Source organism: Meles meles, unplaced genomic scaffold (assembly GCF_922984935.1).
Source record: "Meles meles unplaced genomic scaffold, mMelMel3.1 paternal haplotype, whole genome shotgun sequence".
NCBI lineage: Eukaryota > Metazoa > Chordata > Mammalia > Carnivora > Mustelidae > Meles > Meles meles.
Window position 1 is genome coordinate 866,373 of NW_025721612.1, and position 72,089 is coordinate 938,461.

Below are 72,089 nucleotides of genomic sequence, written 5' to 3' on the forward strand. Positions count from 1 at the left end.
TGTTTCAGACAGTCCATGGATGGAGGGTCACTGTTGCAATGACTAACACTGCATACAGAGATGTGGTGATTCCTTTTCCCAGTACCTACTTGTTTTGTAAAATTCCCTCTCTGCCTGGTGTCTCCAGACATTCCACACACTGTGCACATCTGGGTCGGCTGGATGTTCAGAGCATTCATGTGCCCTGTGCTGGGCCAGGTTGGAGGGCTCCAGAGTAGTAGTGTGTCCAGTGTTCCCTCAGGATGTGGAACCAGCTTTCCTGTACTGAACACGCCTGTGACCCGAGAGGTGTGGGGCCCAGCTGGCTGAGAATCCATGGTACTCCGGTAGACAGTGTCCCACTCCCACGTGCCAAATGAGAATGTCTCCCTGAGGGCCTGGGCCAGCCTGCGAGTGCGAAATGGGTCAGCGAGTCAGCGTGTACGGGTTCGGGGACTATCCGGACCACAGAGGGGCACAAAAGTAGGTGCTAACATGAAGGTGGTGTGTAGCATATTGGAGAGAGGCCCGGGGCAGGTGGAGTGGGCAGGGGGCTTGCCATGGGCAGGGACAGGGAACAGGACATAGAAGTCGAGGAAGAGCAGCAGGAAGAGCTGTGAGTGAACCACCATCTCTCTTCTCACTGCAGCCTGGGCCGTTGCCAAGCTTTTATAACTGCCCTGGGACATCACAATGCCTTCTTCATGTGATGTCACCACCATGTGGTGTCACCAATGTGTGCTGGCCAATCACCTGGGATTTCTCAGATTGGCCTCATACTGGTGACCAATCACCAGGCAGGTCAGCTGGCCAATTACTGATGGCTTTCTCAGTGACACCCCTGACTGATATCATCACATGGAAACCATGTTTTAAAAAGGAAAAGAGGCAAAACGTCCTTCAAGAGGAAAAATTAATATTTGAGTTATATTTAGACTGATGGGCATAGTGAGGCTGAAAGATTCAAACACTGCAAAGGTTAATCTGCCACACAGAGGCACCATTAATTAGAACACTAAGGTGGATATTAATAAAGATATGGAGCATTAGACACCATGAAAGGTCACAGTTGTACTTAAGTCAGACCACATGTCCATAGAAAATGCTACTCTCAGCTTGTCCATCAAAGCTTAAATAATACGTGGAAAAAATGGTAGGCATTACGTGTAGGACATCTTCCCACAATAAACGTCAACCTGGAGCAGATGAAGTGGTGTCACCAGGAAGTACCTGCTTGCCCATATCATAGTGGCCATTAGCTCTCATAGAAGGGGGGCAACAAAATACACCCTGTCACTGGGTTCATAGTCTTCATGTCGAGCAGCCAATCAGGAAATTCTGGGGGGAAGAATTACATTGCTCTCCTCCCTCAAATACAAGTTCATACTTTTCAAATCATTCTGTACACTCAAGAAATCAATCAAAGGTGTGATCATATACTTTCTGAAAGTATACAAGTAGAAACATGACCGCCATTGGGAAGGCAGGAGGATGGAGATTTGAATCAGGTGTAGTAGAGCTGACGATACCAAGGAGGGGAGGGCAGTCTGTTTCAGGAAGATACCAAAAAATAATATAAACAGCTGGGTGCAAAAGCAGAACTTTTTCAAGTCTGGATAATGAAGAGGTGGTACCTAGATACCTTGTTATATTACTCAGTCACCAAAAGATTGACACCTTGTCATTTGTAAGAAGGAGGATGGAACCAGAGGGTATTAACGCTAAGGGAAAGAAGTCAGTCACAGAAAGCCAAATACCATATGATTTCTATCATAAGCATATTGTAAGAAACAAAACCAATGAATATAGGGGAGAGGGAGAAAAAAAAAGATGCATATAGAGAGGGAGGCCAACCATAAGAGACTCAACATTAGGGAACAAACTGAGGGTTGCTGGAGAAGAGGTAAGCTGGGACATGGGGTGACTGAATTGTGGGCATCATGGATGGCATTTGATGAAATGAGCACCACATATTATATCCAACTGATGCATCACTAAATTGAACCCCCAAAACTTAAAAAATAAAGAATACTTTCAGGGGCATTCCATAGCTCTTCCCCACCAGCACATAAGAAGTTCCAATAAAGTACTTGTTGAACGAGTGAGATGTCAGATGGAGCCATCTCATCTCTGTTAAGATACACAAGCTCTAGAGCTCAGGGGAGAGAAGAATGAGAACAGAGAGGTACTCTGGAAGGAACGGGAGCAGATGGGCTTCCCCATGTGGTCCTTGAAAAGAAGAAGAGAGTGTGTGGCCTGGCCACACACCGCACCAACCAAAGGGGCACACAGGAAAAAGCTGGCAACAGGTGGGTTTGACTTAATTTGTGGTTGATTTTCTAGTTCTTTAAGGTATAAAGAGATTTGGTGTATTTGGGGTTTTTCACTTTTTTTTTTCTTTTGAGTGAGGCTTGGGTGGCTATATATTTCCCCTTTTGGACTTAGGACTAAGGACTGCCTTTGCTGTATCGCATGGGTTTAGAAAAATGTGTCTGCATTCTCATTAGTTTCCATTAATTTTCTTGTGGGTGAGTTCCAGTTTCAAAGCATTGTGCTCTGATAATTTGGAGGGAATAATCTCAATCTTTTGGGATCCTGAGTGTCTGCCTTTGGCTCAGGTCATGATGTGTGGGTTTTGTGATCAAGCCCTGAGTCAGGCTCCCTGGACAGTAAGGAGTCTGCTTCTCTTCCTTCTGCCCCTCCACCATGCTCATGCTGTCTCTCTCTCTCTCTCAAATAAATAAATGAAATGAAATATTAAAAAAATAAAACTATTAAACCTTTGGTAGATTGGCCAACCATTAAAAAAAAAAAGATGCTAACACTACTGCTATATAATATACTAATAATAGAATTACTACTATCAAAATTTGTGACAAAATATGACTACAAATTCTATAGATATTAACAGGACAATAAGGAATTATTATGAATAATTATATGGCTATAAATTTGACAATGTTGAGGACATTGAAAAAAATCCATAACCTATGCAATCTATCACAGTTTACTCAAAAACAAACAAATAACCTGAATAGTCCTATAAGGGACATTGTGTATATAGTTAAAGCCTTCCCCCAAAATAAAACTCAAATCCCATACAGCAATCACAGCTGAATTCTAAAACAAGAAGTAAAGAAGGAAGGAATGAAGGGAAAGGAAAGGATAGGAAAAGAAAAAAGGAAGAAAGGACGATAGGAAAAACAAACAAACAAACAACCTAACCCTACATAACCTGCTCCATAAACCTAAAGGGAAGACACAGAAACTCATTCATAGAAGCTGGTATTAATCTGATTACCAGAGGCAGACAAAGACATTATAAGAAAAGAAAATTACAGACCAGTATCCCTCAGGAATACAGATGCCAAAATTCTGAAAATACTCTTTGGCAAATTGAATTCAACAATACATGAAAAAGGAAGTTACATCATGACAGAGTAGGGTTGATCTCAAGAATGCAGGTTGCTTTAACATTCTAAAACCAATGAACAGAATTTACATATTAACAAATTGATAATAAAAAAATCATATGGTTATTTCAATTGACAATAGAAAAAATTGACAAAATTCAGTATTCGTGATAAATTCAGCAGGCGAGGAATAGAAGGGAAATTCCCCTGTCCTCTTAATAGCAAGTGTAGGAGAATGATGTTTATCATCACCACTTCTTTTCCACAATATATTTAGACTTCAGCCAGAGAAATCAGGACAAAATGGGAAATAAAGGGAATCTAGATTGGAACGAAGAAGTAGAACTATCCTTGTTTATAGACAAATGATCATCTATGTGGAAAGTTCAATAGAACAAGCAAAAAAAAAAAAAAACTACTAACAGTAATAAGTGAGTTTTTCAAAGGTACAGGATACAAAACATACAAAGAACAACAACCAGCTGTATTTCTGCATACAAGCAACAAACTCTTAAAAAAAAAACTCTGTTTACAAATAGCAGTTAATATGAAATGCTTAGGGTAAATATGATAAAATATGTAAAATATGAGTACACCAAAAAAGATAAAATGCCGCTGAGGAAAAATAAAGAAGACCTAAATAAATGAGACGTTCATTTTGTTCATGTTGAGTTGGAAGATTCCGAATGATTAAAATATGAGTTCTACCCTGATCGATCTACATATTCAGAATCCTAGTAATTTGAAGAAATCATACAGAGTATGTTATCCAATAACAGGAGAATTAAAATAGCAATTAATAACAGAAAAGCATTGGGTGGAGTCAAGATGGCAGGGAAGTAGGAGGAGGCGCCGTTTCAACCTGTACCCTAAAGTGAGCTGATTATCAACCAAATAACTCTGATCACCCACAAAATCAGCCTGAGATCAGAATTATACACGTCTGGATCTCTGCAGGAGCAGAAGACGCCAGTGGCAGGTAAAGCAGAGTGGGAACGTTGGACTGATATCGGAAGATAAACAAAAGGGGGAGGGGGCCACCAGAGGTGACCGATTGGAAAGTAATACCCCAATACGAGAGTGCCCTGCATCTGGGGACCAGCATTAACTTGGAGCCTGGGTGAAAGCCCAAGAAAGAAAGAAAGAAAGAAAGAAAGAAAGAAAGAAAGGAAGAGCGAGCAAAGGACCGTGGGGGGAAATAGTGGGATTCTGGGCGGTTAGGAACAGGGGCTTAAGTCCCTGGACCCAGGACAACCTCCCCTGGCACTGAGCCAGAGAGAGTGCAGCAGAGAAACCAGGTCTTTGTCCCTGACCTGCCAGCTGGCCTGAGCAACCAGCTCCGTGTCCATGAAGGCCTGGAGTCCGGCTCCCATGAGGAGCTGGGAGCCTGGCCAGACAGCAATCCTGAAATGCATGCCTCCCACATCCTCCCCTGGGAGAGGTGCTCAAAGGTGCTAGCCTGGAGGTCTGGCATCCAGAAAAAACGGACATTCCTAGCCCGGGCCAGCGGGAAAATCTCAGTATGCGATTGATGCTTGGAACCTCTCTGGCAGTCTGGAGCTGCCCAGACAGCCGACGCTGCCCTGGTATTGGGTACCATGAGGAGATCCTGCATCCCCAGGGACCGTGAGTCAGAACCTACTCTGCCAGCAGCTCTGCAGAGCATTCTGAGGCTTCTCTCTGAGAGGGAGGTCGGGGTGCAGTTTGCTCTCCTCTAAACCTCCAAAAACCATCAAAAGCTGTCAAAGCAAGAGAAAACAGATGAAAGAACATAAAAACCTCTAGAGAACAAAAGCATGAAAAAAATGGTTTCCTCAGAGCCCACCCCCTTGAGGGGGGTGGGAGGACCTAACTCAGGGAACATCATAGTATGAAAACACACGTGGCAGGACCCTCCCCCAGAAAACCAACCAGCACGGAAGAAAAAAAAAAAAGAAGAAGAAGAAGAAGACTACAAGAGAACAACCACCACTACTTCATAAATACAACTTTTAATTTTAACTCTTTACCAACATTCTGGTTCTTTTTTTTATTTTATATACAAACAGATAATTTTTAACCTATTTGCCATCACACTGAGATGTCCAGTACATCAAATTCCTTAATAACCTTCTAAACTGAACTTTTAGATACATACACCCGTGTTTTTCTTTTGCTTTTCTATTTTTTTAATTTTTTAAAATTTTATCTTAGTTTAGTCAGGTTTCTTCTTTTTTAATTTTTATTTTCTAATATACATATAGAGTTAAACTTCAAGGTAATCCCCTTTCCCCAATCAATGCTACCCTAGAGACAAACCAATTTTTAATCTCCCTGTATCTTAGGAAAGCTGAGTCCCTTAACAAAAACATCAAGATATATACAGGAAGAATCAAAGTAACCTTCCTCGCCCACACTGAGAATTTATAACCACTTTCCAAACTTTTCCTTCTACCTGTGTTTCTGTGTATTTGTGTTTGTCCTGATAGTATATAAATCTTATACTTGGGATTCTTTCTGATGAGTTTCTTCATTTTTTTTGCATATATATATATAATTTTCTCTTGTCATATAAATCTTACCATGGGGCCCATTTGGGCTGAGCCTTCTCTTTTATCTTCCCTTTTTTCCTGTCTCTCTCTCTCTTTTTCCCCCTTTTTTTTCTTTTCTTTTCTTTTTTTCTTCCGCTCTATTTCTTTTTCTTTTCTTTTTTCTCTCATTTGGGTGGGGAACCCTGATTGCACAGAAGGTTCCAGGGTGCACCTTGACTGCACCACAATCAATACATCTAGCGGCATCTGTTCATTCATCTCTTACCAAAATGACTAGGAGGAGGAATGCCCAACAGAAGAAAAATACAGAGGATGGACCTTATGCAACAGAGCTAATGGCTATCGACATAGACAATATGTCAGAAAAGGAATTCAGGCTAACAGTTATTCAGGCAATAGCTAGGTTGGAGAAAGCCATGGATGACCAAACGGAATTGATTAGGGCAGAACTGAAAGCCACCAGGGATGATGTTCACAATGTTAGGGCAGAACTGAAAGCCACCAGGGATGATGTTCAAAATGCTCTCAATGGATTCCAATCTAATATAAATTCTCTAAAAGCTAGGGAAACTGAGATAGAAGATAGAATTTGTGATCTGGAGGACAAACAGATAGAGAGAAAGGATCAAGAGGAAGCCTGGAACAAACAGCTCAGAAGCCAGAGAAACAGAATCATGGAAATAAATGATGCCATGAAACGTTCCAACGTCAGAATTATTGGAACATTCATGTACTAGCGGCAGACAGGTTTCCCCCAAGGTTTTAGATTCTCAAAAGTCCTCGTGACACTTTATAATTAAAATGAGTAATTATGATTCTAGACAGACCCTCTTAAAAGCAGCTAGGACAAAGAAGCTCCTGACATACAGAGGAAAGCCCATTAGAATAATGTCAGACCTGTCCACAGAGACCTGGTAAGCCAGGAAGGGCTGGCAAAATATATTCAGAGTACTAAATGAGAAGAACATGCAGCCAAGAATACTTAATCCAGCAAGACTGACATTCAAAATGGATGGAGAGAGAAAGAGTTTCCAAGACCGGCAAGGCTTAAAAGACTATGCAACCACCAAGCTGACACTGCAGGAAATACTAAGGGGGATTCTATAAAAGAGAAAAAATCCTAGGAATATCATTGAACAGAAATATAGAAACAATCTACAGACAGAAAGACTTCAAAGTTAACACGATGTCAATCAAAACGTATCTATCAATAATCACTCTCAATGTGAATGGCCTAAATGTGCCCATAAAATGACACAGGGTTGCAGATTGGATAAAACGACAGGACCCATCCATATGTTGCCTAGAAGTGACCCATTTTGAACCTAAGGATACACCCAGACTGAAAGTGAAGGGATGGAGAAGCATCTTTCATGCCAATGGGCCTCAAAAGAAGGCCGGGGTAGTAATTCTAATATCAGATAAATTTGACTTTAAATTAAAGACCGTAGTCAGAGATACAGAAGGACACTACATAATTCTTAAAGTGACTATCCACCAAGATGATTTGACATCTTTTACAATTAACAATTGTAAATATCTACACCCCCAATATGGGAGCAGCCAATTACATAAGAAAACTATTAATCAAGATAAAGAGTCAAATTGGTATGAATACATTGATAGTAGGAGATCTTAATATGCCTCTCTCAGTAATAGACAGATCATCGAAGGAGAAAATTAATAAATAAGAGCATTGAATGAAACATTGGGCCAGATGGACCTCATAGACATATATAGAACATTCCACCCTAAAAAAACAGAATACTCATTCTTCTCAAGTGCACATGGAACCTTCTCCAGAATAGAGCACATACTGGGTCACAAAGCAGGACTCAACCAATACCAAAAGACTGACATTATTCCCTGCATATTCTCAGATTACAATGCTTTGAAACTGGAACTCAATCACAAGGAAAATTTCAGAAGGAACTCAAACACCTGGAAGCTAAAGACCACCTTGCTTAAGAATGTTTGGATCAACCAGGAGATCAAAGATGAACTTAGCCTAAACAGTCTTAAAAAAAAAAAAAAAAAAAAAAAAAAAGAGAGAGAGAGACCAAATTTAGTGGACTTACATTTCCTCATTTACAACAAAGTCATGATGTCTGACTTTGTGGTAGTGGCATAAAGACAGAGCTTTAGAACAATGGAACAGAATCAAGAATGAACAAAAATATCCATACATCTATACATCTAGTGGAGGTCAGGCAGTTGCCATAGTGAGCACTTTAAAGAAGTAACTAGTAAAAAAGTACCTTGGGGGAAGATGGTGCAGTGAGGACCCTAAGGTCACCTTGTCCCCTGGAGAAAACTAGATAACACTCATCTCAGTGTAAATATTCAGAAAATGACCAAAAGACTGGCAGAACAAATCCACAATTAAAGGTAGGAACATGGGTGTATGTATCCAAAAGTTCAGGTTAGAAGGTTATTAAAGAATTTGATGTACTGGACATCTCAGTGTGGTGGTAAATAGGTTAAAAAATTGAAACAAGATGGGATTGGGAGGGAGACAAACCATAAATGACTCTTAATCTCACAAAACAAACTGGGGGTTGCTGGGGGGAGGTGGGATTGGGAGAGGGGGAGCGGGCTATGGACATTGGGGAAGGGAGGCGAACTATAAGAGACTATGTACTCTGAAAAACAACCTGAGGGTTTTGAAGGGTCAGGGGTGGGAGGTTGGGGCAACCTGAGGGTTTTGAAGGGTCAGGGGTGGGAGGTTGGGGGAACAGGTGGTGGGTAATGGGGAGGGCACGTTTTGCATGGAGCACTGGGTGTTGTGCAAAAAGAATGAATACTGTTACACTGAAAAAATAAATAAAATGGAAAAAAAATATAAAAAAAATTTTCTGTATGTATATAAAAAAAAAAAAGAACCAGAATATTGGTAAAGAGTTAAAAACAAAAGTTGTATTTATGAAGTAGTGGTGGTTGTTCTCTTGTAGTCTTTTTTTTTTTTTTTTCTTCTTTCCTGGTTGGTTTTTTGGAGGAGGGGCTTGCCACATGGGTTTTCAGACAATGATGTTCCCTGAGTTAGGTCCTCCTGCTCCCCTCAAGGGGGTGAGCTCTGAGGAAACTGGTTTTTTTTCAGCCTTTTGTTCTCTGGGGGTTTTTATGTTCTTTCATCTGCTTTCTCTCACCTTGACAGCTTTTGATGGTTTTTGGAGGTTTAGAGGACAGCAAGCTGCACCCCGACCTCCCTCTCAGAGAGAAGCCTCAGAATGTTTTGCAAAAGCTGCTGGCAGAGTCAGTTCTGAGTCACTGTCCCTGGGGATGCAGGAGCTCCTCATTGTACCCAAAACCAGGGCAGCAGTGGCTGTGTAGGCAGCTCCAGGCCGCCAGAGAGGTTCCGAGCAGAGATCGCACACTGAGATTTTCCCGCTGTCCCGGGCTGGGAATGTCTGTTTTTTCTGGATGCCAGAGCTCCAGGCTAGCGCCTATGAGCACCTATCCCAAGGGAGGGTGTGGGATGCGCGCATTTCAGGATTGCCATCTGGTCAGGCTCCCAGCCCCTCACGGGATCAAGACCCCACTTGTTCTCCGGAGCGCTGGTGTTCAGGTGCACTGGGGGCTCAGGGATGGAGACCTGATTTCTCCGCCACACTCTCTCTGGCTCAGCGCCAGGGGAGGCTGTCCTAGGTCCTGGGACTTAGGTCCCTGACCCTAACCGCCCAGGTTCCCACTATTACCCCCACGCGATCATTTGCTCTTTGTTTTTTGCGTGCTTTCAACCAGACTCCAAGTTAATGCTGGTCCCCAGACGCAGAGCTCTCTTGTGTTGGGGTATTACTTTCCAATTGGTCACCTCTGGTGGCTGCCTCCCTCTCTTTTTTTATCTTCCGATATCAGTCCAAAGCTTCCAGTCTGCTTTACCTGGCGTCTTCTGCTCCTGTAGAGATCCAGACGTTTATAATTCTGATCTCAGACTGATTTCATGGGTAGTCGGAGTTCTTTGGTAGGTAATCAGCTCACTTTAGAGTACAGGTTGAAACGGTGCCTCCTCCTACTTCCCCGCCATCTTGACCGAAGCTAATGTTTTAATTGAAGTATAGTAGACACACAGTGTTGCCTTTGTTTTAGGCATACGATATTATGATTCGAACACTCTAATTGTGATGCTATGTTCACCACAAGGCTAGCTGCCATCTGTCACCATACAATGCTGTTATAGTATCACTGACTATGCTCTGTGTTTATCTTTCATCCCAGTGACTTACTCATTCTGTAACTGGAAGCCTGTATCTCCCACTTCCTTCACCCATATTGTCCATGCCACTACTCCCCTTCCCTGGTTCAATCACTTTGTTCTCTGTATTTATAGGTCTGTTTCTGTGTTTTTTTTTTTTTTTTTGGTACATTTGCTTTGTTTTTTAGAAAAAAAAATATATCAAGTGATTTGTCTTTCTCTGCCTTATTTCACTTAGCATAATAACTTCTAGCTCCTTCCACATCATCACAATGGCAAAATCTCATTTTTTAAAGGATTATTTTATTTTATTTATTTATTTTAAATTTTTTTAAGATTTTATTTCTTTATTTGACAGAGATCACAAGTAGGCAGAGGCAGGAAGAGAGAGAGGAAGGGAAGCAGGCTCCCTGCTGAGCAGAGAGCCTGATGTGGGGCTCCATCCCAGAACCCTGAGATCATGACCTGAGCTGAAGGTAGAGGCTTTAACCCACTGAGCCACCCAGGTGCCCAAGGTTTATTTGTTTTAGAGAGAGTGAGAGAGACAGAGAGATTGAGTGAGCACAGCAGGGAGGGTCAGAAGGAGATGGAGGCAGTAATCTCCACCAGACTTCTTGCTGAGCAAGGAGCCCAGCACAGGGCTTGATGCTAGGACCCTGAAATCATGCCCTGAGCTGATATTGAGAGTCAGATGCTTAACTGTGTGAGCTGCCCAGGTGCCCCTCATTCTCTTTTTATGGCTGACTTATAGTCCACTGTGTGTGTGTGTGTATGCACTAAATTTTCTTCAACCATTCATTCATCAGTGGACACTTGGGATGATGAAGCTGATTTTTTTAATAGTTATAGAATTTTTATGTCATGTAAAACAATATTCCTTTTGTTGTTCTTTAAAATAATTGATTATTCAGATAAGGTTTGATGGTATTAGGCATTAGGTATTAGTTAAGCAAAGAAGAATCATCCCCATTCCTGCAACCTGAGGTTTGCCAAACTCATCCCTTGGAGGTTGACCAATCTTTAAAGATGGAAACCACCTTATTCTGTGTTTTTCTAATGTTTTCAAGTTCTGGTGGATATCTGACTTTGCATAATCACTCTGGTGCTCTCAGGGCAGAGAGAAATAAGTAGATTTTACTCATCACTTATTAGCCTCAACAACTTTTAAACAATTTTTTTATAAATCATATTTGTATTATTTGAAGACATTTCCCACGGAAACTGAACAAGGGCACATGGAGGTTTTATGCCTGATTGTCTATAGCTCCCCAGGTACAAGCCAGTATATATGGCAGAATCAGGACCAGGTATTTGTTTGTATACATTATCCATCTTCACCTCTTTTTTTTTAAATTTTTGACTCCATTAATCTACCTAAGAGAGAATGAGAGAGAGCACCAGAAGGGGGAGGGCCAAAGAGAGAAGCAGACTCCCCACTGAGCAGAGAACCAGATGGGAATCTTGGGACTCCATGATCAAGGAGAAGGCAGTCACTCAACTGACTAAGCCACTCAGGCATCCTCATCTCTTTCTCTTCTTACCCAGATTTCTTTATTCCTTTCCATATACCCTCCCCCTGTCGCTCCCTATCTTGACTTCATTTGCCAAATAATGGACTCTGACAGGCACATTGCTTGCCCTAGAGGGCACTGAGATCTACTTTAAAAAACACAAGATAGGGGCACCATGGTGGCTCAGTGGATTAAGCCTCTGCCTTAGGCTGAGGCCATGATCTAAGGGTCCTTGGATGGAGCCCCACATAGGGCTTTCTACTCCGAGGGGAGCCTGCTCCCCCCACCCCTGCCTGCCTCTCTGCCTACTTGTGATCTCTCCCTCTCTCTCTCTGTCAAATAATAAATACAATCTTATAAAAATAAAAGACACATGATAAGTAAGTCAATCACAAAACAATATGCCAAGCAGTAGAGCAAAAATATGAAGGAGATGAATATTCAGTTGATCGGATTTCTGTAAGACAAACAGTTGCCTTTCCTGAGTCAAGGTACAATACTTAGCACTTGAATTCCGCAATCAGATTTACTTTCAAGTCTTTTCTTAACCACTGATTAACTGTGTGACCTTTGATAACTTTCTTATTGTGGATTGCTTTGTAATTCTTAGAGAAGGAAGATGCAATCAAACAAGCACTGCCCCTTCTTCCTACTTATAAATCCTTGGGAACGTCTCTCTACCTAAAGGAAAAATCATTTTCCTTCACTCATAGCACTCTGACACTGCATGTGTAAGTTTCCCTCCCCCAAACCAACTAATTCTTCAACTCTCTGGATACTAATTCTTTTTCTTGCAATTCAATTATGAGGCTAACTAGCTGGAGACTCTACTAACTAGCTGTAGACCCCAGAAGTTAAGGGCTCAGTTCTACAAGATGTCCCATGACACCAGACGCCGGTCACAAGGTTTAGGTTGTTGCCTATACTTCTGATCAACCACTTATGAATTGGGAGTTCTACAACACCCTCCTTATGTACCATAATTTGCTGTAAAGACTCCAAGAACTCAGGGAAAGACTTATGTCCATTGTTTTATTATAAAGGATATGAAAAAAGATACAGATGAACAGCAAGATAAAGAGGTAGTAGGGCAAGGTCTGGGAGCATCTCAAGCACAGGGACTTCTGTCCCCCTTGATGTTGGGGTGAGCCAACATCCCAGCATGTGAATGTAGTCTCCAACCTAGAAGTTCTTAGTTTAGGTACTTTCATGGAGGCTTTTCACATAGTTATGATTGATTTATTAACTTAATCTCCAGCTCTTCTTTCTTCCTTGGAGGATGGGGGATGGGGCAGAAAGTTCCAAACTTCTAATCATGTTTGGATGGTTGGCCAAACATTTTGGTTTCATTCTTAGAGGAGTTCCTATTAAAGGTCTGGTGTTGGTGTTTCCCAGCTGTTAATCTCCGCTATTCTTAGTACTTTACTTTACAGTTTATTTCAAAATATTCTGGATGCATCCTGCTTGTGTCAGACGTGGTCATCACACGCCTCCAATTGCCTTTGTTATCAGTATTGCTTTCTGGCTTCACATTTTCTACAAGCTAAGATTCCCAGTGCAGGGAAAATGCTTTCACTTTCTAAGGAATGAGAGGACTAGTCTACCAATAATTCTCCCACATCAGAGCATCTTCATTAACCTGTATAGAGAATGAAAATGGTTATTTTTACTACTTCACTCATTCATTCAAAGCTAAGTCATTGGGGGTGGATCATTGAGAGTCTAACTCTGTGCTTGTCACAAAATAGGGAGGGAGGGAGGGAGGGAGAGAGAGGGAGGGAGAGAGAGAGAGAGAGAGAGAGAGAGAGAGAAGACAAAATATAACCTTTAATTTCAAGGAGCTTAAAGTCAAGTCAACCAGATGGTAACAGCCTAGTGTAATGTGTGCTGTAAGGAGAAGGAAGCACACAGGAGAGGCAGGATGGACAAGGGGTTAAGAGCACTTATTCTGGAACAGACTACCAGGTTCCAACTTTGGCTTCACTACTTACCAGCTGTTAGAACAAGTTATCTAACATCATTGTGACTTGGGTTTTCCCATGGTTAAAATGGGGTGTAAGGGACTCTAGCTTGTAGTTAAGATTTAAATGAATTAAAATGGGTAAAATGCTTAGATTAGTACCTGGCATAAAGCGACTCAATCAATTTTGTTACTAATACAGAAGGTGCACTTAACCTTGTGTGTGTGGTTGGTGTGTGGTGGAAGCTAGGTAAAAAGAAAGACAGAAAGAGTTTCTTGAGGTACTTATAGATATAAGCCTTAAAGATTTCTTTCCTCAACAAATGCATACCAGGTATTTGCTATGCAGCAGGCCCTAGAGGAATCCATGTAAAACAACAGGTTGAAATATATAGAAGGGAAACTTCCTAGGCAACAAGAACAGCAGGTTCAAAGCCATGACCATGGGCTAGATCAAGCCATTCCTGGAAGTGCACATAGTTCAGTGTGAGGGAGAACAGGGCTAGAGTTGAAGTAGAGCAGATGATAACACAAGGGAGTGGGAGTGAGGTATCAGATTGTAGAGAGTCTTGTCTATCACACTGTAGCATTTGATATTTATCCCATAGACATAGGAGCCAAGGAAGATTTTAAGTCCAGGAGTGACTGTGATCTTATCTGTGTCCTTTCCAATACGACTCTGGTGATAATATTAATCTGAGCAAACACAATGTTCCTTAGGAAGTGAGTTCTCCCTCAAAGCTCCTTACAGGAGAGGGGTGGGATGGATTTTATGCAAATCAAAACTAATGGAATTTGAAATAAAAGCACTTACAAATTCTAAAGTGAAAGTGAGTTTTCCACATGTGATTAGAGCATGATGTATCATCTCAAAGAGAAACAGCTGATAATCCGTGAGACTCTCAGCACAAAATAACCATCCAGGGTTGGTCCTTCTGGAACCGATCCCATATTCTTTTTGTGTCTCATTCGTTCATTTAATCAAGAAACATTTATTGTGCCAGGCACTTCTCTAAACAACAATAATAAAAATATTTCTGACCGCTGGAAGACAGGCAGATAATAAACATTAAAGATAATAAGTTAATCACATGAAATATTAAAAAGAGATGAGTATAAATTAAATTTTAAAAATGAACCAGTGTAAGGAACCTGGGATTGTCCATTCATGATAGGAAACATAATAGCATGATTTCAGCCCAGATGAAAGGAACTGCAAAGCCATCTGCAGTATACAATCCTTGATAAACTCTGTAGTGGGTGCAAAGTCCTCTCAGTACACTTGGGTCTAAGCTGCAGAAAGACAGCTACCCCTGAAAAATTGCATCTGAACACATATACATACATATATATTGGAATAATTTATAAATATGTTTATATATATATTTATATATAATATATTTTATATTTTATAAATATATATTAAATATATTATATATAATATATATTATATATAATAAACATTACATAAACCAAGATTTTTACAGCCTGTGTAAGTTTGTTTTGAACAATGTGTGAACAAGGCTTAAAATGGGCTGGAACATTTTCTACCCATTACTTCCACAATAAACATGGCCAGTGACTGGGGGTGGGGGTTGTATGTAAATGTGTGTATGTGTGTGTGTGTGTGTGTGTGTGTGTGTGTGTGTGTGTGTGTGTTTTGGATAGCATCTCTTGCTGGGAACCGAGTCTGCCAGAGCCCTATTCTTCTACAGCTTGTCTTGATAACAGCCGAACCCCACAGGAACCTCAATTAAAAAAAAAAAAAATCACAAAACAAACAAAAGTCCTTCAACAACATAGTATCATGGAGTGGTGTGTCCTTTGTCACTCATCTACCCTTCATGTAGACCTGACTCCAAGGGGGAAGGCCACCTATGGAATCATCTGCACCCATCAGTCAGTTCTGCAAAGTACATCACTCAACTCAATCTGGTTTGGTTCCAAATCCCCTTCCTGATTACTCTCTGGCAAAAACAAACAAACAACAGCAACAACAACAAAAGCACCCACTATTAGGGCTGTATGGAAGTCATGCTCTCAGCGCAGATATCCGATAAACACTCCCACATATCATAGCCTTCTCAATGGCTAAGCCATATTTCAGAGTCCTTCTTGCCTGCATTTTCCCTAGTTGCACTTTGAGGATTGGAAAGCCCTTGTCTTTGCAGCCTCAGACAGCTGAAACCACTGGGGCAAATGGTGCAGAGGCTGCTGACCTGCAGCTGCAGAAGTCCAGGAGGGCTACACAAATGTTCAGGATTGCTCAGGAGGCCAGGTGATGCCTGGGGCTTCCCAATTTGCACAGCCCTGGCACCCTGCCATGCGCAGCTCCAACCTAAGACCTCCTGAGTGGGGGCCCGGGGTCCGGGTTGTGGGGGTTTTTTTGGGAGGGCGGGCAGGGACGCAGCCAGGTGCTCTTGGGCTGGTCAGCGGGAGAGGCGCGCGTTGGTGCCCTAGAGGTTCCCATTCATGACACGGGCCCCTGAGTCGCAGGCTAGCAAGGTCCGTCGGCTGCCTGTCCCCCAGCAGATCTCTGCAAGCAGAGAAAGACACCCAGCCTGGCTGCGCCCCAGTTGGAGGAAGCGGTCAGGACCTGCAGCCCATGGTGCCAAGCACAGCGGCGGTGCATGGCCCCGATGGGAGGCACGCCGGTGGCACCCGGAACCCGGCTCCCAGCCTGAGCGCGACAGCCGCCTAGACCCGCGCGTCCTCGCCTATTTGGCCAGCTTCCCCCGGACATGACTGTGCGGCCTCTTCCTGGGCTGGGATTTGCGGGAAAGTCTTCTTCATGCAAGCGATGTCCCCCCAGCAGGACACTTTAGGGGAGTAGCCAGGGCCCTCCTCTTCTCTGACAGGCGAGTCTGGGACCTCAGGAGGCCCGGGCACCAAGAACGTGAGGACATGGAGCTGCTCCTGCTGCCGCTGCCTCTGCCGCCCCCACCCTCTCCAAGCGCGCGCCCTCTGTGCCGCAACCGCCGCGCTAGAGATCGCCGCCTGGGGGATTTAACGCTCCGGACTAGCGGCTCCTGGCCTGCAGCCTGAGTTCCCTGATATTCTGCCATCCCCGCCCTCCAGCGCCCAGGTCTGGCAAGTCACCCCGAGTCCCCGGGTTTCCAGTCTAGAGTCTTAAAGGCTCTCGGAGGGGCCCCCAGTCTGGCTCCTCATCTCCGTCTGCCGCCGGACTGATGGCCGGGCCCCTCCTTCAATCTGGGCCCGCGGACGGACACTGGGGCTTCGTCTTTCCCCGGCCCCCACCCTCCCTGAGGGTTTGGCCTCTGGGTGCCCCCGAGGTCCCCCTGGCGCTCACCATCTGCAGACAGGGTCCCCTCCAAGTCGTCAGGGCCCGCGGCTTCCGCTGGCCTCCGCAACCCGCGCTGAGGAAAGTAGGCGGAGGGGCTGCGGCGCTGGGCCTCCCACCTGGAGGCTGAGGTGCGGCCACTGCGAGGTTTTTTCTGGTGGGTGGGGTGGGGGGAGGTCCCTGCGCCCGCACCGTGCTTCCACCAAGGTTCCGGGGCTCGGGGGTGGTGGTCTGACTCACATGTGTGCTTGGGATGCTCATGGTCCATCCCGCAGGGGCACGGAGGTTTGGTTAGGCAGGAACCGGCCTGGCTGGGCGGTGGACTGCGGAGGAGGGTCCCAGGCCCGCACAGGGGCCTTCGCACTGGGGGTCCCTTGGTCCCCAGGCTGCTGCGGGCTGGATAGGGGCCCGGGAGGGGGCATGGGGCAGCCCGCGGGTGCTCTGTCAGAGTCTGGAGCGGGGACTCTGGCGACCACTTGGAGCTTTTGGTCCTGGTGCACAGGGCGGCCCTGTCTGTGGCGTGCTGGTGCAGACCAGCCAGGTGTCTGGAAAGGGTCCCCTGAGCAAGAATACATGGCTCAGAGTCGCAGAACTCTGCAGCCCATCTGTGTATTGGCGGCATTTGGGTTTTCTGGCCCTGTCCACTCCTCCTCCACCCCTCCCCCAAAGACCTACTATTTGGACCCCCTATTTTGCCCTGTGTCCTGGTGGTGCCCCTCCAGTTTCTCTGGAAACCAACTGGGATTAGAGGAGTCACTGAACTGTTGCATAAGAAATGTCTGGAGGTACCAGGTGTCTATTGTGAGAACCTGGAGGGGCGACGGGGAACTTCTGATGGTCCAGACCTCACAGCCTTTCCTGAGTCCACGCACCAGGATCCCAGGTTGGCAAGAGGTCATTTGAGGAGAGGGGAGATGCTGTTCTGAGTATGGAAGGGAATGGGCCTCCCTGGGATCTTGACTGTGTTGCGGGGCACCTAGGGATGCCTGTGCACTTGATGATGTATGGGCCTAAGTGCTGGTGTCCTTTGATATATTGAGACTGTCTGTGGAGTGTCCTTGTGGCTTTTCCCCTTCTGAAATGAGATGCAGGGATATGTGTGTGTGTGTGTGTGTGTGTGAGAGAGAGAGAGAGAGAGAGAGAGAGAGAGAGAAAATTCACCAAGTTAGCACCACATTCAGGAATGTTCGGAGTAATTGACATGGACTTTAAAGCACTTTTCTTTTATTCTTGTAAACTTAAGCATTTGGGGGAAAATCAAAGATTGATACTCCTGAGCAGTTTTCTTCCTTTCCTAAGGGAAATTAAGCATTCTGGCAAAGGATATTTGAGTAGCTTGATCATTTAACAAGTAGTACTTACCCAATAAATGAAAGATTACTTGCATCTTAAGCCGTTGTCCTCAAGATGCTGTCTTTCATTATATATCTTAATGGGCTGCCACATTATCACCTCTCTCTCTCTCTCTCTCTCTCTTTCTCTCTTTCTTTCCAAAGGAAATAGATTTTGCTAATCTGGGCATTCTGTAGCTCTTTACTTCCTTTGGGGCAAAGACAAGGTGAAGCACTTTTTTGTTGTTTTTTAATTTTTTTTTCCATAAAAGTGCACCTCTCTCATTTTAAATATTAGCAGGCATGCCTTGATTTCAGACCTCCATATTAGGATTGATTATTATTCTATTGATGATTAGGAAATAATCATAATAAAGAATTTTTCTAAACTGTAGTTCATGCAATCATTGCCATTTATACTCTTACAGACACTAGTCCTCAGGTAACCAAAATACTCAGCAAACTCATCTATGTGTTCCATCTTGCCCTTTTGGGTTTTGATAGTTTTTGTGAGCCATGAGACTTATTTCCTAAAAAGTCTACTACGTGACTGCAGTATGTGTTGTAGTGTTAATTACCAAGGTGTGGATCAATGTTGTTTAAATTGCTAGTTACAATCAAAATTATAAAAAAAAAAAGAAAAGAAAAAGAAATCCTAACAAATTAGTAATGGTGAGAACAGTTTTGTATTACTTCTTTTTCTCCATTTCACATATGTATCCGTATTTGGGGTAGTGATATAAAACACGTTTTTGTTAGTTTGCTTGTTTGTTTTTCTGAACGATCATTACATAGAGTCAGTTCGTCTGGCTTTTAGTTCTAGTTCTGTTACTCTCTTGATGATCTTAAGGAAATCACTGGACTTGTTTCAGTTTCTTCCTTTGTAAACGGGAATCAAAGGGTAATGCTGCAGAAAGTGCTTTGAAAAATGCATAGATGCCAATTATTTCTTTTATTCTAAGAATACAGGGTGATGTTTAAGAGATAAAGCAGAACAGTAGCATCTTTCAAACTAGTCATTCTGAGAGACTGTTAATCCAGTGGTACCGCCATTGCCTCTAATGAAGTTCATATTCCCCGAAATTACTGTTAAGGAGGCAATTACATACAATGTGGTGAAATTTCGAGTGCGGTGACCCAGGTTCAAGTCTTCACTGTGTTGGTCCTATTTTTCTGACCTTCACCTTCAGTTTCCTATTTATACAATGAACATGACAGTAGTACCTATTATTCAAGATGGTTGGGAGTATTAACTGTGAAATGGAGTGAATACTGTCATAGAATAAGCACACAGTATTAGGTCTTACAGTTAGTAGTTTCTCCCATATTTGCGGTTCATACTGTTGTCCCACTTGTTCAAGCTAAAATCTATGGTTCATTTTTAACTCCTTCATTTCCTTACCTCTACCACAACCATCAGAAAGGCCAGTCAACTATTACTTCACAACATAACTTTACTTTCTCCACTTCCTCTGTACTGCTGCCGCATAGCCCAAGCCAGACCACCACCGTCTCTCACATGTACCTTTCCAGAAACTCCGTAACTTTTCTAACACCTTCCTTGCTCTTGCCTGGCCCGGTTTTCACTTCACAGCACCAGAGTGATCTGTAAAAATGTGCACTGATCAGACTGCTCCCTGCCTTGAAATCCTATAGTGGCTTTCCATCATACTTAGATAAAATTCAGACACCTTTTCTTAGCCTTCTCTATTTCTCCCTCCTTACCTACCTTTTCCACCTTGTGTATTCTCCAGCCACATGGGCCTTCTTTTGCACGCATCAGGTCTTCCAATTAATTCCTGTCCTGAGGCCTTGGGTGTTGCTCCTCCCTCGGCTTCTGCCACAGGTCTCTGCAGTGTTGGCGCTCTCATGTTCAGATGTCTGGTCCTCTCAGAGGCCTGTGCTGACTACCTAAGTGGAAGTTGCTGCCCTCACTCATGCTCCATACCTCTGTTTGATTTTCATCTTAGCATTCATCCTTGCCTCTTTTCTTATTTACTTCTCATGTGACCTGAACCCTTTGCCAGATTGTGAAAACCATGAGAATTGTGATCTTATTTTCTGTATTGTTGAAGACTGCCTCTCTAGTGTTTAGGACAGTGCATTCATGAGGTACTCCATAAACACCGCTTGGGTTATACAGCAGTGAACAGGACAGATGTAGCCCATGTTTAGAGTGTTTTATTTAGACCAGGATCAGCAAATCCTTTCTTAAAGGGACAGATAGCAAATTATGTAGATTTGTAGATAATAAGGCCTCTATTGCAACTATCGACTTTGCCCTGGTAGCACCATAGCAGCCACTTACAGTATGTAAATGACTGGGCATAAGTGTGTTCCAATAAAAAATGGGTTTAGAAGAACAGGCAGTGTGTCCCTGGTATATAGTTTGCTCAGCCCCTGCTTTAGAGCATTGCTGCTGACTAGAACTATCTGTGCTGATTTACTGCTCTTTATCTACAATGTCCAATCTGATAGCCACTAGCTACATGTGGCTATTGAGCACTTGACTTGTGGCTGGTACAACTGAGGAACAGCTTTATTGAGGTATAATTGACATACAGGAAACTGTACATATTTGAGGTCTATACACCAGGAAGCTTTGGCACATGTATATATTGATGAAACCATCATGGTCAAGACAGTGAACATACTTATAATCTCCCAAATTTTATGTCCCTTGCAAATCAGGTGTTGCTCCCCATTCCTAGGAAACCACCAGTCTGTTTTCTGTCATTGTAGATTATTTTGCATTTTCAAGAATTATATATAAATAGAATCATACTATGTATTTTTAACATCTTTAATTCAATATAATTATTTCATGATTCACCCGTGTATTTGCATTTATCAGTGCTTCATTTCATTGCTGCGTAGTATTCCATCATGCAAAGAAGCCATAGCTTGTTTATCCATTCACCTAGTATTGGATATTCGGGTTGTTTCCAGGTTTTGGCTACTATACGTAAAGTTACTATGAACATACATGTATAAGTCTTTGTCTGGACCAACACTTTCATTTCTTTTGGGTAAACACTTAGGGGTTGAATGGCTGGGTCATATTTTATCTGTAAATTTAACTTTTTAAGAAAATATCCAGTTGTTTTCCAAAGTGGTTTTATATTCTTACCAACAGTAGTGTAAGAGTACAATTTCTCCACATCTTCACCCAGACTTACTGTCCTTTTGATTATAGCCATCTTAGAGGGAATGATGTGGCATTTCAATGTGGCTTTGATTGGCATTTTCCTAATGACTAGTGATGGTGAAAATCTTTTTACGTGCTTATCATTCATATGTTAAGTTGAGTAAAGTTCGTATTCAAAGATTTTGCCCAATTTAGTTGGATTTTTAGTTTTTATATTACTGAGTTTTGAGAGTTTTATATTCTGATTCAAGTTCTTTATCATATATGTGATTTACAAATATTTTCTCCCATTATGTGGCTAGTCATTTTATTCTTTTCACAGTGTTTTTAAAGGAACAGAGTTCTCAATTTTAATGAAATCAAAGTCATCATTTTTCTGTAATTTTACTTAATTATCATTTATTTGAATTTAAATTTGAGTTGCCACAGGTGTCTATTGGATACTAGAATGGACAGTGCATGTTGATAGAAAGAGACAAATGCTATATTAACAAGAATTAATAAATGGTGCTAACTCTTTTTTTTAACTCTTATTAAAAAAAAAAAAAAACATGGAAATGGAGCTAGGCCACTCTCATTAAGGTTTCCAGGAAGGCCTCTTTTAAGTGAGGATTTACTCTTTTGTGAGTGAAAACAAGATGCTGTAAAAAAGATTTTAAGAAGTAGGAGCAATTATTCAAGGATCCTGTGGTAGGAAAGGAGCCAGTGTGTAGAGGCCATATAAGAAGCTATTCTCTTTATTTTATAGCCACATTTAGTATTTTAACCTGAAGCAGAATCACATACCTGGTTCATCCGCATTTATTCACTAGTCAGATGATTTGATTATTTCTAGAAATCAAGGATTTTCTGTCACTTAGACTCTACAGAATAATGCACAAGAGATTTTTCTAGTAATTTCTAAACATACGGATCTAAAAGATAATAGGAACGTAGAGATAATGCTTCGGGATAATGCATTCTGGATAGAATCCTGGATTAATCCTTCTGGATAATGTATCCTTGAGGATATCCACATTTGGCTAGAACAGTTTTTTATAGAATGAAATGGAAGCACGTATTAGAGCAATTTCGGTTAGGGATCATTTGTGTCAAACTCAGTCACTCTGACCCTCTGGTTTCCCATAGTAATTGAAAACCCCTTGAATAAGATGGGTGCTTGGATGGGAAAGAAAGACTTAAAGGCACAGAAATTCAGTTGGAGCAATGGGATTTTGAAATAGCTCCAACATATTAAAATGTAGCAGCTGTTGTTGAAAACGTCATTCTGTCTAGTCTTTCTGCATTCTTTGGGTCCAGACCTCTTTATAGCTGTTCATGGTAGAATACCCCCGAGAGCCAGCTTTGGCTATGTGTGTGTCTTACACTGGGGTTTGAAGGAAACATCTTGGTGAGTAAGCTTTAGTTTTACTCTATGATACTGAGAAAATATTATGCTTGTGGATAAACTGATATTTTCCTGACTTCTTTTCTTGTGTTATTCACAAAATGACTTGATAAAATCAGGCACATTTCTTGTATTGTCTCAGAGGAGTCTGAAGTTATCAAAATCTGAATTAGATTAGTCAGAAATGGCCTCTGTTCTCACTGGTGTGATCTCCAAACTTGTGAGTGTACTTTGTTTCTTTGTCTGTAAAATGGTGGTAATAATCCATATCTTGTATAGTTCACATTTGTTTCTTATGGGTCAGAAGAAGAATGTATATTCTGCACTTTTAGGTAGAGAAGCCAATTCGTTATCTTTTACCCAGTGAAAGAAGGTGTAAACCAATAAAAAGAGTTTTATTTCTTTGAATTTGATAAGGGAACATTGACATGCAAATGAATGGATGCTATCTGTCTCATTCAGCTCAGGCTGCCATAACAAAATACCCTAAACTGTGTGGTTTATACATCAGACATTGATTTCTTACAGCTCTGGAGGTGGTGGATGCCTATGATCTGGGCGCCATCCAGTTCCTGGTAGAGGGTTCCCCTGGCTTGTGGTTGGCCATCTTCTTCTGTGTCTCCATGGGACTGGGAGGATAACGGCGGATGGAGAAGAGAGGGAGAGAGGTGAAGATGGAACTAGATACCTCTGTTCTCTTCTTTTAAGGGCACAAGTCTTATCCTAGGGGGCCTCACTTTCATGACTTCATCCAAACTTAAATCAACTCCCAAAACCCCTGCCTCCTAATATAATGCATTTAAAATTAGACCTTCATCATATGAATTTAGGTGGGATATAGGCATCACTTCATAGCACTATGCTTCCAAGTGGTCAACTTTGAAGGAGAGAAATATCAAATAATGTAGAAACTTGAACAGAAAGATAACAATTAATGTTTATATTTTATGGGATAATAAGAGGAAATTTTAAAACTTCTTTAAGTGAATACCTAACTACATATAATACACATCAATTAGATGAGGTAAGTTTTATTAACTTAATTCTTTTTTTTTTGACGTTTCTTTTTTTTTAAAGGTTTTATTTATTTATTTGACAAGACAGAGATCACATGTAGGCAGAGAGGCAGGCAGAGGAAGAGGGAGAAGCAGGCTCCCGCTGAGTGGAGAGCCCAGTGTGGGGCTCGATCCCAGGACCCTGAGATCATGACCTGAGCTGAAGGCAGAGGCTTTAACCCACTGAGCCACCCAGGTGCCCCTATTAACTTATTTCTAAAGAAGGAGTGAGCCCTGCCAAAGCCACATGTAGTAAGCAGTAAAGCTAGAATTTGGACCAGATCTCCCAACTGTGTTTTTTCTTCTAACTAGATTATAGATGCTTTTCTTGCTATTTCTAACAGCAGGTGTAGGAGAGAGTAGGTTAGAATTCCATATGACCAGCTGAGAAAAGCACATATGAGAGGTATTCCTCCTGAAGGTAATTTTCTTCTTTGGGGAGCAGAATCTCTACTTTCTCCTTCTACCATTGAATGTTATGTTCACGGCTGCCATTCATTAGGTAAATTTTTAGATAACTGCTTTAGTCAGGGTTCTCCAGAGAAAGAGACCAGTGACAGTCCTGTGATTTGCCATGTGTAAGTTGAAGACCCAGGAAAGCTGGTAGTTCAGTTCATCCCCATCTTTTCCTGAAGCAATATGAGATGAGATGTCCCAGCTCAACAGTGAGGCAGGAAAAAAAGTGCAAATTTCTCCTTCCTCCACTCTGTTCTGTGAAGGCCCTCAAGAAATGGACTAATGCCTACCCGCTTTGGGGTGGGCCATCTGTCCTATTAAATCCAGTGATATAAATGACAATCTCATCCAGAAATACCTCACAGACACACCAGAAATGGTTAATCTGGGCACGTTGTGGCAGTCAAGTTGGCCAATAAAATTAATCATCAAGGTAAGTATTAACTAACAGTATCAATAAATGACACAATCATTACTCTGGTTACCTTGGAAATGTGTGATTTTTATGCCTTGGTATCTGTCATTTTCAGAAGCTTTATATAAGGCACTCATCGTCCTTCTGGAGTTCCTTAGCAAGGTCTGTTTTCCAGGCTAGTATCTCAGTCCTTCTCACTTTTGGAAAGCTTGGCATCTTCCACAAACTTTGAGAATTTTATTTCAAAGTTACATGTGGGTGCATTGAATTCTGTACCTCTATGGCCAGTCACATGTTTGGCACACCCATTTGAAACTCTCTCAATTCAGAAAACATTTTATGTCATGAATCTTGATTGTAGGGAAGAACTCTTGCTTCCATAATTATATTTACTTACAATGTGAACACAACAGTGTGTTTTAACAGGGCAAAAGAAAAATTAATTTATGACTCTAAGATTCATGTGTTAGAATAAATTGGTTTTTATGTTTTTTTTAAAAGATTTTATTTGTTAGACAGAAAGAGATACACTGAGAGAGGGAGTGGGAGAAGGAGAAGCAGGCTTCCCATGGAACAGGGAGTCCAATGTGTGGTTCCATCCCAAGACCCTGGGATCATGACCAGAGCTGAAGGCAGATGCTTAAGGACTTAGTCATCCAGGCATCCCTAAATTGTTTTATTTATTAATAAAATATTTATTTATTTATTTATAACTTAAGGACAATCTTATTTTTACACATTTGTATAAAAAATCAAAGTAAAATAGTTTAGAGATTTGCAACTTAGACTGAAAATTCACAAGTCAGAGATACTAAATAGTGCAATTGTTGTTCTCAGTTCCAAGGGAAGATGGCTGTGAATCAATCTGTCACTCTCTGTGATTTTGCCATTGTCCAAGGGAAAGATCTGTAGGACAAAATATGGATCATATCCAGAAGACAATTCCCGCCCCCCACCCCCACAGTGTTCTTTAGACTAGGAGAGGTGACACAGCTTGATACCTACAGCAAATGAAATTTCAGTAACTGAGGTATCCGTTCAAAGATCTTATCGTGCCATCCAGGACTTGGTAGCTGTTCTTTTCAAGGTAAAGTCATGTTTAGAACCACATAACAACTTAAGAGAAATATGGGATTATAAAGCTTGCCCTCCTAGAAGTTATTAGTCGTGGAAAGTATACTAAATTTCAGTTTAAATTGCCACTAATATGGATTTGTGAACTCTAAAATATCACAGAAATAAATGAAATTTATATATGCATGTGTACACGCACTTACACATACATACACTTGTGTACACAGTGCTTGAAGAAATGCATGCATATTTTGTTTACTGTGATTCACTAGAGTTCCATGACTCACACCTCTCTCATCCCCAAAGCATTTGACAAAAACTGTGTTATGGATTGAATGTGCCCTCGCCAGAAACTCACATCGAAGTCCTGATCCCCTGGGTGAGATGAGGTCAGGAGGGCAGAATCCCCATGATGGGATTAGTGCCCTTTAAAGAGACCAAAGAGCTTACTCTCTCTGTCTGTGTCTGTCCCCCATGTGAGGAGGATACAGCTGACAGGCAGCTGGCTACAGATGCAAAAGTGGTTCTCACCAAGAACTGAATCTGCTGGCACCTTAACTTTGGACTTGCCAGCCTCCAAAACTATGCATCCTAGGTGTCTAGATGTGTGTGGTTCAGTCTGCCCAGTGTTTTTTTTTTTGTTGTTTTTTTTTTTTTTTTTTTTTTTTTTTTGTTACAGTACCAGAGCAAACTACCTCTGAAAGATAATTTCATAGAGGGGATAGCCTGCTCTCCCACTTGGTATCCTAAGTGTTGGAGATCTCAGGGACTGTGGCTTCCTGGTGTGTGCACAGAGCCCATGAGCTGGATGTTGAGTTTGGTATTGGCAACTGCAGCAGTTTTCTGGTTTTCTGAAGCAGCTTTGGATGGGGTGAGGGTTAGCCTTTGTTTACTTAACAGAGAACTTAGCTACAGTGTGGGAGGCTGGAAAGGGAGCAGAGGAAACTGCTTTCTGTCAGCCACCAGTAACGGGGCTTGCAGGCAACACAGCCCAGTTTATTTCATAATTTTGCTTCAGTCTGAATTTCTTTATCTAGGACAAGTTTGGATTAGAAACATCTGACCAACAGCAGAAACAGTCCTATCAGCACTGTGTGTTGGTGCTGTGTTGAGCAGCCTTGACCACGTTTTGACAGAGAGCTATCCCATGGCACAACTGAAAGGTAAAACCTATTTCTGGTTGTTTGTTCACTTGCATGTGGACTGTATGTGTGCCCACATCAGCTCCCATTTCAAAGATGTGGAAAACCCAGCTACTCTGTGGCCTTTGGCTTTCCTTGTTTACCTGGATCCTAATTTACACCTAGGAGAGGATATGTATTTCCTCCTCTACCCCTGATTGACCCTCTGGAACCTCAGCTTTGGCAGTAGTCTTTGCTAGGTTAGACTACATCCAGATCTGGATAGACGTGAGCCTGCTTTCCATTCGCATTTTACACATTCTGTTTCTCACCATTATGGCTTCTGAGTTTGATGACCGTTCCCTTCCCCTCTGTATGAGGAAGGTGAGAGTGTGCTGCAAGGCAGAGCTTCCCAACCATAAGAGATGTCTCTTCTACAGTCACCCCTTCGGCTGCTAAGCAGGTAGGTGGCTACCAAGGCAGCCGGAGAGCCTCTGTTTAGCAGGGTGTGCCGTGGATGTGTAAATCTTATCCCCTTGTCTGGGCCAAGATGGGAGAACTGTAGTGAAACCCCACCTCGTAAGGGAATATTAGGTGGTTGGCCCTGTCTACTCCTCGGTGCTTCTGAAAAGGAATCATGACCTGAGGTTGCAACTGGTGGTTTTGCCAAAGAAGAAAGTCCAGCCAACTTCAAGGCCCACAGTGATACTCCAGAAGCCTGCTCGGGTCAGGTGGAGCAGAGAAACAAAGCATAACATATAAGGACAGGACTGCTCTCATATTTATGTATGTACCCTACTTATGTGCTCCAGAGCCTCACTGGGTACTTCACACTACCACGTTGTTTTCCACATAATCTTACTGTGTTCTTTGTGCTAGGTCGGATGGTTCTATCATCTCACAGAGTGGGCTCAGAAGTTAAGAGCTAGAACCACAGTGCAGAATATAGGTCCAGGGTCTCCTAGTCCAGTTCCCATTATCCTATGTTTCATAGATTCTCACGTTTATTGTTTTATTTCAAAATGATTGTCTAATAGAGAGAGGAAAGACAGACAAAAGGAAAAGTATTTCTTTCTTAATCTCAGAAAAGAATTTATATCCTTCTACACGGTCTGGTGTGATGACATTTGTGTTAATGAAATACTCACATTGATTCTGGTTGGGATGATTATGAGTAAATAGAGGATCACACACATCCCAGACCAAAGTGACAGTAGTGAGACGCTTCAGCTCACTCAGTGGTCAAAACCTGGTTGTGAGGGGCGCCTGGGTGGCTCAGCGGGTTAAAGCCTCTGCCTTCAGCTCGGGTCATGATCCCAGGGTCCTGGGATCGAGCCCCGCATTGGGCTCTCTGCTTGGCTGGGAGCCTGCTTCCTCCTCTCTCTCTGCCTGCCTCTCTGCCTACTTGTAATCTCTATCTGTCAAATAAATAAATCTTTAAAAAAAAAAAAAAACCTGGTTGTGACAATAGGACATAGAAGCAAGGTGCAGGCTTTAAACTTATTTTCCTGTTTCCTTTCAGAGCCACTGTCCCTGAGGTATGGCTCACGTTTTGGGAAGACAAGAAAGAAACAGCTTATTGCTTACAAGATTGTATAGACTAGCGAGAAAAGGATTCATGGTTAAATTTAAATAAGCTAATTTGTAAATTTGATAACTTTTTTTTTCTAGCCTTGAAATTTGAATTCTATAAAAGCTTTCCTCCAAGCCCCCTTGATATCTGGCTGCCCTACACTCTGAAGCAAGCCCTCAAAGCCCTCATTTTAATGCTTTGCTAATTTTAAATGTTTGGAAGTGAATTCAGCACAGTGGGCTTAAATTCAACTGAAGTGCTTGATGTTTTTCTTCATGACTTGACTGTAACAGAAGAAAGGATGAAAAATTGCAGTTCACCAGGCTTAAATCTTTTATCCTTTTCCTTTCATTTGACAGACGTTCTCTTCCTATGATCTCTGTGAAAATTAGGAATGACCAGATTCAGAATGATTTAGAGGGTCCAAAATTAGTACTGTATCTCTTGGTTAATATGAAGTTAACTTCTAATGAGAGACTACCTACAGGTTTTTATGTAAACAGTGTTTTCTGAGTTGTTGAAAATAAAAGACCAACAATATTTTTCTTCAGTTACCTGTCTACGGCTTCATTTTCCTACATAGGCACACTTGTATTACCAACTTAAACTCTCAGATATGAGCAGTGTTAATTCACTGACTTGATACACTGCTACTGAAAATTTACTGTGTGGAAACAGTAAGGCTAAACCCCAGGCAAGGACTGATGGGTCTATTCCTCAGACCTCTGAGGAATTCAGATGGAGAGGCACACGCACATTTTGTACAAAAACATATGGACAAAAGCAAATAATTTTCATTTACTTGTATTTTACTGCAGATGATTATTATACACATAAAGAAAATGATGACTCTTGACTCTGAGCCAATTTGTTGGGATGGAACCCAGTGGCTTAGTAGTTTGGTATTTGCTATTTAGCTCTTGATTTTTCCTTTTCACAGCTTTACTGAGATATAATTCGCATGGCATAGTATATTGAGAGAATGGTGCATCTGTTGTTGCAGTCAATTTCAGAATATTTTCATTCCCCAAAAAGAAACACCACACCCCTTCATCATCATGTCCCAGGAACCTTATCACCTCAAAGTCTGGGCAAATACTAATCTGCTTTCAGTTTCTGTAGACTTGTTCACTCTGGATGTTTCATGTAATTGGGACCGTAATAACATGCGGTCCTTTGGATGTGATGTTGTTTAATTACCACAGTGTTTTCAAGATTCATCGGTGTTGTTACAGTGTGTCTTTTATGGCCAGGTAATTCTCCATTGTGTGGATATACCACCATGGGTTCATTCGTTCATCAGTGGATGGGCATTGGGCTTGTTTTCCACTTTTTAACTCTTCTAAATATAGCTGCTGTGAACCTTCATATGCATGTTTTTTTCTGGATGTGTGTTCATATTTCTCGTTTATGTACCTGGGAGTGAATGTAGGATCCTAGGTAACTCTGTGTTTAGCCATTTGCAGAGCTTCAGAACTAGGTCCCAAAGTGACATCACCATTTGACATTCCCACTAGCAGTTTATGAGAGTTGAGTCTATCCATGTCTTTGCTGGCACTTTCTATGTCTTTTTTAATATAGCCATCCTCATGAGTATAAAGTCATGAGTATAAAGTCATGGTTTTGGTTTGCCTTTCCCTGATGTCTAATGATGTTGAGTATCTTCTCTTGTGCTTATTGGCCATTTGCATATCTTCTTTAGAAAACTGTCCATTCAGATCCTTTGGCCACTTAAAAACTGGCTTCTTTATCTTTATTTAATTGTGACAATTCAAAAACAATTCTTCATATACAAATTCTTTGTCAAATATATGATTTACAAAGTTTTCTTCTACTCTGTGGGTTTTCATTTTACTTTGTTAATAGTACTCCTCTAAGCATATAAGATTTTAATCTTTGCAGAGTCCACGATATCTATTCTTTTCTTTTGATTGCTTGTGCTGTTGGTGTCATAACTAAGAAACCATTGCCTAATCCCAGTGAACAAATAGCCTTTGTATTTTTTTCTATTTTTTAAAAATTATAGATCTTAATTTTATATCTTTGATTCATATTGAGCTAATTTTTATATATGGCATGAGATAGGAGTCCAGCAATTCTTTTGCATGTGGATGTCCAGGTGTCCCTGCACCATTTGTTGGCAGGTAATTAACTTTAATCATCAGGTGTTTACCCTGTAGTTCAAAGTGGTAAATGAGCACTATGTTAGAAGATGTAGTCTGCAGTATACAAGGAAGACTCTTCCCCACCCAGTTCCACAGCAATGTTTACATATCCTTAAGAATAGCATTCCACGGAGTCCCTGAAAGGTTGGTATGTGGATAGTGATATAGATATGGAGGAGAGTGGATTTTAAAAACACACATAACCCTTCACTTCTTGAGTATATAGTTTGTACAAGGCATTGTACTAGGCTTTGGGAATGCAAAGAGAGCCCTACTATAGAGCAGAATTCCAGTAAATAATCTTTAAAGGACTGGAGACAGTTGGAAAAAAGTTACAGTCCCAGCTCTCAGTAATGGGCAGAAAGATAAATAATCTAATATGAAATGCTATAACTGAGCCATAATATGTGAAGCAGGAGAGGAACACGGGGACTGAACATATAATGGATATAACTGACTAAAAAAAAAAAGTCAAAATGGATAGCAACTTACAGATTAGGTGGTAATAGTCCATCAATTTTGTCATTATTGAAGTATTTTAAAAAATAATTTCAGGCATTTTGTTCTCATGTTCAGTTATGACCTCTATTTTACTTTTTGGCAGAATAAGACTTTGCCCTTATGACTGAATATAACTGTAGGAAAGACAGCTTAGAAAATCAAAGATCGAAATAACTTTCTTCTGTTTATCTTACATTTCATTCACAAATTGCTGCTAGTAAAATCACAGCCATTTTAAAAATGGAATCACATTTATTCCCTTTTACAACTTCTTCCAAGGTCCTCTTTATCTTTCCCAATTGGAAGGGGAGGTATAAATAAATGCTACTTTGTACTTGTTTTTTAGCTCATATACAATTCTTGTTTCATTTTATGGGCCATTGAAGACTAGACAAGTGATGCAATATCAAGAGAATCATTACCAAAAGGTCAATGCAATTAATTCTTTTAACTAATATGTAGTTTCTCTGTTTGGGAAAAAAATAGACTACTAGGGCACCCAGGTGGATGAGTCAGATAAGTAGTGCACTCTTGATTCTGGCTCAGGTGTGGGTCTCAGGGTCCTGAGATTGAGCTCTGCACTGAGCATGGAGCCTGCTTGAGGTTTTCTCTCTTCCTTTCCTTTTGGCCCTCTCACTTTTCTCCCTCCTCCCTCCCTCTCTTAAAAAATAAAAAATAAATAAAAATTTAAAAAAACCAGATTGCCACTTTAAAAATATTCAGTTTCAGAATGGGATCTAGTATTTGTGAGGTCATCTGGCTGTGAATGTCAAGCTTCTGGGCATTCTGAAAAATCTTACTCTACATTGTGATTTAAGTTAACAGCAACAATAGGAAACACTGTTTTAAACCTAGCCTCTGTTCTCTGTGAGGCAAAGAATCATAGTTTTTACTAACATTGAATAGCTGAAATGTGTTGTTGCTAGTATAGGCATAGCCTCAACCTGCCCTGACAGGCATACAGGGTAATCTATTTGTAGAGGAAGCAATTGTCTCTTTTTCTATTTCCATGTGTTGTATTTCACAGAGTTGTTATAAACAAAAAGTAAAATCCACGTCTTTGTTGCGAGAGAACAGACTCTTTGATAGATATGGGAATTTGTTTTGAAATGACAATTGCCCTTTTGTTTTGTTATGCTTTTGAAGAAAAAGAGTTGTGTGTAATTTTAATGAATAGACACGTAAATCTTTTCTTAACATCCTACTATATTGCCCATTTGGCCATGGGGGAAAGGCAGAGAGAGAATCTTAAGCAGGCTCCTTGCCCAGCATGGAGCCCAACATAGGGCTAATTCTCAAGACCCTGAGATCATGACCTGAGCTGAAATCAAGAGTCTGAAGGTTATGGGGTGCCTGGGTGGGTCAGTGGGTTAAAGCCTCTGCCTTTGGCTCAGGTCATGATCCCAGGGTCCTGGGATAGAGCTCAGCATGGGGCTCTCTTGCTCAGCAGGGAGCCTGTTTCCTCTCTCTCTCTCTCTTCCTCTCTCTCTCTCTCTCTCTCTGCCTGCCTCTCTGCCTACTTGTGATCTCTGTCAAATATATCAATAAAATCTTAACAACAACAACAGCAAAAAAGAGTCCAAAGTTTAACCACTAAACTACCCTAGTGGACTTGTAATTACTTCCAAGAAGAATGAATCCATGAATCTTAAATTGACTCATATAATGTTTATTTACTTTCTTGCATGTCCAGGGTATATCTTTGGTGGACACTCAACATGAGAATATCAGAAATAGAAGGGCTCTAAAAGACTGTGTAGTTCAAATTCTCTCATTTCCTATATTAGTAGTTGAAAGCCCAGAGAAGTGACTGAGCTGCCTTGGGTTGCATATCTCAATAGTGGTGAGACTTACTGCAAACAGTAGGATCTCAAATAAAAATAACATTCTTCCTGTAGTTTGATTATATTCTGTTGCATGTGACTCCAAAAGATGAGGTAGGTATACTCTTCATTTCACTCCTTGTTCATCTGATAATTTTGTAACTAAGGAAACATGGTGAACTTAGCCTGGATATGAACCTCTGTGTTAGGTCTCCATGAGAAAGTCCATGAGATTCTCCATGAGAAACTCCTATTTTAAAGAAACTTTTACAGAATAAGATTGGTGACCCTTACTTGATTATTCATTCTCATGTTTACCAGCCTTCGCTCTCAGGAAGATTTCTTTGTCCAAAGGTTTCAAATTTGGGGTCCATGAATCCCTAAGGAATCCATGTTATGCAGGTCTCTGAACCCTTTGGAGTTACATGCACAATGTAATTCACAGCTTTTTCAATTTTTCAGAGAACCTCTCCCCTAGGTTTCAATGTGGTTTCTCAGTCTACAGATTAGCAATGATTCTTTTTGTGCTGCCTTCCTTGGAAGACACTTTCTATCCTCCATATTATGACCCAGCATTAAAGTGAAGATTATTTCTCCTTCTGAATGAAGAACTTCATATCATATTAGCGTTTCTCACAGACTCTTCTTCCCCCAACACTTTGAATACTATCTATGGTTGTCTTTTGAACATTTCTAAATTCTTTGTAAACCTGAAAGGTGAGGAGTGCAGAATTAGAAATCCTCTATGAATGAAGCTGCAGTGAGGAGCACGGATCTGCTGCATATGATGTCAGAGTTTTAGGGGCCACATAAGCAAGGCTGCTGAGATAGATCCAGGAATGTGGTTCTACTAAGATGGACTAGGCCTATCCTAACCTAGCTCAACACGGAGTAAGGAACCCAGGGAAGACTTAAAGGATTCGCACATTTCAAAGCTCAAAGCATGGTAAATAGATGCTGAATAAAGGGAGTTTGGAGGATTGGTGTAAGGAATCTAGCACAGGACCAAAGGTGAAACAGAATTCTCAGAATACGTGCCTGTGAACAAACAAACAAACTATCCTTCTTAGGAACATCAACCCATCTTTTACGGTTGACATTCTTCACATGGGGACAAGTCACTGGACCTCATAGTGCAAGTACTTGTCTCCCAGGTTTCCTTCTCCCTGCCACCTCTGCAGTCACACTAGGCTCAGAATGGTGGATTGAGGAGAGTTATGTTCCCAAGAGATGTGAGTAATGGCAACAGTGGGATGGAGCTGACCATCTGTAAGATAGAACGTAGGTTATCAAACCCACAGACTTTTCTGGGAATCTGATGAAAACTGTGGGTTCTCTCTCCAGAAAGAAGGCATAAGTACATACCATCTAAACAAGAGAAGTACACAATTGAACCATCCCTGAAACTCATTCCTGGTTAATAATTCCTGATTGAGAAATATGGTATTGTCTATTTCTCACCCATTTGCTTCCTGTCTTTTACTCATGGTTTATGTAATTGTGTCAGTTGCCCTCTGAGCTATACTCAGAGGTTGGGGCATAGAATTTCCATATGTGAGCTAAAAGATTAAGGTGGGGATAGCAACACCTTATATGGGGAATATGATTATTCCCCTGTTCCTGTGCGAGGATCTACTTTTGATTATACTAGAAGCAGTTCCCTTATGAATAATGTAACAATGTGTGCTGATCCTGAGCCAGTTAGCTTTCTCTCATTGCCCCTAAAGCAGCACTCAGTTCCCAGGATTGCTGACCTAGGCCCTCTGGTGGTAGGGGAGACCTCTGGCCAGTATAAGGTGAGAGAGTAGAGCAGGAAAAATGGCCAAAGCCTGAACTTCAGCCCTGGCCATTGAGAAGCATATTGGTGATTTTACCTATTTGTTTCCAGTGGCAGGTCCACTGACTCTATCTAGAATGGTGAATCTATAAGGTATAATTTAGAGAGTGATTATCTGGAGCATATAAGTTGAATAAATCTCCACTTACCAAAAAGCATAGGTCCTCTGAAACAAAGTACTTGAATTATAGTTAATCCTATGTGTATATATCACTAAGAAAAAGAAAAAAAAGACTTTTTTTTTAGTTATAGCAAGAAAAAAAAATCTGTTTGGAAGATGGGATCCTAAATATGTAAGTATTTAAATCTATTAAATATGTAAGATAGTCTCTTTTGCTGTAGAGGATTTCTTTTGTCTCCCTTTACTTGATCTCTTCAAATCCTGACTTTTTTTGAGGCCCAGTTTATGTTCTGTCCTGCCTATGAAAGAGAGATAATAGAGCTACTCGATGGCATTTTGGAATATAAATGAAAGAGTCCACTTCTGCCTTTAGCAGAGTGGCTGGAACATAGTAAACCATCTATGTATCTATTAGCTCCAGTTCATGCTAATGGGTATGATACTACTTTTCCCAAATGCTCTGATCAACTTTTAACCTCCTTATTCTCTGTCCATAAAAAATATTTAAAGCCTCTTCCACTTTTGGACCCTTACTATCCTAGTGAAAATGTTAAGTTATCTCCACAGTGAGATTGGGGTTTCTTTGAGAGGTAAGGGCAGGCAATACAAAATTTGCTGAATTGGTTTCAAAATTGGCACTTACTCACTTTACAAGTCACATGGTCTTCATTTTATTTAGTTATTTTTTTTTTCTCAACAGAAAATGAAAACACTTGCAGAAAGGAGGAGTGCCCCATCTCTTACCCTGGATTAAGCCCTACAAAAAAATCCAAGTACCAAGTAATTGAATAGCCTTATTTTACACATTTGGTATGTTTTGTTGTTTTTGTTGTTGTTGTTTGTTTTTTTCTTTTAGTTTTGTTTTTTTTTAATGTGTGTTTGTTTTTTATCAACAGCAAAATGTTCTGTTTAGTAATAGAAAGTATGACTTTGCTTGTTTGTTTTTTATCAACAGCAAAATTCTCTGTTTAGTAATAGAAAGTATGACTTCTGTGCTGATGTTATTTAATAAGGTCTGTATTTTATGTGATTCATAAAGACTTCTAGAGCTGGTGTTTATGACCAGTTGCTTTAAAACTACTTTAAAAATCTCCTAAGACCTGTTACACAAATGTGGAGGCTCTGCATACTGTTGAAGTTTAATGATAGAAATATGTAGGCATCAGAATACTAAAAGATGAGTTATTTTAACCACCACCTATCTTGGTTTTGCACAGATGTTAGCTTATTTTTTATCATAAGGTGATACTTGTGCCTGGGCATGAGGCAAATTTTTCCTGTTTTAAATATGAAGAAAGATAACCAAAATGAAATTATAAAAAATGGAATGCTGATTTCTTATATGCATTATTAAATTAATTAATGAATGTATCAGGAAATTTGAAGTGGCAAAACAGGCTAACTTTCTATGGAAATGACCATTTTACCCATGAAGACTAAATATCATTTCGATAGACATTTTCAACAAGTCTTTCATAATATGTAGAAATTGAATGACTATTCAGTAATTAACTTATTCATTAATTTTTCAATGGCATTTTACACAGGAGGAGTTTTTATGTTCAAAGGAATCCTGTGATGATTTTCCTCTAATCTGTGAATCATTTTATATAAAGTGAAATCCTTATCACATTTTCTTAAAATAAGAGTATAACTGAAATTTCTGTGAATGATGTGCTAATTGAACATAAAATCAATATGAAGTCGTGGTGGTCTTTTTTTTCAGTGCCAAAAATAAATTATAGAACCAAATCCCAATTAGTGAAACTTCTAGAGTACTGTGGCCACTCTCTTAGTACTCAGTATGTTCTCAGCTCTGGCAGTTCCCACACATGTCCCTAGAAGACACATTAGGCATTAGGTTGAACAGGAAATATAAATTACTTTTGATTGAAGCTGAATCAAAATGTAATTAGAAAGATACTCTTCTTCCAAATAAATAATACTTTTCAGTGTTTATAGAAATGACTTCTGGATCATTGGCATTAATTTACCTTGGCCTTTGTGTGGAAAAAAGATAACAGTAATATTTTCACAGTTTGACCATGATTATCTAGAAAACTCAAGAGTAAGTATTGTTCGATGGAGGCAGACAGAAGAGGCAGAATTATTAGTACAACTGTATATATGGATATATTGTTAATACAAAAATAGCTTTATTATCTACTTTATAAAAACAGTGTTAGGTATAATTGCTTATTGGAAGCTTCTATGATAGATATGTTTCAGGCTTTTCAATGATAAGGAGTCCTTTTATCAGTGGAATTTTAGCCCAAGATCAGGGGTCATACTGGCCTACTTGCCCCCAAGCTTGTGAGACTCTGTAATCGCAGGCATGTAGATACTTAAAGTTTGTGTTTGGAAGTTTGGAATATTGTGGAGCATTTGCATTGATCTCAGCGATTTAGTGGGCAATGGCCAGAGACGGTAGGCATCATGTAATGCACAGGGTATCCTGCACATCAAAGATTTGTGGGGACCTCTATGGCTTTGAGGGTCCCATGCATGGCATGTTTGTGTAGGGAGCTGAAAAACTTTATATGATTGTTTCCTTCTATAACTTCACTTTGTTTGAGGTATAAAGACAAAGTATTTTTATATGCTTTTGTTTTAATAAACACTAAATTTTCCACAAGTGCCACTACCTCGCCTATCAAAAGTTAGTTGTACCTTATATTGTTTGGGACGATTTCAGGAAATCATTTGACTTCATTTTCTTGTACTTGTGTGGTATGGCTTCTTACCCTCTGTCTATTCTTAAACTTAAATATATCATTTGAAAGTTCTATAACCATATGGGTCCATCATTGTCTTTTAGTATAGTCCTGCAAGAGCATATACCTGTTGAAATATATAATTTACTAGTGATTACATTTATTTTAATTTCTTTGTATTGCTATTAGGGAATTGTATTGATATTTTTGAAATTCTTTTAAATATGTCTGAATTTCATTTTATGGTAGAAAAGAAGGAATGGAAATGAATACATACATGTGGACGTCACTATCCCATTATGGATCTGGGTCTCATAGGGTTGAGAAGGAAGAGGCAGTTGAAGTACTGGGTCAGTAATGCTGACAACACCTACCCACCTTAGTGAAATTGTGGTGCGCTAGAGAACCCATGCACTAAGACACAGCCGTGTCCTTCCCAATCCTGCCTTCCCATTACCTCTGCAATAATTAGGGCTTACATTAGACCCAGTTCCTAAATTTCTGCCTCAGGAATAATGAAATATGGCAAACTTGTATCAAGATAACCACAGGAAATAAAAGTATATTTAAGTTGAGGTTGTATATGTTATAATCTTCAATTTATTTCTTATGAGTTTCTCCAGGTCAGGAAAGTGAGTGCATAGCACAGGGGAATAGGGTCTTCGTCTATCGTACAGAAAGAGTGCTTTTACTCTGTGCAGTGCTGGGCAGTCGATGTGTACAAAAAGAAAGCTGTTGGGTGTTGAATATGTACAAGGTTTTTGTACGTAATGTAGTCTCCGCATCTGAAAGAACCATAAATGTCTTCTAATCTGGTGGTTTCCAGAGCTTTCTAGTTAGTGTTCTGCAGTGGGATCCAGAGAACTGCACAATTGTCAGAGACTCCTCATGGTTGATTTCAATACACCCTTGGTGGAGAACCACTATGACAAGCTACAAAAGAATCCCTTTTTTCAAAGAGTAGTTTTATGGAAGCCTGGATGGATTGGTCATTTAAGTGTCTGACTCTTGATTTTCACTTAGGTCCATGGTCTAAGGGTTGTGAGATCAAGCCCTGTGTTTTGCTCCATGCTCAGTACTGAGTCTGCATGAGATCCTCTCTCTTCGTCTGCACCTCCCCACCCCCTCACACATGTGCTTTTTCTCTCTCTCTTAAATAAATCAATGAATACATAATTTAAAAAAAAAGAATTTTGCTTTACTGTCACTTGCACCAAGGAAACATGAAAACTTTACAAATGCTAAGCCAATAGGACACTTGTTTTAAGTCAAACTATGTAGAGTAAAATCTAGAACCTAGAAAGAAAGAAAAATAATATTTACTATTTCTTTATGAGTAATATCATGGGAATGAACCTGTAAGAGAAATAGACTTCTCTAGCACTTCATATTTCTTTTTTTTTAATTTCTTTTCAGCATAACAGAAATCATTGTTTTTGCACCACACCCAGTGTTCCATGCAATACGAGTCCTGCATAATACCCACCACCTGGCTCCCCCAACCTCCCACCCACCCCGTCCCTTCAAAACCCTCAGGTTGTTTTTCAGTGTCCATAGTCTCTCATGGTTCATCTCCCCCTCCAATTTCCCTCAACTCCCTTCTCCTTTCCATCTCCCCATGTCCTCCATGTTATTTGTCATGCTCCACAAATAAGTGAAATCGTATGATACTTGACTCTCTCTGCTTGACTTATTTCACTCAGGATAATCTATTCCAGTCCTGTCCATGCTGATACAAAAGTTGCGTATTCATCCTTTGTGATGGAGGCATAATGCTCCATCGTGTATATGGACCACATCTTCCTTATCCATTCGTCCATTGAAGGGCATCTTGTTTCTTTCCACAGTTTGGTGACCGTGGCCATTACTGCTATAAACATTGGGGTACAGATGTCCCTTCTTTTCACTACATCAGTATCTTTGTGGTAAATACCCAGCAGTGCAATTGCAGAGTCATAGGGAACCACATGGTCCTCTCAATTGATTCAGAAAAAGCATTTGACAAAATCCAGAATCTGTTCCTGATTAAAACACTTCAAAGTATAGGGATAGAGGGAACATTCCTGAACTTCATAAAATCTATCTATGAAAGACTCACAGCAAATATCATCCTCAATGGGAAAAAAGTTCACAGCCTTCCCGTTGAGATCAGGAACACGACAAGGATGCCCACTCTCACCACTCTTGTTCAACATAGTATTAGAAGTCCTGGCAACAGCAATCAGAAAACAAAGTGAAATAAAGGTTATCCAAATTGGCAAGGAAGAAGTCAAACTCTCTCTCTTCGCAGATGATGTGATTCTTTATATGGAATACCCAAAAGATGCCACCCCCAAACTACTAGAACTCATACAGCAATTCAGTAACGTGGCAGGATACAAAGTCAATGTACAGGAATCAGTGGCTTTCTTATCCATTAAGAATGAAAATAGAGAAAGGGAAATTAGAGAATCGATTCCATTTACTGTAGCACCAAGAACCATAAGATACCTGGTAATAAACCTAACCAAAGGGGTAAAGGATCTTTACTCGAGGAACTACAGAATACTCATGAAAGAAATTGAAGAAGACACAAAAAAATGGAAGACTGTTCCATGCTCTTGGATTGGAAGAACAAACATTGTTAAAATGTCTATACTGCCTAGAGCAATCTATACTTTTAATGTCATTCTGATCAAAATTCCACGGGTATTTTTCAAAGTGCTGGAGCAAATAATCCTAAAATTTATATCAAATCAGAAGAGACCCTGAATTGCTTAGGAAATGTTGAAAAACAAAACAAAAAAAAAAAATTGGCAGCATCACGTTGCCTGATTTCAAGCTTTACTACACACTGTGATCACCAAGGCAGCATGGTACTGTCGTAAAAACAGACACATAGACCAGTGGAACAGAGTAGAGAACCCAGATATGGACCCTCAACTCTATGTTCAAATAATCTTTGACAAAACAGGAAAAAATATCCAGTGGAAAAAAAGACAGTCTCTTCAATCAATGGTGCTGCGAAAACTGGATATGTTGACAATATGTTGATACGTTGATATGTTGAACAACAGCGATATGTTGAACAACAGCGATATGTTGAAGAATGATGCTCGACCATTCTCTTACACCGTACTCAAAGATAAACTCGAAATGGATAAAAGACCTCAACGTGAGACAGGAATCCATCAGAAACCTAGAGGAGAACATAGGGAGTAACCTCTTTGATATCAGCCACAGAAACTTCTTTCAAGATATGTCTCCAAAGGCGAAGGAAACAAAAGCAAAAATGAACTTTTGGGACTTCATGAAGATCAAAAGCTTCTGCACAGCAAAGGAAACAGTCAACAAAACAAAGGGGCAACCCACAGAATGGGAGAAGATATTTGCAAATGACAGTACAGACAAAAGGTTGATATTCACGATCTATAAAGAACTCCTCAAACTCAACACACAAAAAACAGATAATCCTATCAACAAATGGGCAGAAGATATGAACAGACACTTCTCCAATGAAGACATACAAATTGCTATCAGACACATGAAAAAATGTTCATCATCACTAGCCATCAGGAGATTGAAATTAAAACCACATTGAGATACCATCTTACACGAGTTAGAATGGCCAAAATTAGCAAGACAGGAACAAAGTGTTTTGGAGAGGATGTAGAGAAAGGGGAACCCTCTTACACTGTTGGTGGGAATGCAATTTGGTGCAGCCACTAGGAGAACAGTGTGGAGATTCCTTAAGAAATTAAAAATAGAACTTCCCTATGACCCTGCAATTGCACTTCATATTTCTTAAGTTAAATACACAGTCACCATAACATTGCATATTTCTTGTACTGTATGTTACTTAATTTTGGCTTTGTGATGGGGGTATTGCTGTTTCTAATGTTGTTTCCCAGTAATGCGTTGCTTAGTAATTAATGATGGTAAAATTTTTGTCCAAGATTTAGCAAACATCCACACGGGATTTATAAGAATCACTTCATTTGATAGCTGTTGCATCTCAATTTTTATTGAATGTAATGGATAAGATCTCATTTTATTTATGTTTTTAATAAGACAGTATTTTTGTTTATTTTTTGTATTTAATTTTTTTTTACTTTATTTTTCCACTGTACGAAGATTCATTGTTTATGCATCACACCCCATGCTCCAAGCAACGCCTGTCCTCCTTAATACCCACCACCAGCTAGTTTTAAAAGACAGGAAGATTTAGGTTAATTGGTGAGTTAACTGTGTTGAAGTGTTATCTCCAGTGTTCTTCGATTAGCCTTTACAGTACATAAGGAGTGGTCATTTATAGATCTTTAACTTTTCTTTTTTGTATGCGGATACCTTTCAGATCAGCTAGAGGTGATTTCTGTAAGTAATTATTTTAGTTAAGTTTCATCGTGGTTCTCCGACGTGGCTGCATTCAACTCTTTTTACTCTCAAATGTAACAGCTTCAGTTCTGTCTTTGAGAACAGCCTCCCCTCATGTGCTAGCGTCCTCATGGTAACATACTCTCTCATGGTAACAAGACGGATTAGTTTCCCTAAACATAAAATGAGAGTGTGTAGAACTTATCATGTCATAAAACCCTTCTACCTCCAGTTCTGTGGCTACATGATTATGATTTGTGAAAATAAGTGCATAGACTTCCTTATGCATACTTTGAATCCTAGTCATTCTTAACTACTTGCAGTGTCCTGGGAATACTGTACTCTCACGTTGGCTCAGCTGTCACTTCCTTCAGGTGCGCCTCTAGCCCATTAGAGATAACATCCAGGCTTCTGGAGCATTTCACTGTAAGCACTCCTGCCCCTGATTTGACATCACCATCTATGCCATGCTCACTTGTGGGTCCCTGCTACTTAAAATGACATTTTGTACATAACTTGTGTTCAATTATGATTTGTTGGCTGAATTGGTGACTGAATAAGTGACTCCATGTCCAGACTAGAGCAGATCTTAGTAAGTTTGCAAAATTTAGTAATTTCTTAAGTTTCTGTCTTTCCTGCCCTCCTGTAGGTAGTCAACACATGAGAGACTATCCTTGTTCATCAGTATTATTGGTGAAATTCTGGCTAGGGAGAAAGGCAGAGTCCTTTTGACAAAGTGACTCTGAGTTATTGTTAGGAAGTTTTTTTCATGCAGCAAAATACCCCACAAACTCATATATCTGATCTAGAAATACCACACTTATTGGCATTCTCACTGTATTTCTTCACTGTTTACTCAGGGTGAGATTCAAGTCATACAGATTCAAATCATACAGAGATTCAAGTCATACAAAGTTTCCCCCCAGAAAATCACTTGTTTTGTTTTGATAGGTACCACCCTGTAGAAGTTATGGAGAAATGTCTCTGCTTTTGTTTGAAGTTGCCATCTGTTAGCACTTTTCAGTTGATATTCACCTATTACCATCCCCACATCCAAATTACTTGATTGTGTGTGTGCTCTTTGCAAGACTTTGTGCTAGAGACTAATATAATTTCCCTCTTTGATATCGGCTCCCTGCTGCTAAGAGGACAGGCAGGGAAGCATTGTGGTGCCACAGGAAGGGCTGGGGCTTTAGCTGCATTCCCATGCCAGCTATCCATCCTTTCTGTGTGACCTTGGAAAAATCACCTAATCTCTGAGTCTCAGTGGTTTCCTCTGTAAGGTTTAAATCTAATGCTTGCATCACAAAATACAAAGTGGGAAAATTCTTAGAAGATTGACTTTGTTATTATTCGTTGCCTCTTTCCTTCCCTGAGATACATTTCATTTTCAGGCCTTAAACCTCCTGACTCATCCAGCAAAGTCAAATTTGTTAGTGAAGAGTTCCTACTTCATCATTATAGCATTGTGTAACCAGAAGAAAATCATTGAGCCTGGCTTCTTATGTGGTGAACATTGAGTCAAAGATTGGCTCTAGGGGCGCCTGGGTGGATCAGTGGGTTACGCCGCTGCCTTTGGCTCAGGTCATGATCTCGGGGTCCTGGGATCAAGTCCCGCATTGGGCTCTCTGCTCAGCGGAGGGCCTGCTTCCCTTCCTCTCTCTCTCTCTGCCTGCCTCTCTTGTGATTTCTCTCTGTCAAATAAATCTTTAAAAAAAAAAAAAAGATTGGCTCTAGGTCACACAGTTGATTAATAGACTTAGAGATGGGATTGGAAATGACAGTCCTCTGGTTTTGATGGTGTATTCTTTGAATCGTTCAAACAGAATGACTATGGTCTAGAGTCTAAGAGCATGGATTCTTGAGCCAGATTGCCAGGTGTGACTCGTGATACTGGTCCTTACTAGCTTTATGATGTTGTAAGGTTCTAAACCAGGAATACTTAGCTATCTCTTAAGATTGTAAGGACAGCTCAGTGGGTCTTCCATATGAAAATTCCTTAATGGAATCACCAGCATGTAATCAGTGTTCTGTGTATGACGGTTATTGTTAGTAGTAGTCATACTATTAGTATTGCTAGTAGTAGCAGTAGTAAAAACAGAAGTAGAAGTAAATAGAACATAGGAAAACTGTCTGAACCCCAGGGCAAATTAGAAATAAAAAGGATGAAAGATGCAATCTAGAAGCTAAACTGAACTCTAATATTAAATTTATTTTATAAGATAATCATATTTATGGATCTGGCCTGATGCAATATTGACTCAGGACATCTGGTATTTATACTTGGTAGACCCTGTCAACTCCTCAGATCTCCCTAAGCAGAAGTTCAAAGTATGTGTGGAATGATTCTGGGAATTAAGGGGCTAAGACAAGGGGATTGACGTGGTTTGCTTGACCCCTCCAGAATAAGGGTCTCTAGGAGAGCCATATGTGCCAATGCTATGAATCAAGATGAGACACATATAGAATTGGCCACTTTGGGATAAGGATGCTAAGATGAGTGAGCCACATCCGAAGGTGTTGGATATCTAGGACAAGCAGCTGTTTGCTGGCTGGCTTCTGCTTCCTTTTGGACAGATCACTCCTGTTGTGTATGGCTACACACACACACACACACACACACACACACACACACCCCACGCAAAAGCACACACACTAACATTACCTTACCTAGAATATCCCCCATTGTGTTCTATGCACTTCTCATTACCCCATTTCCTTTTCTTCTATGTTATTTTATCATTATAACTTTAATACTCATCTAACACATCATCCTTCCATATGCAAGGAGTAGAGTGCATTTGTACTCTGGAGTGTTTTACTAAGAAGAGTGGCCACGTCTACTTTCATAACAGAATAAAAAACCACCTCCACTTGTGATTATTCAGTGTGAAATTCCCAGACAGGATAACTGGAATGAATTGAATGACCTCAAAAAGGCCATTCTCATACCGAGGAGCCTAAGACAGTTATGGTAACAGTTAGATATAATTTACAGGAATGGACAGTTACTAGACTTTCTTTTGGAACTCTGTATACCTTCTATATCATGATACAGATTCTTTGTACAAGATTTTGAAATAAAATTTTGAATTTTAGAGGAATTATTTAAAAATCCTTAATAGCTTTTCTTTTTTTAAGATTTATTTATTTATTTATTTGACAGAGAGAGATCACGAGTAAGCAGAGAGGCAGGCAGAGAGAGAGGAGGAAGCAGATTCCCTGCTGAGCAGGGAGCCTGATGTGGGGCTCGATCCCAGGACCCTGAGATCATGACCTGAGCTGAAGGCAGAGGCTTAACCCACTGAGCCACCCAGGTGCCCCCCTTAATAGCTTTTCAAGTCACAAATAAACTGCATAGACACATTGTCTTAGAAGAAAATCTGTGCGGATACTCATCATTGTGCTGCCTTGTACTCTATGCCAGCCGGCTCTGCAGGAGGCCTCTTCCTACAGTTAGGGACCATGCATCCATTGGTTTTCATGGAGAGACGCATAGATAATTCAGGGTGTGTGATCAGAAGAACACAAAGTAAGATTAGATACCTGAAGATTGCCAGTGGCCTGCAAGGCCTTTCCTTGTGAGGGACATTTTCCAAAGGTGTAAAATTCGATTGCAATGGAAAGAGATACCGATTGCTTTATAACGTGACAAAGTTGGCAAATTTTTACCAAAATAGAAGTTATTGCTTTTTTTAAGGAAAAAGGCTTTCAGACCCACAGATCACCTTATTCTTTTCAAACTACTTTTCATCTTCTTGAAAAATAATCTGATACATCTGTTCCTGGTATGTTGTGCTGTTTTCCTATGTCATGATGCTGCGAAGGCATCATTAGAAGATTATATTAAGAATCTCCACTTTCTAGTGGATATTGATAGTCAAATTAATTTATTTTTGCACTTGCAGATCAATGTATCCATTTAATTTCTTCTTTGCAACTATAGCTTAATTTCCTAACTACAGTTATGATTCAGTTTCATCTTTCATATTGGCACCAGGAAAGCACTGACTGTCTCAATATTGATATTTACTTCCCCTTCCACACCCCTCTCCACAGGGATGGCCACTGTCCTCAAACATCCTTACTCTACAGGACTAGGTCCTCCCTTCCCCTGTGCCCCTTGAAAGCTAGGATTCCTCAGAGGAGCTTTAAAATTCCATTGCTGACCTTCCCTCAAACCCTGAAAAAGGACTTAGGAGGTAGGTGGGAGAATAATTGTCCTATGATCAAGAAGATTCATAGAATGTTGGTTAAGAAAGTATAAACCCTGCAGCCATCCTACCAGGGTAGAATCTGGCCCTGCTTCTTAACAAGACAGAAAACTTTGACAAGTTCTTTAACCTCTGCAGGGCCTGCTTTCCTCATCTATAAAATGAGTATAAGCTCATAGGGACTTCAGAGAATTGATAATATAATGTATCTGGATCACTGTAAGTATTATGTAAGATCTTTATTAAATAAAACTGTTGAAATACATAAATCCTTGCTCTGCCCTGTCACATGGGGCATAATTTTCTTAGCATTCCATGTTTAGGCCTTGTTTTATCAGCTTGACTATCTGCTTTGTGAGTGAAGGAACCATGTCTTCTGTTCTTCATATCTTCATGTTCAGGAGTGGGTATAGAACAGAGACTGTAATATTCACTGAGCTGAATGAGTGAGTCGTTTCACTTCCAGCTAAGTAGGACAGCTCTCAGTTGGAGTGGAAATAAGGGTAAGAGTCCACTACTGCCTGGGAAAGTAACAGAGCCAGTATCAGAAAACCACAAAAAGAAGTATCATTTCTGGAGTGACTGGCCATTTAATGCATGTGATGTAATGCTCACGTGTATACAATATCATCTGTACTATGAGTTCCTGCCTCTGGTTCTCTGATGTATAGCTTCTGGTGTATTGAGAAGACACAGAGAATGGATCTTGTTCCTGTTCAATCAGTGTTTGACATTGGTAGAGTCACCTAGCCTTCCTGCAACAAAGGACTGTTTAGTCATCTGTCAGTGGCAGGGAGGAGGGGAGAGTGAGTTTGACTACATCATTTATGTACTTCTCCCATCAGTCGTCAACTTCTCAGTTTTGTTTTATACGGATTGTAGCTTCATCACATGGAGAACAGAAAATGGCATGACTGTTCCTTGCAAAACTTTTTATCACAAGGTTTGCATCCCCAGGAGTGTGTCCTTGGTCCTACTAAGGACTCCGAATCCCATCTATCCATTCATTGAAAAGGTCAAGCATTCACTTGTGTGGGATCTTTGGTTTCCTTATTGATAGAATGTTATTTTGGTAGCTGGCCTCCATAATGACCCTAGTGATTCCCACCTCCTGGTAGTCACACTCTTGTCCAATGCCTTCCCACACTGATCAGAACTGATCTGTGTAACCAGTAGAATATTGCAAAAGTGATGGTGTATCACTTGTAAGATTAAGGCCGAGCTTCTGACTTAATTGTTGTCACACTCTGTCTCTCTGATCTCTTGTTCTGTGGAAAACAGTGTCCTGAACAGTCCTATGTAGAGGCCGATAGGGGAGGAACTGAAGCCTCCAACCTGCAGCCATATGACTGAGCTTGGAATCCGGTATTCCAACCCCAGCCAAGTTTTCAGCGATTGCAGCCCCAACTTGACTGCAGCCTCCTAAGGGATCTGAGCCAGGACTAGCCAGCTAAGCCACTCACTCTTTCCTGACCAGTACAAACTGTGTGAGACAATACATGCTTGTTTTAAGCTGCTATGTTTGGGGGTATTTGTTAGGCATCAATAGATAACCAACAGTCATCTTCACTTTACTGAACTAGCTTTCTAGAATGTTTCTGCCATGTACTTTTTATGTCCTCTTACAGCTAGAGGTGGACAGATGGGAACACATACTGTTTCCATTTGCAAATGAAAATGCTCACTTCCCAGATCATGTATTTTGTTGGAAAGGGGGCCAGATGGCATTCTTCCTTTCTTTAAACAGTTTTACTGAGATACAGTTTATGCCATAGAACTCATCCATTTAAAGTATACAATTCAGGGGCACCTGGGTGGCTCAGTGGGCTAAAACTATGCCTTCAGCTCAGGTCATGGTATCAGGGTCCTGAGATTTAGCCCCACATCAGGAATCTCTGCTCAAGAGGAGCCTGCTTCCCCCTCTCTCTCTGTCTGCTTCTCTGTCTACTTGTGATCTCTCTCTCTCTGTGTGTCAAATAAATAAATAAAATCTCAAAAAAATATTACAAGTATACAATTCAATTATTTTTAATATATTCACAGAATTGTGCCACTATTCCCACAGTCATCTTCTTTTAAGTATTTCTTTATTTAAGTTGAGAGCCTTGGCACAAAGTGATGGGAGGAGCAGAGGGAGAGGAAGATGGGATCTGAAGCAGACTTCCTGCTGCGCAGGGAGCCTGACAGGACATAGGGCTCTACACCAGGACTGCAAGATCATGACCCGAGCCGAAACCAAGAGTCCAGCGCTTAACTAACTGAAGCCATCCCGGCGCCCCCTATTACCATAGACTTAGAGAGTTATCATCCCTCCTGAGGAAACCCCATAGCCATTAGCTGTCCTTCCGCTTTGTCTCACATGTCCCTTCTTCCCCATGTGCAGTTCTAAGCATCCACTCATCTCTTTTTGGTTCCTATAGCTTCAGCTCTTCTAGACATTTTGTATAAATGCAGTCATGCACGGGTGGTCTTTTTTGACTGGCTTCTTCCAGTTGGTGTAACGTTTTCATGGTTCTTCCGTGTTGTACCTTACATTAGTCCTTCATTACTTTCAATTGTAAAATAAGATTTCATTAGGTGGTAGATACACCACATTTGGTTTATTTGCTGATCGGTTCATGGGCATTTGGATAATTTCCACTTTGTAGCTATTATGAATAATGCTGCTGTGAAAATCCACATACAAGTTTTTGTGTGGACATATGTTTTATTTCTCTTGGGTATAGACCTGTGGTGGAATTGTTGGGCCCTGTGATAATCCTCTGTTTAGCTCATTGAGGAGCTGCCGAACTGTTTTCCGGCACAGCTGTACTGTCATACACTCCCGCCAGCAACATGGAAGAGCTCCGCTTTTACCATGCCCTTAAGCACCCTTGTGATTTTCTGGCTTTTTGACTATATCTGCCTCAGCCAGCATGAAGAGGCGACTCTTTTTGCTTTTCATTTCATTATGACATTGATCATCTTTTCATGTGTTTACCTGCCAGTTGTATCTTTTGGGGGAAAGGTTCTATTTAAAACTTAGAGCATTTTTAATTCGGTTGTCTTTTTATTAATGAGTTTATTAATGAAAGAGTTTTTTATGTGTTGCCAAACAGCATTGTTAGTATTATGTGCATATAAACACAAAGCAAAGAACAGGATTGTGGCACTAATTTGAGGCTTGTGAGGCCCCCCAAAGCACCTGAGCCTGAAACACCTGGATAGCTTCCAAGCTTCAGTTGTCCACTTCATTTTGCAATTGTGTATCTTTGGTTTGGGTTGCTTTTTTCCTCCTTCATTAAAACTAACCCTTCCATTTTGGGGGAAAAATTAATTTCTATAAGCATGATCTTCAGCAGATTTCTGAGATACATTCTCTATAATTGAGAGATTTAATCATCTTAAACTTTTGGATAAACATGGCTTTTCAGAGTATCTATTTTCTTGTTTTTTCATTCAATACATAGTTGTTAGAAAGTTAAATATGTGCATTTTAGAAAATCTAAAAAATACAAGGGGTAAAAAGGAAATTTTGGTCTGTATTCATGGATATCCACCTTGATACCCTTTTCTGTCAGTTGGCTTCAAAGTTTCTGTATGTAATTTTATGATTGAATCACAAACACCATGTATGATGCTGTGCCTGATAGAAATACTCCCTACTTACTGTATTTATAGATCATGTATGCAAATGTATTAAAAATAAATACAATTCTATGGGTTTGCTTTAACTTTTAACAGGAAGAATGGTGTTGAGGAATAAATATGCTCATCTTTTGGTAGTTGTAACAATGTATATGTTTTATTTCTGAGATCTAGCATTTTCCTACAAAATGTCATTTATTTACTCAAAGACTGCCCACCCTGAGGGAAGCACTCTTACTAGATAAGAGTTTTTCTATACTAGCCTTCAGGGAGCTCACAGTCAAGTAGCTAAGGAAATAAGGTCAGAAATAAATTTACTTTAATAGACTATAAGTGCTATCATGCAGGTAGAAATAAAACAACAAAGCGAATGCCTTAGGCCTTGAGGGAAAGTGTCCTAGAGGTGATACTGTCCATGCTGGGGTTTGATGGATAAGTAGGAGACTTTTAGCAGAGGGAACAGGTGACATAGTGTACTATTCAAATGCTCAAAGTTCTTAGGTGAGAATGACAGGTGATGAGGATAGCAAAACAAAGACCAGATTGGGAATCACCTTTGTCAGGTCAGGACTTTGGATTTCTAGATAGTAGAGCTATAATCTAAGAAAATCAGAGTTAATCATGTGATTTAATTTTTGTTTTTAGAAAGACTGCTCTATCAAAGAATTGATGGGAAGAGAGATGGTCCAGACAGGTAGGCTATTTAGGAGACAGCTGAAAAAAATTCAGGCAAGTGTTATTGAGGAGCTAGCATGCTGAAGGGGAAAACTTTAGAGTGTGACAATTAGATGTGGATGTTAGAAAGAAGGAAGTACGAATGAAGATTCTAGCTTTTGAAGACTGGATAAATATGGTGACATTAACCTATTGGCCAATTGAGCAAATTTTCAACACGGTGAATTCTAATGGTATAGGACAAAGTGTTTGTATTAACAACACTAATAAAAGCTACAATTTAAATTGAATGCTTATCATTTACCATGTTCCTAGTTACATATTTATGTCTGTGTGTGTGTGTGTGTATACGTACATATGTATATGTATATGTATATATATTAACGTCTTAAATTAATTTATTTTTTTTCACGTTTCCAAAGTTCATTGTTTATTCATTGTTTATGCACCACACCCAGCGCTCCATGCAATATGTGCCCTCCTTAATACCCACCACCAGTCTCACCCAAGACACCACCCTCCCACTCACCCACCCTCTCTCCTCCAAAACTCTCATTTCTCTATGATCTTTGATTTTGTGACCTTACCAAATGTACTATATACTATCTCAATAAAATCATTTCAAGTTTTAGGATTTCCTATCTCATACAATAAAGAACATTTTTAGAAGCTAGGTTTATGAAATGGCATTATTACTATTACAACCTTTTTGTGGCCATTAGATTCTGTCCAAAGTAGTCGCACACAACAGATGAGAGATCATCACTTAAATGAAATTATAGAATGGCTTTGAAATGATTCAGCTACTTTTATCTCCAACTTACAGAGGCTAAAAATTACATTGTTTAATGGAATTAGTTACTTAGCTCTGGGTATTTTCTAGTATAAAGTAGGGAAGTTGAAATGTTGTATATTGCATTTTATAGTTCTTGGGTTTATTTTCACTTTTTACTGTAATTTGTTAATTTTTTTAAATTTATTTCTTATTTTTTTATAAACATATAATGTATTTTTCCCCCACAGGTACAGGTCTGTGAATCACCAGGCTTACACACTTCACAGCACTCACCATAGCACATACCCTCCCCAACGTTTACTGTAATTTTTAATGTTACCATCTAAGTTTCTGGCCTCTGCCAGAGAATATGATTGTATGTTATATGATCTCTGACTTTTCTTTATGACTTGTTGAAAAATCAGATATTTGGAAGTATGACATGTCTGTTGAAAAGGATGTTACCAGTTATGTGAATCATCAGTCCCTTCCTAATATTGTGTCCTCTTCTTCTGTCACTCAGTAAGAGAGCTGTGTGTTGTTTTCCACTTCAGTTGGGTGCATGTCAATTTCTTCTTCTTAATCGATTAGTTTGAAACCTAGATTGTGAGGTCCATAGAGCTCAGGATAGTTCTATCTTTTATCAAGTGGAAATATTTTTCTTTTGTCCGATTTGTTTTTTGTTTTGTTTTGTTTTTCTTCTCTGTCTCCCTTGACTCAGTAGAATGTATCTGAGATTCTTCCATGTTACATACATCAGAAGTTTGTTCCTTTTTATTTCCAAGCAGTATGCCATTTGTGGATATACCACAGTTAGCTTCTTCATTTGTCTGTCAATAGACATTTGAGTTGTTTGCACTTTAGGGCTATTATGAAGGAAACTGCAGTGAATGTTTGTATGCAAGGCTTTTCTGTTTTCAGTCTTTTGGGTAAATATACACAGAGTTAAATTACTGGATCATATAGTAAGTGTTTCTGTACCATTAGAACCTCCAGTATGTTGTTTAATAGAATTGATGTGAACAGACTTAACATTTTTGGTTCCACAGTTTAGGTAGGAAAAGAGTCTTTCACCATAACATATGATGTTAGCTAGCTATAGTCTTTTTGAAGATGTCCAGTATTAAATTGAGGAATTGTCTTTTTAGTTTTGTAGTGTTTTCTCAGGTATGAGTGTTGAATTTTGTCAAATAGTTCCCTTGCAACTTTGAAATGATCATATGTTGTTGTTGTTGCTTTGTTTTTTTAAGTCTTAATAAAGTAATTACAGTGATCTTTTTATTTTTTTTTATTTGTTTATTTACAGCATAACAGTGTTCATTGTTTTGGCATCACACCCAGTGCTCCATGCAGTACGTGCCCTCCCTATTACCCACCACCTTGTTCCTCAACCTCCCACCCCCCGCCCCCGCCCCTTCAAAACCCTCTGATTGTTTTTCAGAGTACATAGTCCCTCATGGTTCATCTCCCCTTCCAGTTTCCCTCAACTCCCTCTCCTCTCCATCTCCCCATGTCCTCCGTGTTCTTTGTTATGCTCCACAAATAAGTGAGACCATATGATCCTTGACTCTCTCTGCTTGACTTATTTCGCTCAGCATAATCTCTTCCAGTCCTATCCATGTTGCTACAAAAGTTGGGTATTCATCCTTTCTGATGGAGGCATAATACTCCACCGTGTATATGGATCAAATCTTCCTTATCCATTCATCCGTTGAAGGGCATCCTGGTTCTTTCCACAATTTGGCGACTGTGGCCATTGCTGCAATAAACATTGGGGTACAGATGGCCCTTCTTTTCACTACATCTGTATCTTTGGGGCAAATACCCAGCAGTGCAATTGCAGGGTCATAGGAAATCTCTATTCTTAAGTTCTTGAGGAATCTCCACACTGTTCTCCAAAGTGGCTGCACTAACTTGCATTCCCACCAACAGTGTAAGAGGGTTCCCGTTTCTCCACATCCTCTCCAACACATGTTGTTCCCTGTCTTGCTAATTTTGGCCATTCTAACTGGTGTCAGGTGGTATCTCAATGTTGTTTTAATTTGAATCTCCCTGTTGGCTAGTGATGATGAACATTTTTTTTTCTCTCTCTCTCTCATTTTTTTTCCTTTTTTCTTTTCCCTTTCTTTTCTTTCTTCTTCTCTATTACTTTTTCTTTTCTTTTTTCTCTCATTTGGGTGGGGAACCCTAATTGCACAGAAGCGTTCCAGGGTGCCCATTGACTGCACCACAATCGATAAGTCCGAATGCATCTGTTCAGTCATCTCTTACCAAAATGACTAGGAGGAGGAATACCCAACAGAAGGAAAATACAGAGGATGGACCTTCTGCAACAGAGCTAATGGCTATCGACATAGACAATATGTCAGAAAAGGAATTCAGACTAACAATTATCTAGGCAATAGCTAGGTTGGAGAAAGCCATGGATGACCAAATGGAATTGATTAGGGCAGAACTGAAAGCCACCAGGGATGATGTTCAAAATGCTCTCAATGAGTTCCAATCTAATCTAAATTCTCTAAAAGCTAGGGTAACTGAGACAGAAGATAGAGTTTGTGATCTGGATGACAAACAGATAGAGAGAAAGGATCAGGAGGAAGCCTGGAACAAACAGCTCAGAAGCCACGAAAACAGAATCAGGGAAATAAATGATGCCATGAAACATTCCAACGTCAGAATTATTGGAATCCCTGAAGGGGAGGAAAAAGAAAGAAGTCTAGAAGATATAGTGGAAGAAGTTGTCTATGAAAATTTTCCCAATCTCACAAATGGGAACAACATTCATGTACTAGATGCTGAGAGATTTCCTCCCAAGATTTTAGATTCTCCAAAGTCTTCATGACACCTTATAGTTAAAATGAGGAATTATGTTTCACGACAGACCCTCTTAAAAGCAGCTACGACAAAGAAGCTCCTCACATACAGAGGAAAGCCTGTTAGAATAACATCAGACCTTTCCACAGAAACCTGGCAAGCCAGGAAGGGCTGACAAAATATATTCAGAGTACTAAATGAGAAGAACATACAACCAAGAATACTCTATCCAGCAAGACTGACATGTAAAATGGATGGAGAGATAAAGTTTCCAAGACCAGCAAGGCTTAAAAGACGATGCAACCACCAATCCGACACTGAAGGAAATATTAAGAGGGGTTCTATAAAAGAGAAAAATCCTAAAAATATCATTGAACAGTAACAAAGAGACAATCTACAGACAGAAAGACTTCAAAGGTAACACGATGTCAATCAAAACCTATCTCTCAATAATCACTCTCAATATGAATGGCCTAAATGCGCCCATAAAATGACACACGGTTGCAGATTGGATAAAACAACAGGACCCATCCATATGTTGCCTAGAAGTGACCCATTTTGAACCTAAGGTACACCCAGACTGAAAGTGAAGGGATGGAGAAGCATCTTTCATGCCAATGGGCCTCAAAAGAAGGCCGGGTTAGTGATTCTCATAACAGATAAATTAGATTTTAAACTAAAGACTGTAGTCAGAGATACAGAAGGACACTACATAATTCTTAAAGGGACTATCCTCCAAGATGATCTAAAAATTTTGAATATCTACACCCCCAATATGGGAGGAGCCAATTTCATAAGAAAACTATTAATCAAGATAAAGAGTCATATTGATATGAATACAATAATAGTAGGAGATCTTAATATGCCTCTCTCAAAAACAGACAGATCATCAAAAGCAGAAAATTAATAAAGAAATAAGAGCATTGAATGAAACATTGGACCAGATGGACCTCATAGACATATACAGAACATTCCACCCGGAAACAACAGAATACTCATTCTTCTCATGTGCACATGGAACCTTCTCCAGAATAGACCACATACTGGGTCACAAAGCAGGACTCAACTGATACCAAAAGACTGACATTATTCCCTGCATATTCTCCAATCACAATGCTTTGAAACTGGAACTCAATCACAAGGAAAAGTTCAGAAGGAACTCAAACACCTGGAAGCTAAAGACCACCCTGCTTAAGAATGCTTGGATCAACCAGGAGATCAAAGATGAACTTAAACAATTCATGGAAACCAATGAGAATGAAGACACTTTGGTCCAAAACCTATGGATACAGCAAAGGTGGTTCTAAGGGGGAAATACATAGCCATCCAAGCCTCCCTCAAAAAAATTGAAAAATACAGAATACACCAGTTGTCTCTACACCTTAAAGAACTGGAGAATCAACAACAAATCAAACCAACTCCACACGCAAGAAGGGAAATAATCAAGATTAGAGCAGATATCAATGAGGTAGAAACCAGAGATACAGTAGAACGTATCAATGAAACTAGAAGCCAGATTTTTGAAACAATAAGATCGATAAACCATTGACCACACTAATCCAAAAGAAAAGAGAGAAAGCCCAAATTAATGAAATTATGAATGAAAAGGGAGAGATCACAACTAACACCAAGGAAATAGAAACAATCATCAGAAATTATTACCAACAGTTATATGCCAATAAGCTAAGCAACCTAGATGAAATGGATGCATTCCTGGAAAACTACAAACTCCCAAAATTGAACCAGGAAGAAATTGAATAGACAGATATCTAGTAACGAGATTGAAGCAGTGATAAAAACCTCCCAAAAAACAAGAGCCCAGGACCTGACGGATTCCCTGGGGAATTCTACCAAACTTTCAAAGAAGAAATAACACCAATTCTCCTGAAGCTGTTCCAAAAAATTGAAGCAGAAGGAAAACTTCCAGACTCTTTTTAGGAAGCCGGCATTACCCTGATACCCAAACCAGGCAAAGACCCTATCAAAAAGGAGAATTGTAGACCAATAACACTGATGAATATGGATGCAAAGATTCTCAACAAGATCCTAGCAAACAGAATCCAGCAGCACATTAAAAAGATTATCCACCATGACCAGGTGGGATTCATCCCTGGGTTGCAAGGTTGGTTCAACATTCGCAAATCAATCAGTGTGATAGAACAAATCAATAAGAGAAGAGAGAAGAACCACATGGTCCTCTCAATTGATGCAGAAATAGCATTTGACAAAATCCAGCATCTGTTCCTGATGAAAACGCATCAAAGTATAGGAATAGAGGGAACATTCCTGAACTTCATCAAATCTATCTATGAAAGACCCACAGCAAATATCATCCTCAATGGGAAAAAGCTTGCAGCCTTCCTGTTGAGATCAGGAACACGACAAGGATGCCCACTCTCACCACTCTTGTTCAACATAGTATTAGAAGTTCTAGCAATGGCAATCAGACAACAAAGAGAAATAAAAGGTATCCAAATTGGCAAGGAAGAAGTCAAACTCTCTCTCTTCGCAGATGACATGATTCTTTATATGGAAAACCCCAACGACTCCACCCCTAACCTACTAGAACTCATACAGCAATTCAGTAATGTGGCAGGATGCAGTGATCTTTTTAAATAAACATTTATTCTAGAATAGATTCAGATTTATAGGAAAGTTGCAAGACATTTACAGAGTTTCTGAGTGCCATCAGCCAGTGTAGCTTTTATTTACTACTTTTTAAAGATTTTATTTACTTGACAGAGGGAGATCACAAGCAGTCAGAGGGCAGGCAGAGAGAGAGAGAGAGAGAGAGAGAGAGAAAGGGAAGCAGTCTCCCTGATGAGCAAAGAGCCTGATGCTGCGCTGGATCCCAGAGCCCTGGGATCATGACCTTAGCTGAAGGCAGAGACTTTAACCCACCGAGCCATCTAGGGGTCCCAAGTGTACGTTTTAAACATCTTAAAATACCATAATACAATTGTCACAACTAATGAACCAGCATCAATTCATTGTTATTGACTGAAGTATGAACTTACAGATGTTTACCTAATGTCCTTTTTCTATCCCAGATCTCATCCCAAGTACAATATAGATTCAGTCATTATATCTTCCTTAAGCTCCTCTAGAGTATGACAGCTGTTCAGACCTTGCTTATTTTGATGAACTTGAAATTTTGAGGCATTTAGTAGAATGTCCTTCATTTGGGTTTTTCTGATGTTTCCTTATAGTTAGAGCAGTGTTATGTGTGTGTTTATCAAGTATTTTCAGTCCATACACGTTGGGAGATAGGGCTGCAGTTTTTCTCTCCTGTCTTTGTCTGGTCTTGGCACCAGGATAATGGTGGACTCATAAACTGAGCTGGGGGGTGTTCCCTCCTCCTTCGAGAAGGGTATATAAGGGAATGCCACTCTTTCCTCCTAAAATGCTTCATTGAATTGACTAGAAAAGTGATCTAGGGCTTGAGGGGTTTCTTTTATGGAAAGGTTTTAAATTATGATTTTCATTCTTCAACAAAAATAAAACACTCCTTCTTGAGTTAGTGTTGGTAACTAGTTTATTTCAAGGAATATGCACACTTCATTGCAGTTGTCAACTTAATCACTGCAAAGGTATTCATAATATTTTTAAGTGTTTATTATATGTAGGAACTGTCCTTTTATTTGTTTTATTTTTAGTAGTAATTTCTGAATGCTTTTTCTTCCTAGATCAGTCTACAGATGCATCAGTTTCATTTATCTTTTCAAAGAACTAGCTTTTGCTTTTGTTGATTTTCCCTATTGTGTGTTTAGTTTTTATTTCATTAATCTTTTTTTCTTTGTTTTAAGGTTATTCTAGTATAATTATGGACAGTAAAGTGCTCATATTTGAAGTATGCAGTTTGATGAATTTTTATGCATTATGTCCATGAACCTACCACTACAATCAAGATAATGAACATTTTCATAACCTCCAAAAGGTTCCCCGTGTGCCTTTTTGATTCATTCTTTCCTGCTGCCCTACCAACTTGTCCTCAGACCATCAGTGATGGGTTTGGGGTCACTTGAGGTTAGTTTGCATTTCTGAGAATTTCATATAAATATGCCATGTTACTTTTTATCGCTGAGCAGTATTATACAGTATGGGTATACCACAATTGGTTTATCCCTCTTACCTACTGGTAGGGCTTTTGACAATTTCGAGATTAAAAACAAAGCTGCTTTGTACATTCATGCACAGCATTTGTGTGTACTTTTACTTCATATGTTTTTATATTTTGATAAGTACAAAGACTTAGGGTGCCTGGGCTGTATGGTAGATATATTAAGATTCTGCCAAAGTCTTTTCACCATTTCATATTCTTAGTAGCAGCATATGAAAGTCACAGATCCACATCTTCACCAACATGTTGTATGGTCATCTCTGAAAAATTTTAGTCTTTCAGGTATGTGTGTTATACCTCTTTGTGGATTTGATTTGTATTTTCCTGATGACTAATGAAATTGAGCATATTTTCTTGGGTTTATTTGGAATCCATATATCATCTTTAGTAAAGTGTCAATCCACATCACATGTTGATTTTGAGGTTTTGTTGTTGTTTTCCTGTTTTCTTTTTTTTGTCTTACTGCTGCATATTAATTATTCTTTATAAATTCTGGATCTATGCTGCTTATTATGGTAGCCACGAACCACTGGAAACTTACATTTAAATGAATTAATTTTATTATGTTCAGTTAACCAACATATGATACCTCATTATTTTTTGGTATAGTGTTCAACAATTCATTAGTTGTGTATCACACCCAGTGCTCATCACCACACATGCCCTCCTTAATACTCATCACCCCGTCACTCCATCCCCCCACCTCCTCCCTTGTGTAACCCTTGGTTTGTATCCCAGAGTTCACAGTCTTTCATGGTTTTTCTCCCTCTCTGATTTCATCCCCCTTCAGTTTTTCCTAACTCCCCCTATTGCCCTCTGCCCATTCCTTAGGTTCCACATATGAGTGAGAACGTTTGATAAATGTCTTTCTCTGATTGACTTATTTCACTTAGCATAATCCCCTCCAGTTCCATCCATGTCAGTGCAAATGGTGGGTATTCTTCCTTTCTGATTCTGAGTAAAATTCCATTGTATATATGAACCACAACTTCTTTATCCATTCATCTGTTGAAGGACATCTTAGCTCTTTCCACAGTTTGGCTTTCATGGACATTGTGGCTATGAACATTGAGGTGCATGTACCCCTTTTTTTCACTACATCTGTATCTTTGGGGTCAATACTTAGTAGTGCAATTGCTAGGTCCATAGGGTAGCCTTTTTTTAACATCATGAGAAACCTCCAACTGTATTCCAGAGTGGCTGTACCAGCTTACATTCCCACGAACAGTGTAAGAGGGTTCCCCCTCTTATCAGAAAATTAAGTTGGCAGTGTAGTTCTAAATAAAAGTCCCTTATTGAGCCACGTGTTTTGTGAATATTTTTCTCCAGTATGTAGCTTCCTTTTCATTAGGTTCACAATGTCTTTCCAAGAGCCAGGTTTTCAATTATGATGAAATATATCTTTTCTTTGTTTATACTTCTGTGTATTCTATCTACTATTAGGTTTTTTTTTTCCCCTAGACCCAAGGACAACACCTCTTTTTGTGCCTTATGGTACAATTGTTATCATTTCTGATTTTACATGTAGGGCTCTGATCCATTTTGAGTTCATTTTTCTGTCTCATATGAGATCAGTGTTGATACTTACACTGCATATGGATCTACAGTTGCTTTAGTGCTGTTTCTGAAAACATTTTTCTGTCCTTCTTAATTGTCTCTGCGCCATTCTCACATATTCATTTGGCTGTATAAGTGTGTGTTTGGTTCTGGACACTCTGTTCTTCATGCTAGTATAACACTTATCTTTTTTTTTTCTGTATGATTCAATTTTATTTATTTTCAGTGTAACAGTATTCATTGTTTTTGCACGACACCCAGTGCTCCATGCAATATATACCCTCCCTATTACCCAACACCTGGTTCCCCAACCTCCCACCCCCTGCCCCTTCAAAACCCTCTGGTTGTTTTTCAGAGTCCATAGTCTCTCATGGTTCATCTCCCCTTCCAGTTTCCCTCAACTCCCTTCTCCTCTCCATCTCCCCATGTCCTCCATGTTCTTTGTTATGCTCCACAAATAAGTGAAACCATATGATACTTGACTCCCTATGTTTGACTTATTTCGCTCAGCATAATTCTTCCAGTCCCGTCCATGTTGCTACAAAAGTTGGGTATTCATCCTTTCTGATGGAAGCATAATACTCCATCGTGTATATGTACCACATCTTCCTTATCCATTCGTCCATTGAAGGGCATCTTGTTTCTTTCCACAGTTTGGCGACCGTGGCCATTGCTTCAATAAACATTGGGGTACAGATGGCTTTTCTTTTCACTACATCTGTATCTTTGGGGTAAATACCCAGCAATGCAATTGCAGGGTCATAGGGAAGCTCTATTTGTAGTTCCCTGGGGAATCTCCACACTGTTCTCCAAAGAGGCTGCACCAACTTGCATTCTCACCAACAGTGTAAGAGGTTTCCCCTTACTCCACATCCTCTCCAACACACATTGTTTCCTATCTTGCCAATTTTGGCCATTGTAACTGGTGTCAGGCGATATCTCAATATGGTTTTAGTTATTTTTTTATTTTTATTAAATATTTTATTTATTTATTTGACAGACAGAGATCACAAATAGGAAGAGAGGCAGACAGAGAGAGAGGAAGCAGCAGTCTCCCTGCTGAGCAGAGAGCCAGATGTGGGACTCGATCCCAGGACCCTGAGATCATGACCCTAGGCGAAGTCAGAGGCTTTAACCCACTGAGCCACCCAGGGACCCCTCAATATGGTTTTAATTTGAATCTCCCTGATGAAGTAGTGATGATGAACATTTTTTCATGTGTGTGAGAGCCATTTGTATGTCTTCAATGGAGAAGTGTCTGTTCATATCTTCTGCCCATTTTATGAAATGATTATCTGATTTGTGTGTGTTGAGTTTGAGGAGTTCTTATAGATCCTGGATATCGACCTTTTGTCTGTACTGTCATTTGCAAATATCTTCTCCCATTCCGTGGGTTGCCTTTCTGTTTTGTTGACTGTTTCCTTTGCTGTGCAGAAGCTTTTGATCTTCATGAAGTCCCAAAAGTTCATTTTCGCTTTTGTTTCCTTTGCCTTTGGAGACATATATTGAAAAAAGTTGCTGTGGCTGATATCAAAGACGTTATTGCCTATTATCTCCTCTAGGATTCTGATGGATTCCTGTCTCACGTTGAGGTCTATTATCCATTTTGAGTTTATCTTTGTGTACGGTGTAGAGAATGGTCGAGTTTCATTCTTCTACATATCACTGTCCAGTTTTCCCAGCACCATTTATTGAAGAGACTGTCTTTTTTCTATTATATATCTTTCCTGCTTTGTCAAAGATTATTTGAAGATAGAGTTGAAGGTCCATATCTGGGCTCTCCACTCTGTTCCACTGGTCTATGTGTCTGTTTTTATGCCACTACCATGCTGTCTTGGTGATCACAGCTTTGTAGTAAAGCTTGAAATCGCATAACGTGATGCCACCAGTTTTGTTTTTGTTTTTCAACAATTTCTTAAGCAATTCGGAGTCTCTTCTGATTCCATACAAATTTTAGGATTATTTGCTCCAGCTCTTTGAAAAATACCAGTGGAATTTTGATCAGAATGGCATTAAAAGTATAGATTGCTCTAGGCAGTATAGACGTTTTAACCATGTTTATTCTTCTGATCCAAGAGCATGGAATGGTCTTCATCTTTTTGTGTCTTCTTCAATTTCTTTCATGAGTGTTCTGTAGTTCCTCAAGTACAGGTCCTTTACCTCCTTGGTTAGGTTTATTCCCAGGTATCTTATGTTTCTTGGTGCTATAGTAAATGGAATCAATTCTATAATTTCCCTTTCTGTATTTTCATTGTTAGTGTATAAGAAAGCCACTGATTTTGTATCCTGCCACATTACTGAATTGCTGTATGAGTTCTAGTAGGTTAGGGGTGGAGTCTTTGGGGATTTCCATATAAAGCATCATGTCTTGAGAAAGACATCATCACTTGAGAAAAATGAGTATTCTGTTGTTTTAGGGTGGAATGTTCTTTATATGTCTATGAGGTCCATCTGGCCCAATGTTTCATTCAATGCTCTTATTTATTAATTTTCTCCTTTGCTGATCTGTCTATTACTGAGAGAGGCATATTAAGATCTCCTACTATCAATGTATTCATATCAATTTGACTCTTTATCTTGATAAATAGTTTTCTTATGTAATTGGCTGCTCCCATATTGAGGGTGTAGATATTTACAATTGTTAATTATAAAAGATGTCAAATCATCTTGGTGGATAGTCACTTTAAGAATTATGTAGTGTCCTTCTGTATCTCTGACTACGGTCTTTAGTTTAGAAATTACTAGAAAAATCTCTTGTGCATTATTCTGTAGAGTCTAAGTGACAGAAAATCCTTGATTTCTAGAAATAATCAAATCATCTGACTAGTGAATAAATGCGGATGAACCAGGTATGTGATTCTGCTTCAGGTTAAAATACTAAATGTGGCTATAAAATAAAGAGAATAGCTTCTTATATGGCCTCTACACACTGGCTCCTTTCCTACCACAGGATCCTTGAATAATTGCTCCTACTTCTTAAAATCTTTTTTACAGCATCTTGTTTTCACTCACAAAAGAGTAAATCCTCACTTAAAAGAGGCCTTCCTGGAAACCTTAATGAGAGTGGCCTAGCTCCATTTCCATGTTTTTTTTTTTTTAATAAGAGTTAAAAAAAAAGAGTTAGCACCATTTATTAATTCTTGTTAATATAGCATTTGTCTCTTTCTATCAACATGCACTGTCCATTCTAGTATCCAATAGACACCTGTGGCAACTCAAATTTAAATTCAAATAAATGATAATTAAGTAAAATTACAGAAAAATGATGACTTTGATTTCATTAAAATTGAGAACTCTGTTCCTTTAAAAACACTGTGAAAAGAATAAAATGACTAGCCACATAATGGGAGAAAATATTTGTAAATCACATATATGATAAAGAACTTGAATCAGAATATAAAACTCTCAAAACTCAGTAATATAAAAACTAAAAATCCAACTAAATTGGGCAAAATCTTTGAATACGAACTTTACTCAACTTAACATATGAATGATAAGCACGTAAAAAGATTTTCACCATCACTAGTCATTAGGAAAATGCCAATCAAAGCCACATTGAACTGCCATATCATTCCCTCTACGATGGCTATAATCAAAAGGACAGTAAGTCTGGGTGAAGATGTGGAGAAATTGTACTCTTACACTACTGTTGGTAAGAATATAAAACCACTTTGGAAAACAACTGGATATTTTCTTAAAAAGTTAAATTTACAGATAAAATATGACCCAGCCATTCAACCCCTAAGTGTTTACCCAAAAGAAATGAAAGTGTTGGTCCAGACAAAGACTTATACATGTATGTTCATAGTAACTTTACGTATAGTAGCCAAAACCTGGAAACAACCCGAATATCCAATACTAGGTGAATGGATAAACAAGCTATGGCTTCTTTGCATGATGGAATACTATGCAGCAATGAAATGAAGCACTGATAAATGCAAATACACGGGTGAATCATGAAATAATTATATTGAATTAAAGATGTTAAAAATACATAGTATGATTCTATTTATATATAATTCTTGAAAATGCAAAATAATCTACAATGACAGAAAACAGACTGGTGGTTTCCTAGGAATGGGGAGCAACACGTGATTCGCAAGGGACATAAAATTTGGGAGATTATAAGTATGTTCACTGTCTTGACCATGATGGTTTCATCAATATATACATGTGCCAAAGCTTCCTGGTGTATAGACCTCAAATATGTACAGTTTCCTGTATGTCAATTATACCTCAATAAAGCTGTTCCTCAGTTGTACCAGCCACAAGTCAAGTGCTCAATAGCCACATGTAGCTAGTGGCTATCAGATTGGACATTGTAGATAAAGAGCAGTAAATCAGCACAGATAGTTCTAGTCAGCAGCAATGCTCTAAAGCAGGGGCTGAGCAAACTATATACCAGGGACACACTGCCTGTTCTTCTAAACCCATTTTTTATTGGAACACACTTATGCCCAGTCATTTACATACTGTAAGTGGCTGCTATGGTGCTACCAGGGCAAAGTCGATAGTTGCAATAGAGGCCTTATTATCTACAAATCTACATAATTTGCTATCTGTCCCTTTAAGAAAGGATTTGCTGATCCTGGTCTAAATAAAACACTCTGAACATGGGCTACATCTGTCCTGTTCACTGCTGTATAACCCAAGCGGTGTTTATGGAGTACCTCATGAATGCACTGTCCTAAACACTAGAGAGGCAGTCTTCAACAATACAGAAAATAAGATCACAATTCTCATGGTTTTCACAATCTGGCAAAGGGTTCAGGTCACATGAGAAGTAAATAAGAAAAGAGGCAAGGATGAATGCTAAGATGAAAATCAAACAGAGGTATGGAGCATGAGTGAGGGCAGCAACTTCCACTTAGGTAGTCAGCACAGGCCTCTGAGAGGACCAGACATCTGAACATGAGAGCGCCAACACTGCAGAGACCTGTGGCAGAAGCCGAGGGAGGAGCAACACCCAAGGCCTCAGGACAGGAATTAATTGGAAGACCTGATGCGTGCAAAAGAAGGCCCATGTGGCTGGAGAATACACAAGGTGGAAAAGGTAGGTAAGGAGGGAGAAATAGAGAAGGCTAAGAAAAGGTGTCTGAATTTTATCTAAGTATGATGGAAAGCCACTATAGGATTTCAAGGCAGGGAGCAGTCTGATCAGTGCACATTTTTACAGATCACTCTGGTGCTGTGAAGTGAAAACCGGGCCAGGCAAGAGCAAGGAAGGTGTTAGAAAAGTTACGGAGTTTCTGGAAAGGTACATGTGAGAGACGGTGGTGGTCTGGCTTGGGCTATGCGGCAGCAGTACAGAGGAAGTGGAGAAAGTAAAGTTATGTTGTGAAGTAATAGTTGACTGGCCTTTCTGATGGTTGTGGTAGAGGTAAGGAAATGAAGGAGTTAAAAATGAACCATAGATTTTAGCTTGAACAAGTGGGACAACAGTATGAACCGCAAATATGGGAGAAACTACTAACTGTAAGACCTAATACTGTGTGCTTATTCTATGACAGTATTCACTCCATTTCACAGTTAATACTCCCAACCATCTTGAATAATAGGTACTACTGTCATGTTCATTGTATAAATAGGAAACTGAAGGTGAAGGTCAGAAAAATAGGACCAACACAGTGAAGACTTGAACCTGGGTCACCGCACTCGAAATTTCACCACATTGTATGTAATTGCCTCCTTAACAGTAATTTCGGGGAATATGAACTTCATTAGAGGCAATGGCGGTACCACTGGATTAACAGTCTCTCAGAATGACTAGTTTGAAAGATGCTACTGTTCTGCTTTATCTCTTAAACATCACCCTGTATTCTTAGAATAAAAGAAATAATTGGCATCTATGCATTTTTCAAAGCACTTTCTGCAGCATTACCCTTTGATTCCCGTTTACAAAGGAAGAAACTGAAACAAGTCCAGTGATTTCCTTAAGATCATCAAGAGAGTAACAGAACTAGAACTAAAAGCCAGACGAACTGACTCTATGTAATGATCGTTCAGAAAAACAAACAAGCAAACTAACAAAAACGTGTTTTATATCACTACCCCAAATACGGATACATATGTGAAATGGAGAAAAAGAAGTAATACAAAACTGTTCTCACCATTACTAATTTGTTAGGATTTCTTTTTCTTTTCTTTTTTTTTTATAATTTTGATTGTAACTAGCAATTTAAACAACATTGATCCACACCTTGGTAATTAACACTACAACACATACTGCAGTCACGTAGTAGACTTTTTAGGAAATAAGTCTCATGGCTCACAAAAACTATCAAAACCCAAAAGGGCAAGATGGAACACATAGATGAGTTTGCTGAGTATTTTGGTTACCTGAGGACTAGTGTCTGTAAGAGTATAAATGGCAATGATTGCATGAACTACAGTTTAGAAAAATTCTTTATTATGATTATTTCCTAATCATCAATAGAATAATAATCAATCCTAATATGGAGGTCTGAAATCAAGGCATGCCTGCTAATATTTAAAATGAGAGAGGTGTACTTTTATGGAAAAAAAAATTAAAAACAACAAAAAAGTGCTTCACCTTGTCTTTGCCCCAAAGGAAGTAAAGAGCTACAGAATGCCCAGATTAGCAAAATCTATTTCCTTTGGAAAGAAAGAGAGAAAGAGAGAGAGAGAGAGAGAGAGAGGTGATAATGTGGCAGCCCATTAAGATATATAATGAAAGACAGCATCTTGAGGACAACGGCTTAAGATGCAAGTAATCTTTCATTTATTGGGTAAGTACTACTTGTTAAATGATCAAGCTACTCAAATATCCTTTGCCAGAATGCTTAATTTCCCTTAGGAAAGGAAGAAAACTGCTCAGGAGTATCAATCTTTGATTTTCCCCCAAATGCTTAAGTTTACAAGAATAAAAGAAAAGTGCTTTAAAGTCCATGTCAATTACTCCGAACATTCCTGAATGTGGTGCTAACTTGGTGAATTTTCTCTCTCTCTCTCTCTCTCTCTCTCTCTCACACACACACACACACACACACACACACACACATATCCCTGCATCTCATTTCAGAAGGGGAAAAGCCACAAGGACACTCCACAGACAGTCTCAATATATCAAAGGACACCAGCACTTAGGCCCATACATCATCAAGTGCACAGGCATCCCTAGGTGCCCCGCAACACAGTCAAGATCCCAGGGAGGCCCATTCCCTTCCATACTCAGAACAGCATCTCCCCTCTCCTCAAATGACCTCTTGCCAACCTGGGATCCTGGTGCGTGGACTCAGGAAAGGCTGTGAGGTCTGGACCATCAGAAGTTCCCCGTCGCCCCTCCAGGTTCTCACAATAGACACCTGGTACCTCCAGACATTTCTTATGCAACAGTTCAGTGACTCCTCTAATCCCAGTTGGTTTCCAGAGAAACTGGAGGGGCACCACCAGGACACAGGGCAAAATAGGGGTCCAAATAGTAGGTCTTTGGGGGAGGGGTGGAGGAGGAGTGGACAGGGCCAGAAAACCCAAATGCCGCCAATACACAGATGGGCTGCAGAGTTCTGCGACTCTGAGCCATGTATTCTTGCTCAGGGGACCCTTTCCAGACACCTGGCTGGTCTGCACCAGCACGCCACAGACAGGGCCGCCCTGTGCACCAGGACCAAAAGCTCCAAGTGGTCGCCAGAGTCCCCGCTCCAGACTCTGACAGAGCACCCGCGGGCTGCCCCATGCCCCCTCCCGGGCCCCTATCCAGCCCGCAGCAGCCTGGGGACCAAGGGACCCCCAGTGCGAAGGCCCCTGTGCGGGCCTGGGACCCTCCTCCGCAGTCCACCGCCCAGCCAGGCCGGTTCCTGCCTAACCAAACCTCCGTGCCCCTGCGGGATGGACCATGAGCATCCCAAGCACACATGTGAGTCAGACCACCACCCCCGAGCCCCGGAACCTTGGTGGAAGCACGGTGCGGGCGCAGGGACCTCCCCCCACCCCACCCACCAGAAAAAACCTCGCAGTGGCCGCACCTCAGCCTCCAGGTGGGAGGCCCAGCGCCGCAGCCCCTCCGCCTACTTTCCTCAGCGCGGGTTGCAGAGGCCAGCGGAAGCCGCGGGCCCTGACGACTTGGAGGGGACCCTGTCTGCAGATGGTGAGCGCCAGGGGGACCTCGGGGGCACCCAGAGGCCAAACCCTCAGGGAGGGTGGGGGCCGGGGAAAGACGAAGCCCCAGTGTCCGTCCGCGGGCCCAGATTGAAGGAGGGGCCCGGCCATCAGTCCGGCGGCAGACGGAGATGAGGAGCCAGACTGGGGGCCCCTCCGAGAGCCTTTAAGACTCTAGACTGGAAACCCGGGGACTCGGGGTGACTTGCCAGACCTGGGCGCTGGAGGGCGGGGATGGCAGAATATCAGGGAACTCAGGCTGCAGGCCAGGAGCCGCTAGTCCGGAGCGTTAAATCCCCCAGGCGGCGATCTCTAGCGCGGTGGTTGCGGCACAGAGGGCGCGCGCGTGGAGAGGGTGGGGGCGGCAGAGGCAGCGGCAGCAGGAGCAGCTCCATGTCCTCACGTTCTTGGTGCCCGGGCCTCCTGAGGTCCCAGACTCGCCTGTCAGAGAAGAGGAGGGCCCTGGCTGCTCCCCTAAAGTGTCCTGCTGGGGGGACATCGCTTGCATGAAGAAGACTTTCCCGCAAATCCCAGCCCAGGAAGAGGCCGCACAGTCATGTCCGGGGGAAGCTGGCCAAATAGGCGAGGACGCGCGGGTCTAGGCGGCTGTCGCGCTCAGGCTGGGAGCCGGGTTCCGGGTGCTACCGGCGTGCCTCCCATCGGGGCCATGCACCGCCGCTGTGCTTGGCACCATGGGCTGCAGGTCCTGACCGCTTCCTCCAACTGGGGCGCAGCCAGGCTGGGTGTCTTTCTCTGCTTGCAGAGATCTGCTGGGGGACAGGCAGCCGACGGACCTTGCTAGCCTGCGACTCAGGGGCCCGTGTCATGAATGGGAACCTCTAGGGCACCAACGCGCGCCTCTCCCGCTGACCAGCCCAAGAGCACCTGGCTGCGTCCCTGCCCGCCCTCCCAAAAAAACCCCCACAACCCGGACCCCGGGCCCCCACTCAGGAGGTCTTAGGTTGGAGCTGCGCATGGCAGGGTGCCAGGGCTGTGCAAATTGGGAAGCCCCAGGCATCACCTGGCCTCCTGAGCAATCCTGAACATTTGTGTAGCCCTCCTGGACTTCTGCAGCTGCAGGTCAGCAGCCTCTGCACCATTTGCCCCAGTGGTTTCAGCTGTCTGAGGCTGCAAAGACAAGGGCTTTCCAATCCTCAAAGTGCAACTAGGGAAAATGCAGGCAAGAAGGACTCTGAAATATGGCTTAGCCATTGAGAAGGCTATGATATGTGGGAGTGTTTATCGGATATCTGCGCTGAGAGCATGACTTCCATACAGCCCTAATAGTGGGTGCTTTTGTTGTTGTTGCTGTTGTTTGTTTGTTTTTGCCAGAGAGTAATCAGGAAGGGGATTTGGAACCAAACCAGATTGAGTTGAGTGATGTACTTTGCAGAACTGACTGATGGGTGCAGATGATTCCATAGGTGGCCTTCCCCCTTGGAGTCAGGTCTACATGAAGGGTAGATGAGTGACAAAGGACACACCACTCCATGATACTATGTTGTTGAAGGACTTTTGTTTGTTTTGTGATTTTTTTTTTTTTTTAATTGAGGTTCCTGTGGGGTTCGGCTGTTATCAAGACAAGCTGTAGAAGAATAGGGCTCTGGCAGACTCGGTTCCCAGCAAGAGATGCTATCCAAAACACACACACACACACACACACACACACACACACACACACACACACACATACACACATTTACATACAACCCCCACCCCCAGTCACTGGCCATGTTTATTGTGGAAGTAATGGGTAGAAAATGTTCCAGCCCATTTTAAGCCTTGTTCACACATTGTTCAAAACAAACTTACACAGGCTGTAAAAATCTTGGTTTATGTAATGTTTATTATATATAATATATATTATATATAATATATTTAATATATATTTATAAAATATAAAATATATTATATATAAATATATATATAAACATATTTATAAATTATTCCAATATATATGTATGTATATGTGTTCAGATGCAATTTTTCAGGGGTAGCTGTCTTTCTGCAGCTTAGACCCAAGTGTACTGAGAGGACTTTGCACCCACTACAGAGTTTATCAAGGATTGTATACTGCAGATGGCTTTGCAGTTCCTTTCATCTGGGCTGAAATCATGCTATTATGTTTCCTATCATGAATGGACAATCCAAGGTTCCTTACACTGGTTCATTTTTAAAATTTAATTTATACTCATCTCTTTTTAATATTTCATGTGATTAACTTATTATCTTTAATGTTTATTATCTGCCTGTCTTCCAGCGGTCAGAAATATTTTTATTATTGTTGTTTAGAGAAGTGCCTGGCACAATAAATGTTTCTTGATTAAATGAACGAATGAGACACAAAAAGAATATGGGATCGGTTCCAGAAGGACCAACCCTGGATGGTTATTTTGTGCTGAGAGTCTCACGGATTATCAGCTGTTTCTCTTTGAGATGATACATCATGCTCTAATCACATGTGGAAAACTCACTTTCACTTTAGAATTTGTAAGTGCTTTTATTTCAAATTCCATTAGTTTTGATTTGCATAAAATCCATCCCACCCCTCTCCTGTAAGGAGCTTTGAGGGAGAACTCACTTCCTAAGGAACATTGTGTTTGCTCAGATTAATATTATCACCAGGGTAGTATTGGAAAGGACACAGATAAGATCACAGTCACTCCTGGACTTAAAATCTTCCTTGGCTCCTATGTCTATGGGATAAATATCAAATGCTACAGTGTGATAGACAAGACTCTCTACAATCTGATACCTCACTCCCACTCCCTTGTGTTATCATCTGCTCTACTTCAACTCTAGCCCTGTTCTCCCTCACACTGAACTATGTGCACTTCCAGGAATGGCTTGATCTAGCCCATGGTCATGGCTTTGAACCTGCTGTTCTTGTTGCCTAGGAAGTTTCCCTTCTATATATTTCAACCTGTTGTTTTACATGGATTCCTCAAGGGCCTGCTGCATAGCAAATACCTGGTATGCATTTGTTGAGGAAAGAAATCTTTAAGGCTTATATCTATAAGTACCTCAAGAAACTCTTTCTGTCTTTCTTTTTACCTAGCTTCCACCACACACCAACCACACACACAAGGTTAAGTGCACCTTCTGTATTAGTAACAAAATTGATTGAGTCGCTTTATGCCAGGTACTAATCTAAGCATTTTACCCATTTTAATTCATTTAAATCTTAACTACAAGCTAGAGTCCCTTACACCCCATTTTAACCATGGGAAAACCCAAGTCACAATGATGTTAGATAACTTGTTCCAACAGCTGGTAAGTAGTGAAGCCAAAGTTGGAACCTGGTAGTCTGTTCCAGAATAAGTGCTCTTAACCCCTTGTCCATCCTGCCTCTCCTGTGTGCTTCCTTCTCCTTACAGCACACATTACACTAGGCTGTTACCATCTGGTTGACTTGACTTTAAGCTCCTTGAAATTAAAGGTTATATTTTGTCTTCTCTCTCTCTCTCTCTCTCTCTCTCTCTCTCTCTCTCCCTCCCTCTCTCTCCCTCCCTCCCTCCCTCCCTATTTTGTGACAAGCACAGAGTTAGACTCTCAATGATCCACCCCCAATGACTTAGCTTTGAATGAATGAGTGAAGTAGTAAAAATAACCATTTTCATTCTCTATACAGGTTAATGAAGATGCTCTGATGTGGGAGAATTATTGGTAGACTAGTCCTCTCATTCCTTAGAAAGTGAAAGCATTTTCCCTGCACTGGGAATCTTAGCTTGTAGAAAATGTGAAGCCAGAAAGCAATACTGATAACAAAGGCAATTGGAGGCGTGTGATGACCACGTCTGACACAAGCAGGATGCATCCAGAATATTTTGAAATAAACTGTAAAGTAAAGTACTAAGAATAGCGGAGATTAACAGCTGGGAAACACCAACACCAGACCTTTAATAGGAACTCCTCTAAGAATGAAACCAAAATGTTTGGCCAACCATCCAAACATGATTAGAAGTTTGGAACTTTCTGCCCCATCCCCCATCCTCCAAGGAAGAAAGAAGAGCTGGAGATTAAGTTAATAAATCAATCATAACTATGTGAAAAGCCTCCATGAAAGTACCTAAACTAAGAACTTCTAGGTTGGAGACTACATTCACATGCTGGGATGTTGGCTCACCCCAACATCAAGGGGGACAGAAGTCCCTGTGCTTGAGATGCTCCCAGACCTTGCCCTACTACCTCTTTATCTTGCTGTTCATCTGTATCTTTTTTCATATCC